This window comes from Phacochoerus africanus, chromosome 2, assembly GCF_016906955.1.
Source record: "Phacochoerus africanus isolate WHEZ1 chromosome 2, ROS_Pafr_v1, whole genome shotgun sequence".
Taxonomy (NCBI): Eukaryota; Metazoa; Chordata; class Mammalia; order Artiodactyla; family Suidae; genus Phacochoerus; species Phacochoerus africanus.
In genome coordinates, this window is record NC_062545.1 from 74,244,713 (window position 1) to 74,316,801 (window position 72,089).

At 39.5% G+C, this 72,089-nt stretch overlaps 2 protein-coding genes across 2 annotated transcripts in view; one reads left to right on the forward strand and one right to left on the reverse strand.

Moving 5' to 3' along the window:
* NR2E1 (nuclear receptor subfamily 2 group E member 1) overlaps positions 1-942 on the forward strand; it is a 22,288-nt gene extending 21,346 nt beyond the window's left edge. Inside the window, exon 9 of the mRNA XM_047762178.1 lies at positions 1-942. This exon is cut by the window's left edge and continues 542 nt beyond it. The gene's annotated coding sequence lies outside the window, so the exon portion shown is untranslated.
* Positions 943-14,661: 13,719 nt separating this feature from the next.
* Positions 14,662-57,710, reverse strand: SNX3 (sorting nexin 3). The gene is made up of 4 exons (XM_047762191.1): positions 57,227-57,710; positions 23,362-23,457; positions 17,236-17,360; positions 14,662-15,411 (listed from the first exon to the last, which is right to left on the reverse strand). Exons 1-4 carry the CDS (start codon positions 57,386-57,388, stop codon positions 15,306-15,308), a joined length of 489 nt encoding a protein of 162 aa, XP_047618147.1. The 5' UTR covers positions 57,389-57,710; the 3' UTR covers positions 14,662-15,305.
* Between the last annotated feature and the right edge of the window lie 14,379 nt (positions 57,711-72,089).

Below are 72,089 nucleotides of genomic sequence, written 5' to 3' on the forward strand. Positions count from 1 at the left end.
GTAACCAAATATAGCTCTGTGTATAACATCATACAACAACCTTCAGAACTATCTTATGTTGGGGAATTTATTTTTAAAATAATGGTTAGGTTTTAAATCAAAAATTTTATCAAAAGTTTCCCATCTGTTGTACTACATCATAAAGTGGCCTTCAAACTGAGTTAATAAGTGAAAGGTAGCTTATGCTATGAGAGTTGCTTTTTCTCTTTTTCCTTTCTCTTTCTTTCCTCCCTCCTCCTCCTTTTTAATACCATAGGCCAGGCAACCTTGTCAAAGGAATTGGCGGACGAAATGAGATTTTCACCAGGACCTCAGGTTGGATAACATCTCAAAAATAGAAGAGCTTTACTAAAAGAACAGAAGTCAAGGGAGGACGAATAAAAACAGCAAAACCAAATAAAGTGGAGATGAGTGGTTGAGTGAGGCAGACTGCTGTCCCATTAACATAGTGCTGAAACCAAAGGCGTTGAGGGTCTAAACTCAAGTTTCAGCAAATCACACCAGACATGAGGCCAGAGGGGACTTAAAGGAGATGAACGCTAAAGGCTTCTTGATCCATTGCTAACAGCCTGAGGCTCTTCAATGCCTTTCAGAAAACCGGTTTCTAGTAAAGCTTTGAATGCCTACACATGCACGTGCGTAAATGCATGTGTACACACACGCACACACTCATATACACACACTTCGTCCTACACTATAAGCTGCTCCTTTGGTATGAATCTCTACTTATGGAAATGTAGAAACAAACATTTTAAAATAGCTGCTGTACTTTTCACATTTTGATCTATTAGGTACTAGCACTGAGAAAAATGTTCAGCACTTGGACTGTCATAGGATGAGTAAAATTTTCCTTGTACAAAGTGAATTAACTGATTTGTGAAGTTAAAAGGATGTACTCATTGTATTTACAAAGAATAAAAAAAAATATTGAATTTAAATGAACTCTGCCTGATTTCTTAGCCTCCCTCCCTGGCTGGGTTCTCCTTCACCAGATACAAGGTGGAGGCAGCAGCTGGTGTAAAAACCGAAGCTCAGAGCACTGCAGCCTGAAGAACTGAACCACAAAGGCAATTTCCTTTTTACAGTGAATCCCATTTGTTAAATGATGAATAAAGAAATAAAACATAAGATTCCATTCTCTGCTGCTCTCAAATGTAATTGCATCTGTTAGAAAAATTGCTGTGTGAGGAAGAAAAAGGCCGATTAACAGTCTTCATTCACTCACTCTCTGTTTCTAACTCTCCTGCCAACATTTCAGGCCTGACCAGGAACTTGAAATTATTTAATGATCAAAAAGATAAAGTGTGAAGAACTGTATTGGTGAGTAAGATGAAGGAGCAGTAGAAAGTGCATTGAGGAGTTCCCGTCGTGGCGCAGTGGTTAACGAATCCGACTAGGAACCATGAGGTTGCGGGTTCGGTCCCTGCCCTTGCTCAGTGGGTTAACGATCCGGCGTTGCCGTGAGCTGTGGTGTAGGTTGCAGACGCGGCTCGGATCCCTCGTTGCTGTGTCTCTGGCATAGGCCGGTGACTACAGCTCCAATTCGACCCCTAGCCCGGGAACCTCCATATGCCGTGGGAGCGGCCCAAAGAAATAGCAAAAAGACAAAAAAAAAAAAAGAAAAGAAAAGAAAAGAAAGAAAGAAAGTGCATTGAGATATTCCCAGCAAATCTCAGGCCCCTGGTCCCACAGCCAGAGGCCAGTGGTGGAAATTAGAGCCCAAGACCATGGGTACTGTGGGCTCTCCTGTGCAAGCAGCTCCAGTAAGCATCTGGAGCAGAGGCACTAGCAACTCTTGACTAAATTGACCTTGTAGATAGCATGTGTGAAAGTTCAGTCAACTGCTCCAGATCTACTGATTCCACTGAGAAGTTGGTCTTAAAGGAAAGCAAGGCACTCAAAAATGTGTAAAAGAATATTCCTTGCAACACTGTTCATATTTAACAACTAAAATGTCCACCAGCAAAGAATAAATACATTGAGATAAATACAGACAGCATTACAGTAGTTAAAGAGAATGGACTAGAAATGATGTGTGAACATGAATAAATCTGGAATGCAGTGTTGGGGGTGGTGGGAAGTGAATCCCAGAAGATATATATAGCTTGATATTTATATGAAGTTTTGCAGCCTGCAGGATACCTGATCATGTTTATAGATATACAAATGTATAGCATATATTTAAAACAGGTGTGAGTATTGTAAACACTAACTGTGTGGTGTCATTACCTGGGAATGGATGGAATTGATGAAGGATACCAAGAGGATCCTCCTTCAGATGTTTCCGAAATGGTTTATTTTGTAAAATAAAAGAGAATTGGAAGCAAATATAAGATCAATGACAAGATTTGGTAAAGATGGGAAATGGATACTAGCCTGTTCACCCATTTATTAGTCAAGTTTTACTTCAATAATGCTGAGGTATAACCCCCAAGACTTCCAACAACAAATTCGAATTTCTTGCTCACAGGACTGCTCATCCTCAGAAGCTCATCTGGGCTGGTCTCCTGGCTGCAGTTTGGGTTCAAGTGGGCTCCCACGTTTCCTCATTCTGGACTAGCACCTTCCCTAAAGCAACTTCTTTCAGTGGCAGGGTGCAGGAGTGCAAGGGGCTGAGCCGAACCATGCAAACATATTTAAAGTTGCTGCTCTGTTGCCGCATGTGTTGCTTTCCATGAGCCAAAGCCAGACATATGGCCAAACCCAACCTCACGGAGGCAGAGATTATACCCCTCTCATGGAGGAGGAGGAGGGAGGATCACTGACCTATAATAAAATCTATAGCTATCACAGTCATAATTTACTTTAACCTATTTTAAATACTTTTGATAAAGTTGAAGTAAATTTCCTGTGACATGCCACAGAATACTGATTCCCACTGGAGTGCTTTTGTTTGGGGCATCTCTGCCATTACAAAGAAGAATCAAACCTGGCTTTTGTAAATCAACTATAGTTAAAAAAAACAAACAAAACAAACAAAAAATTCCCTTGACTTTCAGCATTTGAAAAAGCCCAGAATTAAAAACCAAATAGCAGTCTCTTCTGGGATTTGGGGATTTCTGCTGTAGGCAGTCTGGATACTTTGTTTCACCGCCTGCTTGGATTTTAAGGCAGGCCATCCTCTATAGCTGGTGTTGTGGGAAAGTGCCATGGTAGCCTTTGAATATACAAATTCCAGATATGCAACTTCAGTATATGCAATTTGAATATACAAACAAACAAGAGAAGATGAACCCAGTCAAAAACCAGTCTTCAGTGCTTCTCCTTTGACAATTTTTTTTTTTTTTAATCTGGGAGATACTTTCCAAAAGTAGTATTTATGTACTATGACAATTAGGTACGGAGTCTCACATTTGTGTTCAAATTGCTTTTAGTTGTTCATTGATGCTAGAGAAGAGAAAGAACAGAGGATAAATTTAGAAACTGAATGAGATTCCCAAATTATTTCACTTACAGTTCAAGGTTTTCGGTCCAATTTAGGAGCCCAAGAGCTGAACGCATTGGCCAGAGATTTGCACTGTGGTTGCTGTCCTTAATTATTTAGGTAAAAAATGGAAAACACTCTGTGGTGATCATGTTGTAATGCATAGAAATATCAAATCACTATGTTGTGCACCCAGAACTAACACAGTGTTATAGATCAATTATACCTCAATTTAAAGAAAAAAGAGAAAGGGGAGTTCCCATTGTGGCTCAGTGGGCTAAGAACCCAGCTAGTATCCATGAGGATAGGGGTTCGATCCTGGCCTCACTCAGTGGGTTAAGGATCTGGCATTGCCGTGAGCTGTTGTGTAGATCTTAGAGGTGGCTTGGATCTGGCATTCTTGTGGCTGGCTGTGGTGTAGGCTGGCAGCTGTAGCTCTGATTTAACCCCTAGTCTACGAACTTCCATATGCTGCAGATGTGGCCATAAAAAGACATAATAAAAAAAGAAAAGACATATAATCACATAATAGGTTCTGCAGTGAACAATATTTATATTGCTGTAGTAATGCAAACATTAACTATTGGTACACCCGAAAGTATGGTGAATTTCTGAGGAGAGGATAAGGAAGAAGAGGTGGAGGTACTAAATCTTTATCTCATAATATTTATAAATTTAAAATTGCTTTTTTCTTTTTATTGTATCTGTATGAGATGATAGATATTAACTAAACCCACTGTGGTAGTTATTTCACAATGTATGTAGATCAAACCATCACGCTGTGCAGCTTAAACTTATACAGTGACATATGTTAATTATTTCTCAATAAAACTGGGGGAAAATCAAACACGGTAGACAAAGAAAAAAAAAGGAAACCCTCTACTTTCCTGCAAGTTTTGTGTGTGTGTGTGTGTGTGTGTGTGTGTGTGTGTGTGTCTCCTGGTGGTGCATATGGCTCTACCTCATTCATTTTACCATCTGCCTAGTATTCCAATATATGGATAGACTACAGTTTACCCAATGATTTCTTTATTGGTGGACTTGGGTTGCTTGCAGTTTTTCACCATAATAAATTAAACTACAAAGAACTGTCCAATGTACACTTCTGTGGACCTGGGGGTTATTTCTGTAGGATAAATTATTATTATAAGCGGCATTTCTGGGTCAAAGATTGTGTGCATTTTAGATTTTGATACATATAACCACATGGTTCTCCAAAAGGGTTGTATCAATTTGCACTCCTGCCAAGAGGATGTGAGAGGGCCCATTTCATTGCTCAGAATTTAAAAGTGCTTAATCAGACACAGGCTTGATGAACACTTCAGAAGCTGTTAGAAAAATACAGAGAATACATATATTTCAATTATGAATATGCCTCTGTACAATGCTTACTGGCCTGGTGAAGTAGGTCTCACTTTACATCTGTGGCTAGAGCTCCCTAAATTTTTCAGTCTAGACCACATCTGTGAACTTTTGAGAGTACCTGTGTCACAATGAAGGTTGAGAGACAGCAGATAAATGAAGGTATAGGAGCTTGGCAGACACTTTCTGGTGCTAATAAGCTGCTCAAAGAATTTCAAGCCACTCATTTTACAGTAACATTTTTTATAATTGCTTATGGAAACTGGAGAATCATAACTCTCTTTAACTGAATTGCTTCAATACTTTTACCACAAATGATCTTTGGCTTATTTTTTGTTAATCTTGTCTGTATTTTAAATCATGTTTTTAGATTTTTGGAGCTCATTTTGGAACATGAAGTGGTTTTTTTTTTTTTTTTTTTTTCTGAATATTGCTGCCCTGCTTATAGGCCATTAAGGCGGGTTGTCTTTCAACCACCACTGAGCTGGGCCTTTCAGGAGTGTGCTGAGGTCAGTCTCTCTGATGAAGAAACCAGGATATTGCCACATAGCTGGGGCATCTTTATGACATACCAAAATTTTGCAATGTTCTGCTGAGAAACTGAGGAGGCTATGAAAAGGTCATAGGTTTGATCTTCAGGAAGCCAGGTGGCCTTATTCTCTCAGTGGCCCTAGTATCTCTAATGTCCAAAAATGGTTATGTCCCAGGACACTGAGCAAGTGACAGTGGAGCCTGGGCTCTTCTAGCGTGAAAGCTGGAGAAGAGCTCCCAGTTTCTGTCCCACCAAGTGTGGCATCCAGGCCATCTTCTTTGCACTCACCCAGCCATGAGCCTAGAGGAAGGAGTGCTGGCCCAGTGAAGTGGTTGGGGTTCTAGTTATGACTAAGGTGATCTCAAGCAAGTCAGTTAACCTCTCTGCACCTGTTTTCATCTGTGCAAAGGAGAACTAGGCTCTCAGTGTTGCCTAATTTCCCTTCTCCTGTTGCCATTACTCTCATCATTATCTTTAGTTGGGGGCCAGGAGACCACCAGGAGAAATTCTCCGGGGTGGCAAGAACCAATCAAATCAATCAGATTTCCAGATGTGCTCAACACTGACTCTGTGCCCCCTTTCCCGCCCAAATCCTTTTATTTAGCACAAGTCCTCAATCTTGGCTGCCTGTATAATTACTTGGGGAGCTTTTGAAATGCTCAGTGCCCACACTGCATCCACACCAGAGCAATTACCCCAGAATCTCTGAGGCAGGGCCCAGGCATCAGTATTTGAAAGCTCCTCAATGATTCCAGTGTGTGGCTAAGACTGAGAGGCACTGACATGGTCAGGAGCCCTGGGACGGGAGTTCCTATTCAGGCTTCAGGGTCATCTGTGTCCTTTGTCCCTCACGACTGGTTCCTGCCCCCTGCTCACTGGTGACCTTTAAAAAAGTTAATTCTTTTCCCCCTTTCCCTGTTCTGGCCTGTCATTGAACTCACCCAGCTGATTGTAGCGCTTATGATTGAGAACCTCTTCTGACCGCTTCCCTTTCCCCAGAAATTAACGTGATCATTAAGGCTTATAATTTCACTCACCAGTGCTATCAATCAAGGGGCTGCGAAACAGAGTTAAGAGTGCTTTTGTAATTGGCAGCAGCCTGTGATTCAGAGCAGAGCATCCAGGGACTGTGAGGAGGTTGGAGGAGGGGAGAGCAGGCATGCAGGGAGGGGCTGTGTCCCCTTGATCTGACTCCCTCAGCTCTTTGTGACTGGCTCGCACAGGGACCAGCAAGCTCCCAGGTCATCTACCTGAAATATCAAAGGGAGGAAGCCAGTTCTTGCCAGCAGTACTTCTCACTCATCTTCCAGTGCTCTTTCCCAGGGCTGCCCCCCTCAGCACTACTGGGGCCCCAGCACTCAATGCACTTGAGTATTCCCAGGAAGGGAAGTCTGAAAGTGGTGTCACATTTCTGCACAAGAAGTAGAAGTCAAGAATGGGGTATATGGCTTCGAAGCTTCGTCTGATTTCTTTACAGGACCAGGAATGCTGATTTGGTCACAGCTCCACCACGGAGACACTATGAGAAATTGCTTTCATCTTGAGTTCTTCTAGTTATAACTAAGATCAGGTACAAGACTGGATTTAAGGTCTCCTCAGAGTGTCTCCTGGAGCTTCTTCCCAGACACTGGCTGTCCCCGTGGCATCTAGGAGGTCAGCAAGCCTGAAACACAAAGTCTGGCCACTTTAAATTATTTTCTAGGATCATCCTAGCTCTTTCCTCTCCACCTAAAATCCAGATAGGAAGAATTCCACATACTTACTCTGCTCCAGCATTTTGTCAGTGAGAGGTTCATTTGAATTAATAAATTTCTCTTTTAAAATGCAAATACCCACTGGTAGAGTTAAGCTCTGTCTGCTAGAGCCTGAGTTTTGTGGATATTATCAATAGATTCCTTGAAATTTTTTGTTTTTGTTTTTTGTCTTGTTGAGGGCCGCATCTGGGGCATATGGAGGTTCCCAGGCTAGGGGTCTAATCGGAGCTGTAGCTACCAGCCTACACCAGAGCCACAGCAATGTGGGATCTGAGCTGTGTCTGCAACCTACACCACAGCTCACAGCAACACTGGATCCTTAACCCACTGAGCAAGGCCAGGAATCAAACCTGCAACCTCATGGTTCTGAGTCGGATTTGTTTCCTCTGTGCCATGACAGGAACTCTTTTTTTTTTTTTTTTGAGATTCCTTGGAGTTTTTGATTGGGTTTGATGAATGAGGAAAGCCAGGAGATTGGAGGGAAGGAGAGGGTGACTTTGGCTCTAATGTTGTTGCATGTTGGCTGTATTTCTTGAATTAGAGGCTACAGCTCCTGTCAAGTGGTCCACACTACATGGCAGAGTATGTGTGATTGGGTGTGCTGAGGTGATAATAGGACCTATTATCTATTAATCTATTTGACAAAGATCATGACAAAAGTAATGAGGGGCTTAGAAGCTTCCTTTAGAACACTCAATAAAATTCTATGTTCACCTAGAATCCCTTTAGAAATTACAGACTCCTGTGTTTTCCATCCAGCTCTTCAGCATAACCCAATATCTGACATATGTTCATGGATCCCATTTATACTGCACTGTCCCAAAGCACTTTATTAAAAAAAAAATCAGGGAGTTCTCGTTGTGGTTTAGCAGGTTAAGAACCTAACTAGTATCCATGAGGATATAGGTTTGATCACTGGTCTTGCTCAGTGGGTTAAGGATCTGGCATTGCTGCAAGATGTGGCTTGGATCCCATGTTGCTATGGCTGTGGTATAGGCCGGCAGCTATAGCTGCGATTTGACCCCTAGCCTGGGGACTTCCATATGCCATGGGTGTAGCCCTTAAAAAAAATTTCATTTCGCCTGCAAGGAAACTCAGATACTCCTAAAGAAAGAAAATGGTAACAGTTTGTTATAGAACACTGCCTTCATGATAGCTTAGAAATTAGGGTTAGATGGAAGCTAGAGAGGGCATCTCTGAGAGGAATGAGCATGAAGCAAAACAACAGTGAGAAATAGGAGAGAACTTAAAGATGGATTGCCCCCTATCATCCCTTTACATTGGATGCCCAGGCAGATGAGTGACATCTCCAAGGTCACAGAGATGCTCTGAACCCAGAACTCAGGCTCTCCAACCCAGCTTCTACAATTGAATTTTGCAGTCCACATAAAAGACAAATCCCCTGCTTCTCAATACAGAATGTGTCTAGTGAGTTAGTGCCTATATCAGGAGCTTTTCTTCTCACTCATTTCCCAAGTGCTCCTTCCCAGCGCTGCCCCCTCAGCAGTGATGGGGCCTCAGAACTCAATGCCCTTGAGTGTTGCCAGAAAGAGAAAAGAGTCTCGCCAGTGGTGTCACATTTCTGCCTAAGAACTGAAGATCAAAGAGAGAAAACACATTTTCTTTTCTCAACAAATTCTTAGAAATCACGACTGCTCCCTTAAAAAACTTTTTTCTTGGTCTTTTAAGCAAATTACTGACACATGCATGACATGGTTGAATCGTAAAACATTATAGGAGTTCCTGTCATGATGCAGAGGAAACAAATCCAACTAGGAACGATGAGGTTGCTGATTCCATCCCTGGCCTCACTCAATGGGTTAAGGATCCAGCGTTGCCGAGAGCTGTGGTGTAGGTTGCAGATGCAGCTCGGATCTGGCGTTGCTGTGGCTGTGGTGTAGGCTGGTGGCTCCAGCTCTGATTCGACCTCTAGCCTGGAAACCTCCATATGCTGCAAGTGCAGCCCTAAAAAACAAAACAAAAAAAAAACATTATAATGAACAAAAGAATCCAGACCAAAAAAAGAGCACCTGCTGGCCCAAGGACACACAGCTGGGATTTGAACCCAAGTCTGTATGACTCTGAGGCTTATCCTCTTTTTACTAGTTCCCAGCCACACCTCTTGGTTTATAGTCTGGGTTCCAGGCCTGCTGTTTGGCAGGCCCTTGGACAAGGCCCTTCCTGTGTCTGAAAATTGAGAGGCTTGGATTGAATTGCTTCTAAGATTCCTTATAGTTCTAGTGTCCTGTGAGTCTATGTCTAGTTCATTTTTAAAAATTTACTTATTTTGGAGTAGTTAACAGTCACATGATATAAAATTCAAAAATTTCCGAAGGGTATGTATACATGTCACGGAACAGAGGCCACTAAGGAAACATGAGGACTGAAAGCAATGAAGTGTTGGATAGGATCCTGGACAGAAAGAGATACTAGTAGAAAAGCTGGTGAAAGTCAATTTGGATTTTAGTTAAAAGTAGTGTACCAAGGTTCATTTATCAGTTTTGATAAAAACACTATGGTCGTATAACATGAAGGAAGGAGTTCCCGTCGTGGAGCAGCAGAAACGAATCCGACTAGGAACCATGAGGTTGTGGGTTCGATCCCTGGCCTTGCTGAGTGGGTTAAGGATCTGGCATTGCCATGAGCTGTGGCGTAGGTCGCAGATGTGGCTCGGATCTGTGGTGTAGGCCGGCAGCTGTAGCTCTGATTAGACCCCTAGCCTGGGAACCTCCATATGCCGTGGGTGCGGCCCTAAAAAGACAAAAGACAAAAATAAAAAAAGATGAAGAGAAACTGGATAAGGGGGTATAGAGGAACTCTTTGCATCATCTTTATAACTTTTCTGTAAATCTAAAGTTTGTGGGTTTTTTTTTCAAGAGTACACATACCATAAAATGTTTGCCTCTCACCTCTACCTTTGGGGCACCCAGTTCCTCCAACTGGGCAACCGATGTTACTTGTTTCTTATATAATCTTTCAGAGATACTCAATTAATAATCAGAAAAAATATCTATATTGCATAAGTATCATTTCTCAAAGCAGAAAGTATGTCTGTGAGATAAATTCCTGGAAGTGGAATTCCTGGGTGTATAGTTGATAGTTATTGCCAAATTGCCTTCCATGGAGGGTGTGCCAATTTATCCTCCTGCCAGACACTGTGTGTGAGAACCTGTCATTTCACCAACACAGACTGTTGTATGAGAGACCAGTTCACTTCAGTTTAAGTCAGACTGTCAACTCCTAAAATAGTCATGAACAGACCTCTCTAGAATGCTGCCAATAGAACACTGGGTCCATTCTGAAACACCCTGCCAAGGCAAGTGGGGTGGCTGCAGTGGCCAGGAGCAGCAAGGCTGTAAAGAAGTGATAGCAAATGATTAGCATTCCTAACTTTACTCAGTACTGTCCTCAGGAGAAGACATTCACAGAAGGCCATTGTCTCTGTTCCACAGCACACAAAGGGTCAAGCCTTACACATTTGTTCATAGTGGGGAAAAAAAACCCCGCAGGTCAAAGTGTTCAGATTACAGGTCCAGGAAAATCCCTTTGCCGAAGAAGGCAGCAAATCCTCAGTGCAGTTGAAAGGACAAAACTTTCTTCACCTCAGAGACTCTTCAATGAATAAACCGGTTAAACATGGTTTGGATTTAGTGAACATGAAAACAACTGGATTAACGTATAATCTAGCTAGAAAGGGGAGGAAATGTACCGAGAAGGCTAAGTAATGACAAAGCTGCAGTGTTTACATGTGCCAAGCAGAGATGGCCATTCCAGTTTTATAATCAAACTTTCTTAAATGTTTAGCTTTCTTTTAGATCAAGATAATGAGTGTCTGCTTGCATTGGACTCTTTGATAACAACACTGGCAGCAAGGCAACCGTGAGAGCACAAGGGGCAATGATGCCGAGGAGGCTGGGGGTCCCTGCTGTCAGGGTGGATTTTCGGGTCTGGGCCCTGGCTTGACCGCCAGCAGTCTGTGGAATCCATGTGGGAGACAGCAGCTCACAGACATGGGCTTTAGAATCAGAGAGACCTGGGTTTGTATCCCACTTTCACTTTTTACTGGCTCTGTGACCTTGGACAAATTGCTTACAGTCTGTCTCAGCTGGTCAAATGGGGATGATACCCATCTAACAGAGCTGTTTTGAGAATTAAATGAGGTAATAGATGTGAAAAAGCCCAGGCTGAAACCTAAGCCCTCAATCGATGGTGGGTTGGTAATGTCCCAGCCTCCTGTCATGCATGCACACTAAAACACCAACAATGAGCGAACCTGCCCCACACCGTGCAGACTCAGGCACTTCCAAATCACATTCTGGAATGGGAAGGTTCCAAGCTTTTTACACTGGGGTTTCTTGTCCCTTTTTGTGCCAAAGATCCCTACTCAGATGTTTATAAAAGCATAAAACATATAGGAATAAAAAAGAAACCAATTTGTTGAAATATATTTATTCAACTTTTTTTTTTTAACTTGTAAAATATTTGTGCCTTTAACGCATTAAACAAGATCTTGGGGGCAGGTCTAATGAATATAGTAATTTTCAAGCAGTGAAGTATTTGAAGATCTGCAACAATAGGAGTTCCTGTCATGGCGCAGTGGTTAACAAATCTGACTAGGAACCATGAGGTTGTGGGTTCGATCCCTGGCCTTGCTCAGTGGGTTAACGATCCGGCGTTGCCGTGAGCTGTGGTGTAGGTTGCAGATGCAGCTCAGATCCCGCGTTGTTGTGGCTCTGGCGTAGGCCGGTGGCTATGGCTCCAATTGGACCCCTAGCCTGGGAATCTCCATATGCCATGGGGGCAGCCCTAGAAAAGGCAAAAAGACAAAAAGACAAAAAAAAAAAGATCTGCAACAATAAACATGATACACACTATTTGCATTTTTAAGTTGGTGACAATTTTAAGTTCTGCTCGCACTACTACTATGGTTTGCTCCCACGTTCCAAATGGAAAAAATGCAAAATTTCACACACACACAAATTCAGACACCAAGAACTCAGGTATTATAAAATACCATCTTTGGCCTCAAGGTGACTGATAAAAGGCATTTAAAAACTGTCAAACCAGCACTCCTTTATTTTACTCTTTCTCTCTGGCTTCTTTCAAGATTTTCTGTTGGTCTTTAATTTTCTGCAGTTAGACTATGATATGCCTGTTGTTTTGTTTTGTTTTGAATTATCCCGATGTTCTCTCAAACTCCTTCAATCTGTGGTTGTTTTTAATTTTGGCAAGTTCTCAGTCATTAGAACTTCCAACTATTTCTTTTGCTCTGTTCTCTTTTCTTTCTGATATTCCAATTACACATATATTACACCTTTTGCAATGATCGCAGTTTTTGGAAGTTATTTTTTTGTTGTTTCCTCTTTGCGTTTCAATGTGGAAAGTTTCTACTGACCTACCTTCAGATGCACTGATTCTTTCCTAAACTGTGTCACATCTACTGATGAGCCCATGGAAGGCCTTCTTCACTTCTATAACAGTGATTGTGATTTCCAGCATTTCCTTTTGATTCTGAGTTTCCTTTTCTCTAGTTACCTTGCCTTTCTGTTCTTGAATGGTTCCCCCCTCTCCCCCCATTAAAACTTTTAACATTTGGTAGCCAAGACATGGAAGCAGCCCAAATGTCTATTGACAGAGTAGTGGATAAAGAAGATGTGGTACATATACACAATGGAATATTACTCGGCCATTAAAAGGAAATAAATAACGGCATTTGCGGCAACATGGATGGACCTAGAAATTATCATGCTAAGTGGTCAGTCAGACAATGAGATACCAACATCAAATGCTATCACTTACATGTGGAATCTTAAAAAAAGGACACAATGAAATTCTTTGCATAACAGATACTGACTCACAGACTTTGAAAAACTTATGGTTTCCAAATGAGACAGGTTGGGGGGCAGTGGGGGGATGCACCAAGGGTTTGGGCTGGAAATGCTGTAAAATTTGGTTGTGATAATAGTTGTACACCTATAAATGTAATAAAATTCATTAATTAAAAAAAAAAAACTTTTAACATTTGGAGTTCCCACTGTGGTGCAAGGGAAATGAATCAGTCTAGTATCCATGAGGATGCAGCTTCGATCTCTGTCCTTGCTCAGAGGGTTAAGGATCCGGCGTTGCCATGAGCTGTGGTGTAGCTCAAAAATGCGGCTCAGATCTGGCATTGCTGTGGCTGGGGTGTAGGCCAGCAATTGTAGCTCGGATTTGACCCCTAGCCTTGGAACTTCAGTATGCTGTGGGTACAGCATAAAAAAACAAAACAAAACAAAACAAAAAAACTTTCAACATTTATGTTATTTTAAATTCCCTGTTTGATAATTCCAATGTCTGTGTCACATCTGACTCTGGTTCTGATGATTGCTTTCTTTCTTCAGATTGCTTTTTCTCATCTTTTGGAACGCCTTGTAATTTTTTGTTGAAAGCCAGACAGACATGTTGCACTAGGTAACATAAACAGATAAATAAGCTTTATCTGTTTCGGATTTATGGTAATCTGGCTAGGGAATGTACTTGCTTAATGTTCGCTATGATTTTAGGCACCAGAGACTTCAAATTCCCCTAGTGTCTGTGCTTTGGTCTCTTTCTCAACTCTGGGTTTCCCTAACTACTCTGCAGAGTGTGTCTTGTAACTTTCAGCTATAACCCACTGTTACATTGGAAGCCTGGGTGTGATGGTAAAGTGGGGGATAGAGGGGCATTCTAGTTTCCAGATTAAGTCGCAGTGTTTAGTGAGCCTTTGACCTTCACATGTGATTCCTAATGGTATAGCTTTTTCACTGGGCCCCTTCCTCCCTTCTCTGACTGATGCATTCTCAATATTTCCTTGAAGTCTTCACCCCTGTTTACTACACTTTCTTTTTCCTTTAGGTGAGAACTAGGCTAGAGGAGCTGTGGGATGAATATCCTTCCTCCAACAGGGAGGAATTGAACTCTAGGTCACAATGGGGCCCCAAACCACAAGATATTGTACAGATTCAAACTGGAGGCCACATTCTGGCTATAAATTTCTGGCCACAAGTTAGGCAGTAAGGAGTCATGCATTTGCTGGTTTCTTATCAATTATACAAGTCAGGCTAGAACATTGTGCCCTTCTCCCTTGGTTAAAGAGAAGAAAGCGTGCCACCATCCTAAACCAAGTTAGAGGGAAAATGTGAATCTGCTGACTAAGGAAAGGGTTATTACCCCCTTGCTAAGTTTGTTTAAACAAGTCACTCAGATGGGCTACAAAAAAAAAAAAAAAAAATCTTCTGAAAAATAGGAGGCATGCTATTGGCTTATCTTAAAAGGCCTTTTGAAAAGAATGACTTGAAATTATAAAGCGTTTTCCAAATACACAAAGTGCTTCATAACGACTCAGTAAGCTTTAAGGAATGCTTTTTTAAGTACATCACTTTTTTTTGTTGTGGAAAAGAAAACACCCCCATTCAAAGGGTAGTAGCATATTTGATATCACCACTGTTTAAAGGGGAATGGAGTTACAGGAATGAGAAGTATATAATTAGTAAATAATCCCTCTCAACAAGTGAGTTAAGTAGGAAAGCCTTCTAAAGGGAGAAAAGAAAAGCCGGAGACAACACAATCAGTGCATATCAGAAATGCATTTTTATTTTTATTTGAAAACAACTTAAATTTTTAGACAAATGATTTTAGTATATAAATTTGATTTTGTTTTTATACAGAATATAAAGATTTCCCTCATTGATCTTCCATGTGAAGGGTATTACAAGCCTGAAGGGAGATACTTTCTGCACTCAAATGTGTCTCTTACACGTAGGGTACAGGAAACCAATGCGTAGTGCTTCCACACATAAATTAGGTCAAGTGATACCACATATTAAAAAGGGGATAAGAGAGATATTCTAGTTAATCAGATTCAAAAAGCAAACATGACACAAAAACTGTAGGTAAGACCAAGTCAGTAACTTTAGTTAGGACACTGCAGATTATACTGGAGTAATAGGCTTGTGAAGCTACAGCGTGAACCACATTAAAACAGCAAGGAAGAGCTATTTATATAGAAAGGCTGGAATGAGGGATTTTTCACTAAAGCAAATTAACTTCTCGTCAACTGCCAAAACAAAACAAAACAAACTGAGCATATGAGTGTTAGTATACTGAAGGCATGTTATACCAGTTTTTGTGCAGCATGCTAAAGTTAGAACTTCTTCACTGGTGCATATGAATCATTAATAGTCATGGAAAGTTTTTTTTGCCCCTTCTTCCAATTTCAGGCATGTCTTATTTTAGATGGAGTATAGCTTTTATCTATTATTTCATCCTGTAAAAACATGTGAAGACAACGTTCATTCTGTGCCAGAGGATGACCAGCGACCCTAGGAATAAAAAATACAAATTCAGTCCCGTATTTTATAAAAGTAGGGGAGGGGTAACAAACACACACATTTTATGGTTAGGAAGCATGAACAATTTAGTAATAACAAGTGTTATTCTGGGCTGCCCATAAAGCTATGGTCTATCAACTAAGAGTATATTTTCTTTCCTTTGATTCACAAGGGTAATTTAGAAAAAAGCATTAAATCACTAGCTTTGCATTGCCTCTGGTATATGTACTCAGTTGACTTCTTTACATATTAGTTGGTATATTCATAAGAAACCTAAATGAATTTTAATGTTAAAAGTGAAACGATGTCATTGATTCTAAGAATCCATTTTGAAGGAAAAGAAATAGCATCAGAATTAGAAATACAATGAAGTTCAATAAAAACCCCAAATACTGGAGTTCCCATCGTGGCGCAGTGGTTAACGAATCCGACTAGGAACCATGAGGTTGCGGGTTCCGTCCCTGCCCTTGCTCAGTGGGTTAAGGATCTGGCGTTGCCGTGAGCGGTGGTGTAGGTTACAGACCCGGCTCGGATCCAGCATTGCTGTGGCTCTGGCGTAGGCCGGTGGCTGCAGCTCCGATTCAACCCCTAGCCTGGGAACCTCCATATGCCGAGGGAGCAGCCCAAGAAACAGCAAAAAAGACAAAAAAAAAAGATATTAAAAAAAACCCCAAATACTAAGAAACAGGCACAAATATCCATTGTTCCCCAACCCCCCCACCCCGGGTTGGTTTGGGTTTTTTTTTTTTGCTTGTTTTGCTTTTAAAAGGTCTCCATTAGACTAAACACAAGATCAGACTGGGCAACAAGACTTCTATTTTAGAATTAAAAAAAAAAAAAAAGAAACCATCCAAGCTAGCACTACCTTCTCCAAAAAAAAAAGGTATGTTCATTAGAAGACAACAAAGGTTGTGTGCTACATGCTACAGTAGAAGACTAAAAGTTAAAGGCTTTGTATAACTTTCCCCTTTGTTGACCACTCACAGATCTTCAAATTACTAGATAAAAATTAAAGTGTCGTTAATAAATAAGCTCACACAACCATATCATCTAGGATTTGACTTTATCCGGTCAAACTTACAGCCAATGCACAATTATAGTGAGCCCTTTCCAGGCATAACTCTTCCGATCACTTTGGCTTTTAAAATGTGGCTATATTTCAAATAGGAATAAAATCAAAAGCTAGGGTCTGAGCTTATTAAAAGTTTCTATAGTAGGAGTTCCCTCATGGCTCATTGGGTTAAGGATTAGCATTGTCACTGCTGTGGTGCAGGTTCAATCCCTGGCCCAGGAACTTCTACATGCTGCCACCAAGTTTCTAAAGTAAAAGATGAACAATACCAATCTTCTTATGTTTTCAAAAGATTTGGCCATGAAAAGTTTAAATGTGCACGCTTACACAAAGACATGCTGATAACACCTCCTACATCTGCAATCAGACAAAATTATTTCAAGTGTATTGTAAGTTTTATTGTTCCATGCTAGAACATACCTTAAATCAGAAAGAATCATAAGTAAAACTGTGTTTCTTAAATGCTGTAATTTTAAATGTAATCTGCATAAATTAACCATGAAAAACAAATACAAAACTTAGGTCAATACAAAGATACTCATATCAATCACTCAAGAGTATTAATATTTATCACATGATATTCAACTTGTTATATATTTTTACTTTGTTTAAATGATATAAAAAGTTAGGAATTGACCAAAAGGAATTACTACAGTTCAGTCTGAAATCTAAATTACCAGCAGTCACCTAGTCATCTCAGAACACTATTCACTCTTACATCTTAAGGAACAGAAAGCACTTACTTGTTTATAAACTGCTCCAGCCCTTGCTTCCTTTCTTCAATAAAATTGTCATCAAATATTCCATCATCTCCTCTAAAAGGAAGTTGACGCAAAAATGCTTTCCCAGGGAGTGGGGGAACTACAACCTAAAACAGGTAAGGAAAGTTCTTGAACATGCTTGCTGAGTTGGGAAAGTTTACAGAGCATAACACAAAGATAAAGTGTATGAGAGCTATGAGAGCCATCTTACTGTTAAACTAGTTTAAAAAAATACACTTAAAAAAGATTCAATGTTTTGGAGGCAAGATAACCAAAATGCCAGAATAGTCCATTAGACCAAAGCTCTTCAATGGTAGGGCCTGTAGCTTATTTCATTTTTTCCTGGACTTACCAAAGCACAAGAATACAAAATAAAGGTTACCATGCCCCTCAGACAGTTCTGATGTCACTTGGGAAAGACAATGCTTTTTCACAATGGTAACCGAAGAGATCAAACACAAACTCTCAATTAAATGAAGCAATAAAACATCAACAATATTCTCTCTAGCATGGTCAGACAAGAATTTTGTAGTCAATTTCTTCCATCTCAATTTGGATATAATCTTTCATACTTGTGTTTGAGGTTATGACAAAATAATCGACTCTACTTGTTGCCACTCTTCCATTTCCTAGGCTAAGAAACATGTCAACTTTCTTCCAATCCCACTATCCTATCCTTCCCGAAGTACCCATCATTTCTTCCTTCCCACACTAAAGGAACATCCCAAATTTTCCCTGTTACAGCCTAACTATCCTCTAGTGACAACTTATGACTGATCTCCCTTTTCAGGTAATTACCTGAGCTCAAATATTTGTTTCAATTAAATAGCACTTAGCTATTTATTTCACAGGACAGTTGGGTTCTCTACCCCAAGGTTTCTCAACCATGGCACTATTAACATTTTGAACTAGATAATTCTTTGAATTGGGAAGGGGAGTGGGTTTCTTGTACACTGCAGAAAAGTATGTATGTATTCAACAGCATCCTTGGCCTCCACTCACTAGATGTCACCAGTAGGCACCCCACAGCTGTTAGAATAGCAATGATCTCTAGACACTGTCAAAATGTCTCCTTGGGGACAAGCTGCCCCTGGTAGAGAACCACCAATCTATGCTATTAATGCCTTCAAATCAAGGACCTTACAGTTAAGCCCAAATATCTGTTAGATGACTAACCATTTAGCTGAATCCTTATCTTACATTAAAACAGAAAAAAGGTGTGGGCAAACAATTCAAATAAGGAGAAATATAAACATAGTAATAAAATTATATTTATTCCAAGAAGTAAAACCTAAAACCCTTGATGCAGTTTCTATCCTAAAACAATAGCTCAACAAGGTAAAAACAGGAAAGATCAACACAACTTCATATAGATAAGCAAAAACAAAGAGCAAAAAATAAATAAAAAATCAAATGCCCAAAATAAACTTTATAATTCCTTCCTGGATCTACTCTCCTCAGATGACCCAAATGATTAAGACACCTAAAGATTTATCTAAGTCTGGTTTAGTATTTTTTCAATCTCTTCCCTATATTAGTATTTATCAAGTTGCAGGGAACTGAAAACTGAAAAACAGCATCACTCATGATCACTGAGCTCCAGCAGAATAGCTGTAAGATGAGCAGGGATATCTGTATCTATAAAGTTATTATAAAAAAGGGAATCTAGGAGTTCCCATTGTGGCTCAGTGGGTTAAGAACACAACATAGTGTCTGTGAGAATGTAGGTTCAACACCTGGCCTGGCTCAGTGGGCAAAGTATCTAGTGTTGCTGCAAGCTGCAGTGTAGGTCACAGATGCAGCTCAGATCTGGTGTTTTCCGTGGCTTGGGCGTATGCCTCAGTTGCAGCTCAGATTCAACCTCTAGGCCGGGAATTTCCATATGCTGGTGTGGCTGTAAATAAATAAATGAATAAACACATAAAAAGTAAAAAATGGAATATAGAATCAGCGCACTGAATAAATGACCACCATTAGTTCTGGGTAAAATTTAGCATGAAATTTAAGATTAATACAGAGATACATTCTTACTAATATTCAAAATAGTCATCAATGGATAGTGATGCTGTAAGCAACAGGATTAAATAATCACCTGGTTTGTCCAGCTAAGATCTCAAAGATCTTTTTTTTTTTTTTTGTCTTTTTGCCTTTTCTAGGGCCGCTCCCACGGCATATGGAAGTTCCCAGGCTAGGGGTCTAATTGGAGCTGTAGCCACTGGCCTACGCCAGAGCCACAGCAAACGAGGGATCTGAATGGTGTCTGCAACCTACCCCACAGCTCACAGCAACACTGGATCCTTAACCCATTGAGCAAGGCCAGGGATTGAACCCGCAACCTCATGGTTCCTAGTCAATTCGTTAGCCACTGTGCCACAACGGGAACTCCAAAGATCTCGAGGATCTTAAACATCAAATTGTTTTTGCTTAAATAGTCTGAAAAGATCAATTTAAAAGTCATGAATCTGATGACGTGTATGTGGGGCATGAAGGAGACAGGAGGATATTTAGCCAGAATAATAAAATGAAACATACTGATTTAAAAGCTCATTTAACCATAATGACCAGTAAACACAATAAATCACCCACTTTCTAATCCAGTATAACAGATCTTAATTAAAAGTACTAATATATAAAACAACTTGATTAATTGTTCTTAGCAATTCTAATATAAGTACAACTTTCACAAAGGTTAAATGCCCCAAATAATTAAACGGTCTCATGTTAAAAATGAAGTATTGTGCTTCAAAGGATTCCATCAAGTGAAAACAATGCACATTATGGGAGAAGATTTGCAAATTTTAAGTCCAATAAGGGACGTAAGAGTTGTTTTTAAAAAATACATATTCTAGATACAATTCAGTAATAAAAGAAGATTAAATGGACAAAGGATCTAAAAAAATGTATTTCTACACAAGATATATAAAAGGCTGCTAAGTATATGACAAGATGATCATCATCATTTGCCATGAGGATAATGAAAGCCACAATGATATACCACTTCACACACTATATGATAGCTATAATAAAGAAATCAATAATAGTATGTGTTGGTGAGGATGTGGAGAAAGTGGAACTCTCAGACATTGTTGGTGGGAATGTAAAAATGGTATAGCTGCTTTTGAAAATAGTCTGGGAGTTCCCCAACAGGCTAAACACAGCACATGACCCAGTAAATCCACTCTTGGGTATATACTCCAAAGATACAAAAACTATGTCTAGGCAAAAATCTGTACACGAATGTTCACTGCAGCATTATTCACAATAGTCAAAAAGAAGGAACAACCCAGATGTCTGCCAATGATAAATGGATAAAGAAAATGTGATCTATCCATACAAGAGAATATTTTGGGACAATAAAAAGAAATGAAATAGTGATTAATGATACAAGAGGATGAACCTTGAAAACAAGCTCAATGAAAGAAGTCAAACACAAAAGACTACGTATTTTATGCTTCTATTTATATGAAATGTCCAGAACCAGCAAATCTATAGAGAAAGTAGATTAGTGGTTGTTTATGGTTGGGTGAGGAAGAGTTGGAGGTGAAATTGGTATTGATTCCTAAATGGGTATGGGGTTTCTCTTACAGAGTAATTAAAATGTCCTAAAATTCATGAAATGCTTATTTAACACTCCAGTGTGCCAGGAAGCAAAGCCAAAATCATATCAAACTTTTTCTCATAAATCAGAGAGAAAAAGACAAATACTGTATAATCTCACTTATTTGTGGAATCTAAAAAAAGTCATAATCATAGAAAAAAATAGTAGAACAACCACTGGTTTTCAGGGTAAGAGGTGGGGGAAATGGGGAGATAGTGGTCAAAGGATACAAACTTACAGTTAAAAGATGAGTAAGTTCTGAAAATCTACGGTTCAACAGCATGGTGACTACAATTAACAAGATTATACTGTACTAGGAGTTCCCATCTTGGCGCAGTGGAAACGAATCCGACTCGGAAACATGAGGTTGCAGGTTCGATCCCTGGCTTTGCTCAGTGGGTTAAGGATCTGGCGTTGCCGAGAGCTGTGGTATAGGTCCCAGACACGGCCTGGATCTGGCATTGCTGTGGCTATGGTGTAGGCTGGCAGCTGCAGCTCCGATGTTACCCCTAGCCTGGGAGCTTCCATATGCCGTGGGTGCAGCCTAAAAAAGAAAAGAAAAAAAAAAGAATCAAACAAAAACTCCCTATCTAAAGTGACAGAAGTATTAACAAACCTTATTATGGTAATCATTTCACAATATATACATATATCAAATCACTGTTACATAACAAACTTACACAATGTTATGTCAAAAACATCAATAAAGCTAGAAAAAAAGACACTTTTCCTATGGTCATAAAAATTTTTTTGTTACCCCAAACTTTCCTAACTTGTTTTATACATTTAAATCTTCACGCCATCTATAATTTATATACAGTGAGTTTATTCCTAAATGGCCAAATGTTTCAACCCCATTTAACTAAGTATTAATTCCTTTCCTCACTAACTGACAATGTTCCAATAAACACACGGTCAGCTTCTAAATTCTTTGACATCCTGCTCGTCATCGATTTACACGTCCCTAAAGCAACACCACACTGTTAATTACCAGTCTTAACATATGGTCTGATGTCTGCAGGTGCTCAATTATTGTTGGAAACAATTTTTTGGCTATTCTGATTCTAAAGTTCTATATAAATCTGCAAAATTTTAAAGAGTGACATTAAGTTTTCTATTAAAATTTTACAAATCTATAAATAAGTTAGGAGGTACTGCCTTATTTCCATCAGGTCTACTGCTAAAAAGCCACCTCAAGTGAGGCCTTCCCTTGACTATCTATATGAGGATAAAGCTCTCCTTGCACTCCCTATTTCCCTTAATTTTGTTTTGTAGAGCACATTACCATCTAACATACTATAAATCTTACTTTTCTTTTTTTTTTTGGTCTCCTTTCACCACTACCCCAACTTACCCAATAAAGTACCATAAAAGTGGGAACCTTAATTTGTTCACAGCTCCATGTAACTCAAAGATCACAAAGAATGAGCTCTCAAATGTTTATAAAGTAAATGAATTTTCAAAAGTAAATATTCCAAACTAGGAATATCATATTCCTGTTTATTAGGGTCTTCTTTTTGTCTTTCAATTAAATTTTAAAGATTTCTTTACATGAGTTTTATATTTACGGTTTTACTTCTAAGTATTTTATACCTGGATATTCTTTTGAGTAAAATGTTCTTCCCTGTTTGATGGAATGCTATGATCTGTGTATGCTTCTATTGTATCCAGTCACCTTTAACTGCTTAAGGAAGTTTTCCTTCCATTTCTAGCTTACTACACTTTGGAAGAGAGCACAAGCCAACCTTACCCTACCTTAGGGTTCCTAGCATACCCACTTTTTAACCTACTACACCGTAGTCGCAAGGTACCTTTTTGTCATTCTGAGTGTACCATGCCCTTTCATGACTCTATGTCACAGATGTCATTCTGACATAGGGCTGAAATAGAGGACATTAGAATAAGAACTTGTTCTATGTTGCAGCCAAAGCCACCAAGTTTTAAGAGAAGACAATTCTTACCAAGATATACAACACTGTTCTAAAACTTCAGGTAGCAACACATTAGTAGATCATGGCCATCATTTAAAAATCTAATCTGAGGAATATCAGTACTTATGGTACAGAGTAAGGTAAGTACTGGTTTATGAAACTTATGTTATATATAATGTGTGATGATTTTTAAAAATGTATTGAGTCAATAAAAAAATTAGAAATATACTGACACAGGAGATGTATTGAGGAAGAGAAATTTAGCAAGGTCAGGGGTGGAGGGAAGGCAGACAAGGAAGATGAGGAAATGGAAGGAAGTAACAGCAAGAAAGTTCTAAGTAAGTGTTATCTAAGTGTGAGTCAGCAAAGGCCTCAACTGGGGCACTAAAGTAGACATGAAAAGGAAGAGTTCTAAAGAAAAATTACACACTTGCCCCATCTCCTATAAAGTAAAATGAATTAAATTATTAAAAAAAAATTTGCTTTTACCTACTTAATTAAAGATAATTTTCCTGAGAGCCCTTAAACATTAAAATTTGGAATGTTTTGCTTTAAAGTTACATTACAAATAATTCTTACCTTGCTCTCTCTTTCTAATTCACTTCGCAGCCATTCAAAGTCACTGTATCTTCTTCTAACGGTAGATTCCTTCAGCTTGAAAATAGGCAGATTTGTCTGAAACAAACAAATAGTCATTCTTAAGTTGAAGCATGTTACAGGGACTTCAAAAAAGTGTGTGTGTGATCTGTCTGATAATATGCCTAGTTATCTTAAGAAAATCGTAATATTATTAAGATGACATTTTACCTCCAATAAAACTTGGCCATTAAAAAAAAGTATGGCATTTATACTAGTATACAACTTTCAAAATGCATGCCTGAGACTTCCCACTGTGATGCAACGGGATCGACAGCGTCTTGGGAGTGCTTGAGAGGTTCGATCCCCAGCCCAGCACAGTGGGTTAAGAATCTGGCATTGCCACAGCTATGGCTTAGGTGGAGACTCTGGCTCCAATCTAACCCGTGGCCAGGGAACTCCATGTGTCACAGCTGGCCAAAAAGGGAAAACATAAATAAAATATAATGCATATGCTTTTTTTGGGATGTCATTCTGCCTGAGGTTACATAAATCTAAGTCTTTTTTTTTTTTTTTCTATTTCAGTGACCTGCAAAAATGTTAACTGAATAGGAGATGAAGCTAGCTCTGACTGCTATCCAGTTTAGATACAGTTTAGTATACAGTGCTCATGGGGAAAGAGATGTTAACTACTTTGAGATGAAATACAAAATATTTTGTTATTATGAAATTACATGTTTTATAATGAAAAAAATGAATTATTCTTAATAGTCTTCTTAAAAAGAAAACAGGAAAAAAAAAATCTTGTTGCATTCTCATTGTGGCTCAGTGGGTTAAGAACCCAAGCAGTATCCATGAGGATGTGGGTTTGCTCTCTGGCCTCACTCAATGGGTTAAGGATCATCATTACCACGGCTGTGGCATGGGCTGACAGATGCCGCTCGGACTGGACCCCTAGTCTGGGAACTTCCATATGTTGCAGGTGTGACCCTAAAAAGACAAAAATAAATTAAAAAAAAACAAACACTTTTTTTTTTGTCTTTCTTTTTTTAGGGTTGCACCTGTGGCATATGGAGGTTCCCAGGCTAGGGTCAGCAAAACAAAGGATCCGTTAACCACTTAGCCATGATGGGAACTCCCAATAAATAAAATTTAACAAAGAAAAAAGAAAAGTAATAGCAGGGAAAGAGTGAAATGCTACCAGCAGGAAACTAGGAGTCATACACATTGGGTAAGGGCCATCGATCCAGAGCTTACAGGCTGAGAACAAGCTTAGGAACTAAAAACATAAACCTAGGACCTTGAGGTTACATCAGAATGGAAGACTGTTCTTTACAAAATGGAAAGACCACCTCTGTCAAATTCTCTCTTTTTTTTTTTTTGGCGGTGCTCATGGCATTTGGAAGTTCCCAGGCTAGGGATTAAACCTGCGCCACAGCAGTGACAATGTCAGATCCTTAACTGCCAGGCCACGAGGAAACTCCCAGTCAAATTCTAAACTTAAAGAAGATTCCTATTATCTTTTGCTGATCCCTATTAAAAAGAAAAAATATACTACCAAATATAATTTAAAATGGTTTATGATTAAAGACTATTAGCAGAAGCTGTATACCACAAGTTTATAATCAAAAATGTATTTTAAAATGCACATAATAGCACAAAGTGTTAGGGGACAGAAATAACCTAACACAATTAATGCCATACCATACTGAAAATGCTATTTAATACTATATACCCTCACATTCTATTTTGTCTTTAATTTGGTCTTTGCACTTGTAGAATGTCAAACTGTTTTAAAGCTGAAAAGATAAAGTGCCACCAGAAGGAAAGACTGGTTTCCTGCAGGGACATCATCATCATCATGTAAAATTTACCCCTAAGAAAATTCCAATCATTTGTTAAACTAAATGCCATTACTAAGTGTCATTTGGCAAAAGAAAAGCTTTTTATTCAGGACCTTAAACCCGTTTTGTAGTGGTTTAGATTTTTTTCCGTGTATTAACTTCTCTATGTTGTATACCTTACAGCTTGGAATCTTCTACAGACGCTATTGGGCATAACACTGTATAGGTTTCAAGCATGAAACCAAATCTCAAAGGAGGTTTAAAAGCACTTGAATTTTCTTTCCCAGGTAACCACAACATTTGTTCATTGTATTAATGACTAAGAGCAAAATTGCACTTAACAAGACTCTTATTATACTAAAAGTCAAGCTTATATTTAGAGATGCTGGCTTGCTGTATGAGAGGGGTATTCTCATTCCCCACAGGGAATAAAATCAGGTCCCCCGGAGAGCAGGATAGTAATTCCCAGAAAGAAAGCACTGGATTATTTCTCTCTAATTTCACTCACTGGCTTTTTAACCAAGTTCACCCTTCCGCATTAAAATATTAAGTCTTTGTAAGTGTCTAAAGATAGAAAGGCCTTTACAGAATAGTGTTTTCTGCAGGTGAGATTTTACATTCTGAATTCCCTCCTCTCAAATTACTTTACAAAAGGGATTAGCTGCTCTCTTTATTCAGTATGTTAAGATCAAGCTTGTGAAAAGAGTTCCCTAAGAATTTTCATACTTCTGGGTACGGAAGTCTATAAAGTTAATCTCTGAAACAACATATCAAGCTTACAGGTACAATGTTGAGAGAAAAGCGCCAATTCAGCTCATTTTACCTCCATTTTCCCTTTTGAACTTTTGACACAATCATGATTATATCTGATTCACTTTAATAGAAGAGTAGTGGGAGGGAGAAAAAGACCATTCCTTTCTATGATTAGCTAATAGTTTGATAGATTATATTATATATTTAAAAAGGATCCTAGCTTAGGAAAATCTCATAGTTTTCTCAGCTGGCTATATATATATATTTCTTTATATGAGGACTGCTTTAGAGTTTTGATAAAGTCATGTCAAGTAATTCTTAGCATTATCTGCCCATTACATTCAGAGTGGGAAGTGTGCCTGCTAACTTATCCCTATCACCACAAGGACTTTCAATTCAACTTGATCGAAATACAAATGAAAGATGCTGAGATTTTTTGTTTAAGCCACTAAACTACCACTGTTGATTGCTCACTTTCAGTTTACCTAACCTTTATAAAATACTCTATTTTGGTTTTCTAAAGACAAAAGAGTAAGGATAATTTCTTTTTCCCTACAGTTTTGGGAGGATTCAACTACTACTACGGTTTGGGTAGTTGGGTGGATTCAACTATTACTACGGTTTGAGGCATTTTTAAAAAGGCATACTGCTAGCTAAAACAGTGACTATAATGATGAACAAGATGCAGTCCTGGCCCTTCTAAAACTTATATTATTAGGTTATAAGATAAGCATACAAAAAGTTAATTAAAAATACCATACATAGTAAACAAAGTTGAAAGACCACAAACAAACTGTAGACAAATATCTGCAATACAAAACAAATTGATTAATTGTATTAAAATGTAAAGAACTTAAAAACGTATCATCAAGGAGTTCCTGTTGTGGCTCAGTGATAAGGAAACCAACTAGTAACCATGAGGATGCAGGTTCGATCCATGCCCTTGCTCAGTGGGTTAAGGATGTGGCGGCATTGCTGTCAGCTGTGGTATAGGTCGCAGACACAGCTCAGGTCTGGTGTTGCTGTGGCTATGGTGTAGGCCAGCAGCCACAGCTGTGATTCGACCCCTGGCCTGGGAACTTCCATATGCTTTGGGTGAGGCTCTAAAAAGACAAAAAACAAACAAAACAAAAAACAAAAAAAAACAAAAAAAACCCTTATCATCAAGATAAAAATGAATAACCTGACAAGCAGAACAGGGAGAACACAGAAAAACTATATCAATAATATTCAACTTCACTCACACAAGAAATGCCAGCCAAAACAGTAAGATTCCATTTTCATTTATCAGACAGGCAGGTATTAAATGTTAATGCCCAGCGATGGTGAAGATAGAGATAGGCATCTAAAATGCTGAAGACAGTGAAAACTGGCATAACCTTTAAGGATGGTGTTTTGGTGACATCTATAACTCTTTTAAATGCATATATCTTTTGGCCCAATAATTTCACCAAGAATTAATCCTACAAATATTTCCATATATACAAAAAAGTATCAGTACTTAAAAATTTACTTTAGCATTGTTTTATATAATAGCAAAAAAAAAGGACAGAAAGCTAAAAATCTTATAAAAGTGTTACAAATATAAAATGAAAGATTATACAGCTTTTACAAAATATCACTCAACCACAGACTGATCAGGAAACCCACCTGAGATGTGGTAAGCGTAAGTTTCATGAGTTCCCGCTGTGGCACATGGGTTAAGAATTTGACTGCAAGGTTTGGGTCACTGCAGAGGCACAGTTTCAATCCCTGGCCCAGTGCAGTGGGTTAACAGACCCAGCATTGCCACAATTGTGGTGTAGGTTGCAACTATGCTCAGATTCAGTCCCTGACCTGGGATTTCATATGCCACAGGTGCAGCTGTTACCAAAAAAAAAAAAGTTTCAGAACAGTATCCACAATGAGATACCATTTGTGTAATTTAAAAAGCATAAGGGGAGCATGGTGGAAACGAATCCAACTAGGAACCATGAGGTCGCAGGTTCGATCCCTGGCCTCACTCATGGGTTAGGGATCCAGCGTTGCTGTGAGCTGGATTTGACCCCTAGCCTGGGAACCTTCATATGCACAGGGTGCAGCCCTAAAAAGGACAAAAGACAATAAATAGAATAAAATAAGATAAAAGCTTCTTTAAAAAAATAAAAATGAAAGGAAGCATAAAGGAAAGGAAATGACACTTGATTTGGTCAGTATTCTTTAAACATGCAGTCAGCCATACTGAAGGAAGACATTTAAGAATGGTAAAATTACTGTGTGAGCTACACGCAGAGAAGAAAGAAGTATATTTAGGAAATAATTCTAACCTGTGACTATGAGGAAAAGGAGTGGGTAGGAGGAGTTAATAAACATCCCTGAATAGGAAAATATCTTTGGAAAGAAAAAAAAAAACAGCCAGAGAGGTTTACCATGAATTTAACAGGTTAGCTACATGTAATAGTAAAGGGCAGCATGAAAACAGTTCTATTCTCATCACCCAAGCACAGATTTTCTATGTATGATGCTGGATATCAACCAACCTATTGTGATCATTTCACAATTTATACAAATATAAAATCATTATGCTGCACACCAGAGACTAATACAATGTTATATATCATTATAACTTTTTTAAAACGTTGGTTTAGCTAATTTTGTTTTATTTTTTAAACTCTTTTGCTTTTTAGGGCTGCATCTGTGGCATATGGAGATTCCCAGGCTAGGGGCTGAATTGGAGCTGCAGCTGCCGGTCCTACACCACAGCCACAGCAACACAGAATCCGAGCCACATCTGCTACCTATACCACAGCTCAAAGCAACAGATCTTTAACCCATTGAGTGACTGAACCTGCATCCTCAGGGATACTAATTGGGTTCCTTACCACTGAGCCAAGACGGGAACTCCATTAAACTTGGTTCTAGCTAATTTTAAGTTTTATCTGCTTGAAGAATGAAAGACTACTAAGGCAGATTATGGTAAAAATTTAAAGGTTTTACTTTGGATATCTTTTTAAATGTTTCTGGGAGTTCCCGTTGTGGCTCAGTGGTTAACCCACCCATCTAGTATCCATGAGGTTGTGGGTTTGATCCCTGGCCTTGTTCAGTGGGTTAAGGATCCAGCACTGCCATGCACTGTGGTGTAGGTCGCAGATGCGGCTCGGATCCTGCGTTGCTGTGGCTGTGGCACAGGCCAGCAGCTACAGCTCAGATTCGACTCCTAGCCTGGGAACCCCACATGCCGTGGGTGTGGCCCTAAAAAGACAAAAGACAAAAATAAATAAAATGTTTCTGACTTATCCAGAGGGAAATAAAGTGCCAAATTCTGAAATTAAATGTAAATCAAATTACTACCATTAATAATGCTGATATGTTAAATTTATTTTTGTTGTTGTTGTTGTTGCTATTCTTGGGCCGCTCCCGCGGCATATGGAGGTTCCCAGGCTAGGGGTTGAATCGGAGCTGCAGCCACCGGCCTACGCCAGAGCCACAGCAACACGGGATCCGAGCCGGGTCTCCAACCTACACCACAGCTCACGGCAACGCCGGATCGTTAACCCACTGAGCAAGGGCAGGGACGAACCCACAACCTCATGGTTCCTAGTCGGATTCGTTAACCACTGCGCCACGACGGAAACTCCTGATATGTTAAATTTAAATATAAGTTAACTATGGCTATCTTACTTTAAGGTGACTAAAACTTTTGAAACTTAAAAGGCAAGATTATTTTCTCATCCTTACATTCATATTTTTTCATCCTTAAATTCATATTTTCAGAAACTCCTAATTTTAGGAATAGTTACTCTGGTTAAAGTTGAGCATAAATTAGAAACCACTATTTTCCTCTTGCTGTGGTTCATTTCATCTAACAGGTAAAAGTGTTGAACTCAGTCATTAGTATGAAATAACAATATCTGAGGAACAGTGACCACAGACAGGCAAAACTAAAGTCCATCATTAGGCAAGAACTATTACAAACTAAGCCACAGCCTTCAGCTATTTGTATAGTTATTAGTAAATGCTAAAGTGAGCTTGAGTAACTTTGGTCTATTTCAGACTTTTCAATTTCATTCACGGAGTTAGGAAAGTTCTTCAAAGCAAAGACATAGGCGCCTAAAAAAACTTAACATCAACTCTCATACATATATGAGAAACCCCAAATTAACAAAAATTTAAAGCTTTGTCAGGGCTATGGCCCAAACTAACATTTAAAAAGCAGAGGAGTTCCCTGATGGCTCAGCAGGTTAAGGATCCAACACTGTCACTGCTGTGGTGCAAGTTTGATCCCTGGCCCAGGAACTTCTACATGTCGTGGGTGCAGCCAAAAATAAATAAATAAAAATAAAAAGCAGAGAATAATAATTATCTGCCCCTCAGAAAGTTAAGTTGGTTGCCTAGAATCCATAAAACCTATAAAAACATTATTTTATTCCACATTCAAAATATGCCTTTATTAATCATTATAAGCCAAGAAAAAATTGTAGTCCATCTAATCCTCAGGGCAGAGCCTCCTCGCCTGCCCACTTGCATCTCTCACAAGCATCCCATCTTAATAAATCTATTTCTTACCTATCAAAAAAAAAATCTATATAAGCTAAATACAGAGTTCCCTGGGGGTGCAGTGGGTTAAGGATTGGTGTTGTCACTGCAGTGGCTCAGGTACTTCTATGTCCCATGGGAGGGGCCAAAAAATAAAGTTATTATAAAACACTGGCTGTATTCCCTGTACTGTAGCTTATTTTATACATGCCTCGTTATCTCTCTAGTCTCCTTCAATCAGAGCAGTTCTCCTGTCCTTCTGCCATTCAAGACATTGACAATTTTAGAGAGTACAGGCCAGATATTTGAAAAGTACTATACACTTGAGTTTGTCCTTTTCCTCATGACCAGTTTCATGTCATTCATTTTTGGCAGGAACATTGAAGCCTTCTCAATGCCCCACATAAGAAGGCACGTGATGTCAGCTTGTCCCATTATTGGACCACTTGGTTAAGGTGAGGTTAGTCAGATTTCTCCAATGTAAAGTTACCTTTTTCCTCTTTAAAAGTTTTTTTTTTTTATTTTCACACTTACCCTTCATAATAAAATTTAGAGTCATCTGGAATTTACCCAGCTAAATTTGGAACTTACAGAACTGTCAAAGCAAAAAATGAATTCTTCTTGGAGAAGTCACATTTTTAGGTGAAGTTGTTTGGCTGACTTTAACCATTAGGAGAGAGACTGGCTTACTAGAGGAAAGCCCCACTCTCTGCTAAATATATTGTGAAAACGAAGATGTGCAAGTACATTATGTTCATAATTTGTTGATTTACAGAATTAACACTTACAGTCTACTTGGACGAAACCATGGATATTTGTACTTGCCCTATACAAAATTCAGAGCAATTCTCAAGCTTCTGCATAGCTTATGAAAAAGTATCGGGCTAAATCACTATATAAGATGCCTCGACATTCAGAAAACTAGAAAAGAACAAGACTAACCATCTGTTCAATATTATTTTGTTACTCCTTATTTTTCCTAATAATGTACCAGAAACAAAACTCCAAAGGGATGAAATGCTATAAGAAATGCCTATATGACTGATATTCTTAAACTGCTATTTATATAAAAGAAAAACCAGCCATTTCCCATTACTAATAATATAGGGCGAAATAATCAGGAATGAAAATGAACATTATATACAAAAGAACAGATTCTGAAATCATGGCAGAGAACTCTAAAACAAGAGCTCCCTTCACATCCAAGCAGAGGAAATGGCCATATTACTGGTCTCCAAAAAAGCTAGGTCTTACATACTTACACAGGCTGACCTATTAAAGTCAGCAGCTCACAGATACCCTATATGAAACCTGATTTTCACTGATAGCTAAGCAGAAAACCAAGCCTCAAAATGTGGTCTCCTGAATATAGCTTAACAAGAGATACTAGAAAAATGTTTACTAAGTGTTTCTAGTATTTCTTCAGATAGTGTCACGTGTACATTTGAAAAAAGAGACTGGCAACGACATCAAAAGTATACTCAATAGACCATACTCTATTTGAACAATCCTAAGAGATGTAAATGGATGCCTCACTACAGTTCTCATTAAATGGTTGCATTTCTCCAAATATCTACATCTAGAGATAAAGGATAAGCTGAGCAGTGCTTAAGCTATTACCTCGCCCTTCAGTACTTTTGATACTTGTTTTACCCAATCTGGAACAGCATGAATAACTGGAGATATGGTTTATAACCTAGATGAACTCTAAGTATGGCTGGGGAGAAGTCATTTAAGTGAAGAATAAGCTTTTAGTCTGTAAAACCTTTGAAATGTAGATTGTCATTAAGCCAAGGTATTTAGTTTAAGTTTCTTTCTTTTTTAAAAAAATAAGGACATGGCCTTCCAGTGATACAATTTCCCGTTATTTTAAAAGGAGTATCCTTTATGGTATAATTTCCGAAATAGTAGAGAAGAAATTATCTCAACTGGTTTACTGCAGAAACCAAGTAATTCCATATACTTTTCCTACTCTGTCCATAGTCTTCATTCGTGAATGGCAACAAGATTCACTTGAGAGCTCACGCAAGGTTTTTAGTAAGCAAGCTTTGATGGATTTTTGTGTTAATAATCCTACCGTAAAGGAAAAATTGTTCTTAAAGAGTTCATTGAACACTTACATAATTCTGCAGATTTCTGCTGAAAGAAAACTGCCCATTAAGACCTTTCTTGAACAATTTTTAAAGTGTAAACTTATTTTCCATCTCTTTCCAACTTGCCTAATTGTAAGAATCACCTCAAGAGTTTTAAACACACTCCCATCCCCGTACACTCCAAATGCCCTCATCTAGAGAATCTCATTCAATTAGTCTGGGTTGGAATCCAAACATCAGTATTTTTAGGTGATTCTAGGGTGCAGCCAGGGTCAAAAACTACTGTGCTAGACTATTAAGTGTGAAACAGAGTAAGGGGAGACCGAAGAATCTGTATGGTCACCAGTGATTCTAGTTTAGGCAGGACAAATATAGGCAATAATATTTTACCTCCTCAAGGATAATGCTTTGGAACTAAAACTATGAGGACAATGAACTGGAAATGGGATACAAAGTCACTGTAAGTGAAACTATGATGTAGAAACCAGTGAAAGAATATTAAGAAACTAATTCAGTAAGTGTACTCTAAACTACTATATATGCATTATCAGGCACATATGGACTACAGGGATCTAAAAAAGACAACCTCCTTAAGAGATATTTACAGCATAAAACTGGGGAGGGGGTGGAAGGAGGAGAGCAAAGAAGATTTATTACCTTTAGCAGTCATAATCATAATTCCTCATAGGAATTTATGCTTAGATAAAAGGGTAGAAATCAGCACTAGAGTAATCAGGGTGGAAATGAAATAGGCATAAAACATATATACATGAATCTATTAGGTTAAGTTTGCATGGTAGGCTCATAAAAATTATTCTTACAAAAAAATTAGAACAATGGTACATGCTCATTTGCAGATATGTGAATTTGATATACTCCCGACCCTTGAACAACACTGGGGGTTAGGGGTACTGATCCTCCCAAGAGTCAAAAATCTGAGTATAATTTATAGTTGGCCCTTTGAATACATGGTTCCTCCATATTTGCGGTTCCACATCCACAGATTCAACCAACCATGGATCCTGTAGTACTGTACTATTTACTATTGAAAAAAATCTACAAATAAGTGGACTCATGCAGTTCAAATCTATGTTGTTCAAGGGCCAGCTATACATCCTTGCAGACTTTTATATACACAAATTTTATTTTTATTAAATATATTAGCTTCTCATTTGAGATCATTAACATGATGTATATAGACATCATCTACATGAGAGATCATACACTGGTTAAAGCACACAACTTTGGAACTCTGGCATTAACTAGCTATCTGACCCTAGGCAAAATGCTATGGATGAGAGCTAGATGAAGGCTCAATACAGATCCAGGGAATTTATATACTTTTCTTAGGACAAAGCCCTAAAGATAAAATTACTAGACCAAAAGCTATGAATATTAAGGCTTCAAACTGTCCTCCAGAGAGGCTACTTTACTGTATCCTCTCCCGTATCAGTGTGGCCATGTGAGTACCTTTGATCAATGGTATATTAGCAAATACATGTGAATTACAATAGCACTTGTCCTCTTGGAATGACTGTTCATAAAGACATTCTCTCTTGGAACCCAGCCACCATTGTTCTAAATCTATCTATCCACATAGAGGAAGAGTCAGGACCTGATCAACAATCTCAGCTTATCTTCCAGATGGTAGCTAGCACCAACTTATCAGCTAGCCATATAACTGAGTCATCTTACAAATAAATCTTCCGGCCCCAATCAAGCTACTCCAGCGGCTACCATGGAGAAGAGTTAAGCTGTCCCTTCTAAGACCTGTCCAAGAAGACCAAGTAAAGCTATGATAAAGTGAATGCTAATTGTTGTTTTAAGCCATCGACTTTTGGGGGATTTTATCACATAACCAATATTTTATTACACAGAAATAGAGAACTTAATCTGACTTTGGTAGAATCATGTTAAACAAGAAGAGACTGAGAGGATAGTATTTCACATATAAAAATGTGGTACCTAAAAAAGTGCATAGACTTTCAAAAGTTTTAAACTCTTTGTTGTTCACTTTTTTTTCCCCCTTTTTCAGCCACACCTGCAGCATATAGAAGTTCCTGGGCCACGATCAAATCTTAATGATTGTAGACTTAGCAAAATAGAAGCTTATCATAAATTTCTTACCCAATTTCTAATACTTGGAAGCAGCAAAAAAAAAGAGAGATAAATTAATCAAGTAGACCTGGGCTCAAGCTCTCCTCTAGAACTCAACCATGTCAAGTTATTTTCCTTTTCTAAATCTGAGTTGCAGCATCTTTAAAATGAAGATATTGCAGGAGTTCCTGTCATGGCTCAGCAGTTAACAAACCCAACTAGTATCCGTGAGAACATGGGTTTGATCCCTGGCCTCGCTCAGTGGGTTAAGGATCCGGCATTGCCATGAGCTATGGTATAGGTCGCAGATGCAGCTCAGATCTCATACTGCTGTGGCTGTGGCACAGGCTGGCAGCTACAGTTCCGAATGGACCCCTAGCCTGGGAACCTCCATATGCTGAGGGTGTGGGCCTAAAAAGACAAAAAAATGAAGATACTGCCATTAAGCTCAATTAAAAAGGAACTATTATTACTTCACACATATGATCACTTCTTGGATATTTAGTGTAGTGCAAACACTATGCCACATCTCACCTTTAATCCTCTCAAGTATCATTCATGGCTAAAGAAACTCAAAAGAGGAGTTATGAAATTTGTTCAAGGACACATGTCTACTAACAGGCAGAAAGAGAAAGGATTCTTACCCATGTTCAAAATTCATGCTCTTAAGGAACACTATGGTCAGAGCATCTGACCCAAAACAGATGTTAAGTAAAAAAGGCTAAAAATGCTACTAAATATTTAATAAATATCTCAACAATTACTATGGGCAATGAGCTAAGTGCTCCTGAGCACCCATACATTAACATTAAAAGCATAATAATACGAGAAAGATCTTTTTTATGCAAATTATGAAACCTAAAAGAAAAGTTTAATATATGGATTAAAATGTCCCCTGCCATATCAGTAAACAAAGGATGTTGTGGGCATCAAACCATCAGCCACCATAGCTGCTGGCCACTGTGCCCTCTGAGGGGATTCAGGATGGAGAAAAACAAGATACTGGCCCAAGATAGTTATGGTGCATATCAAAGGAATGATTTCAATGGGCCCAAACGCTTGCATCTCCCCATACACAGAAAGCACTAAATTTATTAACCTGATGTCTGTTTTTCTTTAATTAACAGTAATCTTTTGATGTTCTAACTACTTAGTTTTTGTTGCAAAACTCCTATACATTTTGGGTCCTCCCTTATCTCTTTGGAACAGTCCCTCAGGGCTATCTGAGAGGATGCCTCCTGGCTTAAGTCCTCAGCAAGTCTGCCAAATAAAACATAATTCTCAACTTTCTAGGTTGTGCATTTTTTTTTCCCAGTCAACAAATATAAAAAGATTGAAATGCTGGAATGGTGGCGTAAGGACCTTGGTAAAGCCTGTCACTCCAAAAAAATCAAAGATCAAAACATGGAGTTCCCAGAGTGGCTCAGTGGGTTAAGAACCCAATTGGTATCCATGAGATACAGGTTCAGTGGCTAGCCTCACTCAGTGGGTTAAGAATCTGACATTGCCATAAGGTTCAGCGTGGGTCACAGATGCGGCTCGGATCTTGCATTGGTGCGACTGTAGCTGGCAGCCGTAGCTCTGATTCAGCCCCTAGGTTGAGAACTTCCATATGCCACAGGTGTGACCATAAAAAGAAAAAAACAAAAACAAAAAAAGCCAGGGAGTTTCCACTGTGGCAAATGGGATTGGCAGTATCTCTGGAGCACTGGGACACAGGTTTGATTCCCGGCCCAGCACACCAGGTTAAGGATCTGGTATTGCCACAGTTGCAGTGTTGCAGCTGTGGCTCAGATTCAGTCTCTGGCTCAAGAATTTCCTTATGACATGGGGAGGCTCAAAACAAAAAACCATGTTAAAACAACCCTATTGCAGAGTTCCCTTAGTGGCTCAGCAAAAATGAATATGACTAGTAGCATCCATGAGAACGCAGGTTCAATCCCTGGTCTTGCTCAGTGGGTTAAGGATCTGACATTGCTGTGAGCTGTGGTGTAGGTCACAGACACAGCTTGGATCTGGCGTGGCTGTGGCTATGGCATAGGCTGGCAGCTACAGCTGGGATTCGACCCCTAGCCTGGGAACTCCATATGCTGCGGGTGCGGCCCTAAAAGGACAAAAAAAAAAAAGGCAAAGCAAACAAACAAAAAACCTATCAGGACTCTGGAAATTGGGTGAAGACATAAATCAAAAAGCATTTATTCAGGGAGTTCCCGTTGTGGCGCATTGGTTAACGAATCTGACTAGGAACCATGAGGTTGTGGGTTCAATCAATCCTCGCCCTTGCTCAGTGGGTTAAGGATCCGGCGTTGCCGTGAGCTGTGGTGTAGGTCGCAGACGCGGCTCGGATCCCGCGTTGCTGTGGCTCTGGCGTAGGCCGGCGGCTACAGCTCCGACTGGACCCCTAGCCTGGGAACATCCCATATGCCGCGGGAGCGGCCCAAGAAATGGCAAAAAGACAAAAAAAAATAATAATAATTTATTCAGGAAAAACTATTAATGTCACGTAAGAACAGTGGAAATCTGTGGTGTTTTACCCCACCAGCTCAATAATGATAGTTCTACCAATGTGAGGCAAACTGAAAACCAGCACCATGCTGTTAGAGGGAGATAACTAACTGGGAGTCAAATGTAGAAAAGTTCATACACATGGGTGTTGTTGAAAAAAATGGTGATCTTGATGGTGAACAACTGGGGAATGCCAAAATGGCAGTAGCCCAAGTCAGTTACAAAACTGACTGAGGCAAGAAACAAACCAGCAGACCTGCCAGAAATTTTGCAGGGGCACAGCAATGACAGGCCTTGATAAGATCCCATGGATCCCTGGTGGTCTGAAAGGCTGTGTGCTCATACAAAGCTGTATGCAAGCTCAGAAAAGACTAGCGAGGACCCTGATTATCTACACATTTGTGACTGAATATAAGGTCTTTCACAGATACAGAACAGAGATGGACATGAGAAGACCTGGCACAAAGTAAAAGCTGAAACAAACTTATAACCTGCCTATACTTTGAATTCATTCCCCAACCTATATACAAATCCACTAGCAAAAGGATTCAAGGTGTTTAGGCACAACCTCTGACCAGTCAGTTACTGGCTGACCACTAAGCTGTTCTGATCCCAGAGTGACCTCCTAGGAAGCCAGGCTAAAAACAAACAACAGGAGTTCCCGTTGTGATGCAGCAGAAACGAATCCGCCTAGAAACCATGAGGTTGTGTGTTCAATCCCTGGTCTCGCTCAGGGGGTTAAGGATCCAGCGTTGCCATGAGCTGTGGTGTAGGTCACAGACACTGTGGCTGTGGTGTAGGCCAGCAGCTGTAGCTCTGATTCAACCCTGAGCCTGGGAAAACCTCCATATGTCATGGCGGCCCTGAAAAAGCAAAAACAAAACAAATCAAACAAACAGCAACAAAACAAGAAAAACGTACTGCAGGCAAGTCCTTAGTAAAATAAAAATACAGTAACAGAGCTCCTCTGGGGGAAGGGGTAAGAGGTGATCTCATTCAACAGTCTCTATAATATATTATCTAAAATGCCTGGTTTAACAAAAATTTATAAAACATGCAAAAAACCAAGAAAGTGTAACCCACATGGGGGTAAAAAAAAGTCAACAGAAACTGTCTTTGAGGAGTTCAGTTGCTGGACTAAGCCTACAAGGATTTCAAAGCAGCTATCGTAAGTATGTTCAAAGAACCAAAGGAAACCATACTTTCAGAATTCCAAGTATGGTGACAATTACTCAATGAATAGAGAATCTCAACAAAAAGAGATTATAAAGAAGAACCAAACTGAAATTGAAATGTACAATAGCTGAAGTGAAAAATTCAGAAGAGGGGCTCTATGGCATATTTGAGCTGGCAGACAAAAGAATCAACAAATGTGAAGATAGATCAACAAAATTTTCCACTCTGAAGAACATTAAAAAAAAAAAAAAAAACCATCTCAGAGACCTGTGAGACTCCACCATGCATACCAACACAAGTGAAATGGGAGTCTCACAATGAGACAAAGAAAGAGTAAATAATGGCTGAACACTTGACTAAAATCTCTAGTTGGCACATCCAAGAAGCTCAATGAATTCCAAGAAAGAGAAACATAAAGAGGCCTTATACATCATATCAAAATGTTGGGCAAGCAGAAAAATTTGAAAGTAGCAGGAGAAAAATGACTTTTCATACATGCCCCCAGATAAGATTAACAACTGACTCCCTCCCTCCCCCATACAACGGAGACCAGGAAACAGTGGAATATTCAGAATGCTGAAAGAAAACCAACAAATTCTGAACCTAGTGTGGTAGACAGAATTCTGACATGTACCCGCCTCTCATCCCTATGCCCTGATGTACACACCTCCCCCTGCGTGTGCAGAGGTCATTTCCATGATTAGGTGACATAATATGGCAAAGGTGAAGAAATTCTGCAGATAGAATCAATGTCTCTAATCATTTTGACTTTGAGTTCATCAAAAGGGACATTTTTGGGAGGGGGTTTGACTTAAACCAGGTGAGTCCCTAAAAAGAGAGCTTTAGTTCCTCTAAGATCAAAGAGACATTGTAAATAGTCTTGAAGATGAAGGCTACTATAAATTCTAAAACCTGCCAAGAAAATGAATTCTCCCAACAATTATGTGAGCCTGAAAAGAATCCCAAGCCTCAGATGAGAACAAAACCTCAGCAAACCCATGGATTGTGAGACCTGAGTAAAGAGCCCAGCAAAGCCATGCCCAGACCTCTGACTTAAAGAAACTGGTAATTTTAAGATAATTTTTACTTTATTTCTGGCTGTGCCCACAGAATGCCTAGGTTCCTGGACCAGGGATCAAACCAGAGTCACAGCAGTGAAAATGCCAGATCCTTAACCTGCTGAGTCACCAAGGAACTACTACTTCATTATTTTTTATTTTTAAATTGAAGTATAATTGATTCACAATGTTGTGTTAGTTTCTGGTCAACAACAAAGTGATTCAGTTATACATATATATGTTGTTTTCCATTATGGTTTATTATAGTATATTAAATATAGTTCCCTGTGCTACACAACAGGACTTTGCTGTCCATTCTATACACAATAGTTTGCATCTGCTAATCCCAAACTCCTAATCTATCCCTTCCCCACTCCTCCTTGGCAACCTTAAGTCTGTTCTCTATGTCTCTAAATCTATTTCTGTTTCATAAATTAGTTCATTTATGTCATATTTTAGATCCCACGAGTGATATGACATTTGTCTTTCTCTTACTTCGCTTAGTATGATACTCTCTAGGTCAGTCCATTCATGCTGTTGCAAATAACATTACTGCATTCTTTTTAGGGCTGAGTATTCCATGGTGTATATATACCACACCTTCTTTATCAGTTCATCTGTTGATGGACATTTAGGTTGCCTTCATGCCTTGGTTATTGTAAACAGTGCTGCTATGAACATAGGGGTGCATATATCCTTTTGCATTATATATGCCCAGAAGTGCAACTGTTGGGTCACAGGGTAACTCTATTTTTAGTTTCTTGAGGAACTTCCATGCTGTTCTCCACAGCGGCTGCACCGATTTACATTTCCACCAACAGTGTATAAGGGTTCCCTTTTCTCCACACCCTCTCCAGCATTTATTTGTAGACTTTCTGGTGGTGGCCATTCTGACAGTTGTGGCTGTGATGTGCATCTCTCTGATAAATAGTGATGTTGAGTATCTTTTCATGTGCCTATTGGCCATCTGCATTTCTTCATTGGAGAAATATCTATTGTTGCCCATTTTCTGACTGGGTTGTTTTTTTGTTATTGAGTTGTAAGAGCTTCGAGTGTATTTTGGAAATAAAGCCCTTGTCAGTCACAATGTTTGTAAATATTTCCTCCCATTCTGTAGGTTATCTTTGTTTATGGTATCCTTTATTGTGCCAAAGCTTTTAAGTCTGATTAGGTCCCATTTGTTCATTTTCTTTTTTTTTTTTTTTGGCCTTTTTAGGGCCCCACTTGTGGCATATGGAAGTTCCCAGGCTAGGGGACGAATCAGAGCTATAGCTGCTGGCCTACACCACTGCTACAGCAATGCAGGATCCTTAATCCACTAAGCGAGGCCAGGGATCGAACCTGTGTCCTTATGGATGCTAGTCAGATTCGTTAACTGCTGAGCCATGACGGGAGCTCCAGTTTTTCCTTTTACTTCTATTGCTTTGGGAGACTGACCTAAGAAAACATTTGTATGGTATATGTCAGAGAACGTCTTGCCTATGCTCTTTTCTAGGAGTTTTATGGTGTCATGTCTTATGTTTAGTTTGTCTTTAAGCCATTTTGAGCTTATTTTTGTGTATAGTGTGTTCTAACTTCATTTACATGTAGCTGTCCATCTTCCCCAGTATTGCTTGCTGAAGAGACTCTCTTTTTTCCATTGTGTACTCCTTTTTTTTTTTTTTAATTTTTAGGGCAGCACTCTCGGCATATGGAGATTCCCAGGCTAAGGGTTGAATCAGAAATAAGGCTGCTGCCCTACACCAGAGCCACAGCAATGCAGGATCCGAGCCACATCTACAGCCCACTGAGCAACATTCTTAACCCACTGAGCAAGGCCAGGTATTGAACCTGCAACCTCATGGTTCCTAGTCGGATTTGTTTGTGCTGCACCACGACAGAACTCCTCCATTGTGTATTCTTGCCTCCTTTGTGTTTATTTCTGAGCTATTTGTTTCATTTATCTATATGTCTGTTTTTGTGTCAATACCACTCTGTTCTGATTACTGTAGCTTTGTAGTACTGAAGTCTGGAAAGGCTATGCCTCCAGCTTTGTTCTTTTTCCTCAGGATCACTGTGGCAATTCTAGGTCTTTTATGGTTTCATACAAATTTTTGCATTATTCTAATTCTGTGAAAAATGTCATGGGTAATTTGACAGGGATAACATTAAATCTGCAGTTTGCTTTGAGTAGTATGGCCATTATAAAAATATTAACGCTTTCAGGAAGTTCCTATTGTGGCTCAAGGGTAATGAGCCCAACTAGTATCCATCAGGACTTGGGTTCAATCCCTGGCCTTGCTCAGTGGATTAAGGATCTGGCAGTGCCGTGAACTGTGATGTAAGTTGCAGACACAGCTCAGATTCATTGTTGCTGTTGTTGTTGCTGTGGCTGTGGCATAGGCTGGCAGCTACAGCTATGATTTGACCCCTAGTCAGGGAACTTCCATATGCCATGGATGCAGTCCTAAAAAGCAAAAAAACAAAAACTTCCAATCGAAGAGCATGGGCTGTCTTTCCATTTCTTTGAATCATCTTCAATTTCCTGTTAATGTTTTATAGTTCTAGCATGTAAGTCTTTCACCTCCTTGGTCAGGTTTATTCCTAAGTTGTTTTTTGGTTTTTTTTTTTTTTTGATGTGATCTTCAAAGGAACTATTCTGTTATTTACCCTTTTTGATATTTGTCAGTGTAAAGAAATGCAACCAACTTCTGTATGTTAATCTTGTATCCTGCTACCTTGCTGAATTCATTTAGCAGTTCTAGTACTTTTTATATGGAGTCTTTATGGTTTTCTATACAGTATCATGTCATCTGCGTATAATGACAATTTTACATCTTCCCTTCCCATGTGGATAACTTTGATTTCTTTTTCTTCTCTGATTGCTTTGGCTAAAATTTCCACAACTGTGTTGAACAAAAGTGGTGAGAGTGGGCATGCTTGTCTTTTCCTGGTCTTAGAGGAAACACTTTCAGCTTTTCACCATTAATTATGTTAGCCTCATGATATATGGCCTTTACTACATTAAGGTATGCTTCCTCTGTGTCCACTTTCTGCAGAGTTTTTATCAAAAATGGATGCTGAGTTTTATCAATAGCTTTTTCTGCATCTATTAAGGTGATTATAAAGTTTTCATTTTTCAATGTGTTAATGTGGTTTATCACACTGATTTGCAGATATTGAAAACTCCTTGCATCCCTGGGATAAATCCCACTTGATCATGGTGTATTATCCTTTTAATGTATTGTTGGATTTTGTTTGCTAATATTTTGTTGAGAATTTTTGTCTCTATGTTCATCCTTGATATTGGCTTGTATTTTCTTTTTTGTGGTATTTTTGTCTGCTTTTGGTATCAGGGTGATGGTGGCCTCGTGGAATGGATTGAGTTCTGAAAAAACTGCCATGTTTAAAATAATACATTCTAGGAGTTCCTGCTGTGGGTGAGTGGGTTAAAGACCTGACTTGTCTCCATGAGGATGCAGGTTCGATCCCTGGCCTTGCTCAGTGGGTTAAGGGTCCAGCACTGCTGCAAGCTTCGGCATAGGTCACAGAGGCAACTCATATCCGGTGTTGCCATGGCTGTGACATGAGCCACAGTTACAGCTTGGATTCAACCCTTGGCCTAGGAACTTCCATATGCCATAGGTGTGGCCATAAAAAGAAAAAATATATACATTCTATAAGAATATAAGTAATGCATTCTTAAGAGTTCTGATCTTTCCTTAAGCATACACCAATGATGAAAACCTTGGAGGTTGGAGGTAGAGCTCAGTGGCAGAGCATTTGGCTGCAAAGAGCTTGTGTGGAAAATGCAGACCTGGTTATTCATGTTAGAAAACTAATCATTTACTGAAATCAGCACTTCTCTTTTTTGACAGTGAAATAGAAATCTGGAGTTGATTCTCAGATAAAAATAGTAGCAGCTAATGTTAAATAAACAGGATAGTATTTAAGCTCCATGACACACATTATTTAATTCTCGTGTAACTCTCAGAAAGATCTTAGGATGGACAAAAGGTTCGGGGAGGTTAACTGCTCAAGGGCACTCAATTAGCAGATAGAGCAAAACTGGAATATGAATTCACATCTACAATTTCCAGTGTTCTTAGACTACATTCTTACACTTAATGTTTAAGACCAAAAAACTAGTGGAGGCTTTGTGGAGTGTTAGTCCATGGTACATAAGTACTCAAGGACAGTTTTGCTCCTCTCCCACAACCTTCTCTGCCCCCCAATAAGTATAATACTCAAAGTCTGCCTCCAGTTCGTCTCTATCATCACTGGGTAGGGAAAGACTGTCCCAGATGTTTAGATCAACTGAGAGAGAAGTCAAGTTTCCTTGAGAGGAAAACTTAAAGCACGATGACAAACCTATCAGTCAAAACCCAAAAAGAAAATGGGTCAGGTCTTCTGTTGACAGGGTAAGAGTAGGGAGCCCTGTACGTGGACTTATGGAGAGCAAAAGAAACAAAATGTAATGTCAGGGCAAGTGTATGAAGTAACAGTAGTAATAACAGCAACTATGAATTAGAAGAACACAATGTCCCTACAGATTTCTGGCACAGAATACAGAATTTCTAGCAATACTGACATCAAAAACTGCCAAAATGTCTCAAACCACATGATACTCAATTTCCTAATAAAATGATCCTACCAAGAAAATAAGTCTCTAACCTTTGGTTGAATTAAGAAATTTTCTCTATCTTAATTAGTAAAGAATGGTGTGTGTAGAGTCAGTGCATACCTGCAATTTGACACAGGGTTAACGCTGACCAGACTGAGTAACCACTAGGCAGAAACACAGTGAGATAGGGCAAAAAGGTAACACAAAACCAAACCAAACTCAGAAGAAAAACCTCCACGTGCTTCCATCCCTTCGTATATGAGCTGTCCTGAATATCTAAGTCAACTGAAGTCAAGTCTAACAGGTCAATCTCTATTCTAGGGGAACTGGTAGTTTGAGACCAAAACTTTAAATAGCTCGATACAGCTAATGGCTACAATAATGTATTAGAGCAGTTTTAGACAAAGAATATCAAAAGTTCTAGAGAAAAGCAAATTAAAGAACATATTCTTTTTTTTTTTTTTTTTTTGGTCTTTTTAGGGCCACACCCACAGCACATCAAGGTTCCCAGGCTAGGGGTCTAATCGGAGCTGTAGCTGGCGGCCTATGCCATAATCACAGCAACGCGGGATCTGAGCCGCATCTGTGACCTATGCCACGGCTCACAGCAACACCAGATCCTTAACCCACTGAGCATGGCCAGGGATCAAACCCGAAACCTCATGGTTCCTAGTCAGATTCCTTAACCACTGAGCTACAACGGGAACTCCAGAACATATTCTTTTTAAATAACCCACTGAACTATATCATAACTGATGGCCTACTTCAACCTATAAGGTTTTTATTAATTTTATGAAAGTCTGATCAGATTCTATATAACTGTAATCCTTTTTTTCCGTGCTCCCTTAGCTTTGACATTCTTGAACTTTCTTCATTAAGAAGCTCTGGATACCATACATCATTTTTATATGCCTCATACTATTTTTTTTTTCCTTTTTACAGCCATACCTGTGGCATATAGAAGTTCCCAGGCTGGGGTCAAATTGGAACTGCAGCTGTAGCCCATGCCACAGCCACAGCAACACCAGATCTGAGCTGCATCTGTGACCTATGCCACAGTCTGCAGCATGCTAGATCCTTAACCCACTGAAGGAGGCCAGGGATGGAATCCGCATCCTCACAGAGAACGCTGGGTTTTTAACCTGCTGAGAGCCACAATGGAAACTCCCATATCCTTTCTTAAGTTAGATTTTTAAAATATATTGTCACAAATGGATGTGGGTGTTTTTAAAAGAAGACTGCTTTTGCGCATTTTAAATGGCTTTGCCAAGTTAAGGTGCAGGTTTCTTCTCAAAATAGAAATAAAAGAATCATGTGACATCAGAAGAAATTGTGTAGTTATACATTCACTGCTTAAATTTATTTTAGTCTTTGAAATACTTACATTTATTTTAAACTTTGAGACTGAGAATCACAAGTTGCAAAAGTCAAAGTGCTCTTCTAAGGTGTGCAGTGAATGGAAGATAACCATTGCTTTAAGACTTTATTTGGAATTATGCAGGGTCAAAAGCCTTACAATAAATTATGAAATCTTTTCTAAGTTAAATTTTAATCAAGACTGTGATCATCTATATGGGAAAAAATTTGAAAAAGAACAGATGTGTGTATAACTGAATTACTTTGTTGTACAATGTTTACAACATTGTAAATCAACTATACTTCAATAAAACCTTAAAAATGAAAAAAATTCAATCAAGAGGCAATAACTTAAAGTATTCATTACCTAGAACTCATAATCTTATACCCGTCTGTCTCAAAAGTTAGCCCTCTCTCATCAAAGGCACTAGATCACAACAGCAAGGGTGAACAAGTGTATCCAGACACTATGTGGGTCTCTGACTTATACTCAATCATTTAGCATTGCTAATCTTGACATATACTTGGGTAGCCAAAGTGACAGTCTTTTAGTAATTCTCTCTGTGGTTTGGAAAAATAATCCTCTATAGGCTATTAACTAAGAAACACAGTCAACTTTTTCCATGAGAAAAAGTATTTTTCTAAGCCTTTGGTGAAACAGCTTGGCAGACTATAAGACAAGAGATAATGAGCACCAATGGTGCTAGATTCTGATGGTGAAAAAAAGATAAAGCTGAGGTTCAGAGTCATGCTGAGCCCTAGTCCCCATAGATTCTCGTTTTCTTAGAGTGAATCTAAGGTGTCTCTTCCTGTTGGAAATGACCTTATGACAGGGGCATGTCATTCTTACCAGTTTTGCTATTGCTACTGTAACAAAGTATCACAAACTTAGTAGCTTAAAACAACACAAATTTATTATCTTGTGGCTTTGGAGGTCCTAAGTCCAAAATAAGTCACAATGAACTAAATCGAGCTGTCACTAGGGCTGCAATCCTTCTGGAGATCTAGAGGAGAATTAGTTTCCTTGTCTTATCTGGCTTCTAGAAGCTGCCTGCATTCTTCAGCTCAAGGTTCTTTCTTTCGTCTTCAAAGTCAGCAAGTAGATCACTCCAATCTTTTTTTCCATTGTCTTATCTTCTTTTGCAAATGACTCTCCTGCCTGTTTTGCTTATAAGCACCCTTGTGATTATACTAAACCTACCCAGATAATTCAGGACAATCTCATCTCAAGACCTTAATTTAATCATATCTCCAAAGTTAAAATATGTAAGCTGTCATATTCAGAGATTCTAGTTATTAGGAGAAATCTTTGGAGAGTTCTCATCCTGCCTACCACAGTCACCGAAGCCACAGGTGCCACCACCAACTATGGCATTTGGAGATTCCTAACAAGTAAGCTGTGGTAGATAAATGTTACCACAAATTCTTCAAAACTCCTTCCATCTGTGAGGATGAGTCTATTTCCCCACATCCTGAATCTAGACTAGTCTTATGACTTGCTTTGACCTACAGAATGTGATACAAGTGACAAGTTTCAAAGCCTAAAACTCAAGAAGTTTTAACAACTTCTATCTTCATTCTCTTAGAATGCTATTCTAAGATTGCTATCTAAGGAAGCCAGGCTAGCCTATTGGAGAATAAGAGGTCATGTGGATGAGTATGAGGGACCCCAGAGGATGGCCAGACATGCTATCAAATGTCAGAGATGCTAACTCTCCAGCTCAAAACAGCTACATAGATGAGCAAAGGCAAAAACCAGCAGAGGAAACTGCCTAGCCAACCCACAAAGTGGTGGGAAATAAATCACTCTTTCATGTCATTAAGTTTTGGGGTGGTTTATGTATGGCTGATACAATATTAACTGATGGGAAAACCAGTCTATACTGTCTGTCTGTCTGTCTGTCTGTCTGTCTGCCTGGATGAGCTTTTGACAAAGGAATAAAGGAAGGTCAGTAGGGTTAAATTAGGGTTAAGTTTAGGAGGAGAACAGCAAGTATGGCTTTATCACAAAGCATGATCAGGCTGAAATAGGAAACGACTACTGTTTTTTTTTTTGGGGGGGGGGGGGTGTCTTTTTAGGGCTGCACCAGAAACATACGGAGGATTCCATGCTAGGGGTCGAGGATCCCACTGGCCCACGCCACAGCCACAACAACTCAGGATCCCAGCCAAATCTTCGACCTACACCATAGCTCATGGCAACCCTGGATCCTTAACCCACTGAGAGAGGCCAGGGATCAAACCTGTGTCCTCATGTATGCTAGCCGAGTTTGTTAACCAGTGAGCCACGATGGGAACTCCAGGAAATGACTACTGTTAGGTAAGAATGATCCTTGTTTATTTCTATGATCTGTTCTAACTGGAAATAAGAGCCATTATAGTTTTTAAGAAGAGGCAGTCAGAGGAGTTCCCATCGTGGCTCAGTGGTTAAGGAATCCGACTAGAAACCATGAGGTTACGGTTCGATCCCTGGCCTCGCTCAATGGGTTAGGGATCCGGCATTGCCGTGAGTGGCTCGGATCCCATGTTGCTGTGGCCCTGGTGTAGGCCAGCAGCTGTAGCTCCGATCAGACCCCTAGCCTGGGAACCTCCATATGCCGTGGGTGCGGCCCTGGAAAAGACAAAAAAAAAAAAAAAAAGAAGAGTCAGATATCTAAAACTTTATCAAAGAAAATAGAAAAAGTGCCTATCATACCACCTGAGACATAGCAACTGTCTAAAAGATACTTAAACTATATAAAGAGGTAGAGAAAGATGTTTGAGCCAGACAGTAACATGAGGTCTCAAGGTATAAAGTGGTCAGATTCCAGTGTTAATATCGTGTGACTCTGGCAGGTTACTGACATCAGATGTTAGCAGTGAAGGACAGAAAAGACAGCTGCTCTCACTGCCCAGAACACTACTGGCCCATTCTGCCCTTATGCAGGCGTGGCTTCCTACTGCATATTTAGGACTATTTTCACTAAGTAGTAGCATTAAATTAACCTGAACTGAATTAGACTGAACTGAATTGAATCGACCTATCTCCCTACCTCCAGTTTTTAAGCATCTTGCATTTAAGGGCACAGCATGTTATTCTCAGCTGTTAGCCAAGCATTAGCACGGTGGCACATAGTAGGAGGTTCATAAATGTTCATTTATTGGACAGTTTTAGGGAGAACTGATCAAAGAAAATATCTAGTCCTGTTTCAGGTTAGTGTGAGCTTGCTAAATGTAGCAACCATGTGTTATTAAATTTAGCATTCCAAGCACTCAGTAAAACAACTGGCCCACAGGAGCTACTCAAGTGTTAAGTAAAATCTAAAAAGAAATTTTGTTAGAAGAAAAAACTGAGGAGTTCCGGTTGTGGCTCAGTGGCTAATGAATCCAACTAGGAACCATGAGGTTGCAGGTTCAACCCCTGGCCTTGCTCAGTGGGTTAAGGATCTGGCGTTGCCGTGAGCCATGATGTACAGACGTGGCTCGGATCCTGCGTTGCTATGGCTGTGGCGTAGGCCTGGAGCTGTAGCTCCAATTTAACCCCTGGCCTGGGAACCTCCACAGGGTGCAGCCCTAAAAAAAAGCAAAAAATTGATTAGAAATCTAGATAGAACAAAACTGGGCAAATATATACATTATAGATAAGAATCATATCCTAATACCTAAACAAAAAGCTCTATGATTTGTTTCAACTTACCTTTTAAACTAAGATAAAAACTATCAATTTACTATACTGTTCCATTTTAAGAGCTAGTATCACAGTTTCCCAACTTTTGACTTAACTCCTTTCTACAACTCAGACATCAAACTTAGCCACATCAATAGTACAACCCAAAAACATCAATTTAATTATTTGATAATGGCATATTGCCGTAATACAGAGGGTTACCATGTAAGAACACAAAACATTAGATGATAATATGGCATAAAAAATTAATTATGGAAGTTCCTGTCGTGGCTGGGTAGAAATGAATCCGACTACTATCCATGAGGATGCGGGTTCGATCCCTGGCCTCACTGAGCAGGTAGGGGATCTGGCATTGCCATGAGACATGGCTCGGATCCTGTGTTCCTATTGCTGTGGCTATGGAGTAGGCCTGCAGCTGTAGCTCCAATTCAGCCCCTAGCCTGGGAACTTCCATAACCTGAAGGCAGCCCTAAATAGCAAAGAAAAAAAAAAAAGATAAGAAAAAATTAATCTGAACTGGAAATATGTAAACCCCAATCCTGGCTAGATTACAGTTTTGTCAGGCATCTTCAGTTTTGCTACTGGTTTACTGACTTAATCTAAACCATCCTGGACCAGCTGCCTAAGAGTTTTATCAGCATCAACTTTCTTAAAAACTTATTCAAAGGAGTTTATAAAAGGCTTCAAAAGAGAAAATTAGTTTTATAAGCTTAAAATACTTGTAGTTGGCCTTAAATATGAACAGTAGATATAATCAAATAATTTACAAAGTTAGATTGTGTCTTTGTAAAAACTAGACCTTTAAAAGGAAGGAATGGCATTTAATATTTCATTCAGCACCCAAGAATAGGGTTATGTTTTAAGATCCTATTGATATTTAACAAATGTCTAAGAAAAAGACCTAACTAGCAGTGTTTTACTTAACTACCATTTCCTCCATCATTTACTATTGGCATCCTACTTGAATGTGTTTTTCATACATAGCCCCATATTTTGAAAGTAGGATTCTCCAAGTGCTTTTGATTTCCATTACTTCAATGCTACATACAATTTAGACCAGCGATTGGCAAATGTTTTCTCAAATGGCAAGAGAGTAAACATTTTAGACTGCTAAATCTACTCAACTCTGCCCTTTCAGTACAAAAGTGATCATAAATAATATGTAAACAAAACATAAAAAGGTGTGCTGTGTTCCAATTAAGACATTACAAAAAACAAGGAAGCCCACAGCTCACTGATCCCTGCTCTAGAGCCATCCGTGTCTTAAAAATGTTCTCAGTTATATAACATGGGGGAAATCTTTGGACATAAATTTAAACAAAGATCTGGTGAAATATAAAAGAATGCCTAGACAACAAGATTTTTATCTGCTTCTGCTTCCACTTGAAGATGATCAACAATGTCATGGCAAGAGGGGAGGTAACAGAGAACTAGACACAAGGAAGGGAGCTTTGAGGTTCCTTTGCTCTTCTGCATGGATTAGAATTCCCAAACTCACTGCAGAACAAAGAAGCTCATCCCACAAGGACAGTAATGGGGGAAAAAACAGAAAGCAAACAAGCCATAGGGTGCAGGTGTGGAAACAATTTTAGGAAAGCCAAGCAAACAGAGATGCTATATCCCTGATAAAATCAAAGTCTAGAGAGCTAAGAATTAGAAAATGACCATTCCAATATTGTTAGACACAAAAAGTAGTTTTATAAAAATTATTTCAAGTCTTCCTATGATTCTCTGGTAAAAGACACTGATTTCACTTATTTGAGTGTCTCAAACACTGTAGTCCATCATTCAATGTCATCAGCTAAAATGCTGGCCCCAAGTTAAAACTGCCTAGATAGTTTTAAATAGCCAGAGAAGGCAAAACAAAAACAAAAAATGTTATTAATCATCTATTTTCTGTACCTCTAACCCAACCTCAACCTCAGGATACCTCCATCAAACATGCCATGTCTTCACGCTCACCTCCTTTCTCTACTCACCAAAATCAATTCTCAGGAAGGAAGCAAAACTAATTCACATTTAAGAATGTCAAAACTAACAAGCGGCTCAACTTGCTTATAAATCAAATGAATTTTCTATCAACTTTGAAATTTCAGGCATCAGTAATCAAAGGAAAGAATTAAGAGACAAGATCAGAATGTTGCTAGAGCCACACCCTAGAAGGGCGGATCTCAATCACTTTTTTGCCACTGGCAAAGCAGAGAACACAGTGTTTATTCCTCCTGTCCTCATAAACTCATTTTTGAAGTCTGTGTGAGAACAGTCCAAAGTGTACCTTAATTGATACAAGCTTTCTGGCAAATTACAGAATATTCACATTTTACTACCCTATCCAATATCCTGGGTTCTAAGTTAAATCTTTAGAACTTTGGCTGAAAGCTTTAAGTCAATTAACTAAGGTCCAAAAAAAAAAAAAAAAAAAGCTGACTCTGCTTATGTGAAAGCAGCATAATATGGTACAAACATAAAAGTATTTAAAAATAACCGTTCAACATTTTTTTTTTGTAAGCATGATTGTGAAGGTGAGGAGATTAAAAAATCTCTGATGGAATTACCAAAATAGCTAAAAATTAAGCACTTATAGACTTTCCACTTTAAAAGCAGAGAGTGGCACTATTAATAAAATATAAAGATTTCTTTCATAAGTGGATACATATTTTTTCTTTATTTCTAGCTTACTTTCATGGTTATTATACAGGGATTACAGAGATGAGGAAAGAGAGGCAAAAAGATCTGGCTTGGCTGAATACAGTCAATGCCTTCCCTTCTTCCCCCAAAGCTAAGCTGTTGGCATGCCCTCAGCTAGTATCTAAATTGTCTCCCCTCTAAAAATAGTATTCATCTTTGGCAAATATCACTGGTTTTCCTCTGCTGTAAGGATCTGATTCTCTCCCCCCTCCTGAATTTGCCTCTAAATATTCCATCAATTACAGCAGAAATTGGCACAACATTGTAAATCAACTACACTTTAATTAAAAAAAATTTTTTTAATCCCATCAAGGCTACCAACCACTGTCTCTTCAGGTATTTTTTTCACACTTCTCTGTAGCCTATCTTTTCTCAGAGACAGAGAGTATGGTGCCACCAAGGATAATTCTTGTTACACATCAGTAAAGTGCTCTTGCTAGGGTGCTTTTTAAATGACCATTTCCTAAATCCCACCTCAACTCATTTAAAAGAGAATCTCAGAGCTCCCCATTGTGGCTCAGTGGCTAATGAATCCAACTAGGAACCATGAGGTTTGGGGTTCGATCCCTGACCTTGCTCAGTGGGTTAAGGATCTGGCACTGCCATGAGCTGTGGTGTAGGTTGCAGACGCAGCTTGGATCCTGTGTTGCTGTGGCTCTGGCATAGGCCAGTGGCTACCGCTCTGTTTGGACCCCTAGCCTGGGAACCTCCATATGCCGTGAGTGTGGCCCTAGAAAAGCCATAAAAACAAACAAAGAGAATCTCAAGGGTTTTTTTTTCTTTGCCTTTTTTTTTTTTTTTTTTTTTTGCTCTGAATATAGTGATAAATTCCTTCACTTTTCAGCCTTAACATAACAGGAAAAAAAGCTTGCCTTTTATAAGCATTTCTAGCTGATCAACAACACACAGTTTTCTTCTTCGGGTCATCTCATCATAGCACAGAATTTAACAATAAGCTCCTTTCAGCTGTTTGTTTTTCCTGGGTGCATCTTATCTACTGTGGATTACTAAAGAGTCAAATCTTAGGTCTCAAGGCTGCCAACACTGGGATTTCCTTCTAAAGGTTCAGGCACTTAAGGGTGCCCCCCACACTAGGCTGTAGATAACAAAGGTTTTAACGCATTGTTTTAAATTAAATGAACTGCAGGAGTTCCCGTTGTGGTGCAGTGGTTAGCGAATCCAACTAGGAACCATGAGGTTGTGGGTTCAATCCCTGCCCTTGCTCAGTGGGTTAAGGATCCGGGGTTGCCATGAGCTGTGGTGTAGGTTGCAGACACAGCTCAGATCCCGTGTTGCTGTGGCTCTGGTGTAGGCCGGCGTCTACAGCTCCTATAAGACCCCTAGCCTGGGAACCTCCATACGCTGCGGGAAGCAGCCCTAGAAAAGGCAAAAAGACAAAAAAAATTAAAAAAAAAATTTTTTTTGATCAATTAAATGAACTGCAGCTGTGAATCAACTCTGACCCAGGACCAGAATACTTCAAATCCAACCCTGGCTCTGACACTAGTTAGATAATTTAAGTGAGAGACAACTTTCTGTGCCTTGGTTCCCTCATCTGTCAAAATGAATACTACAAAACAGAGTCCCTTAACACAATGTAACACGGCTACTTTTTAATTGCCATTGCCTTCCTCCCCTCAGCTTAAGGGATGGGTTAGGTAAGAACAGACTCTTCAAATCTAGCAATACGCTTTTCCTTGATAGAGATCCTGGAGGTCAGCCATAGCTGGCAGCCAAAATGTTTATCATCTTATGGTCAGTTGATAAAACTACATAGATTCTGCAGATGTCCTTTGGCTCCAAATGCCTTGATTCTCTAAAATACTATTTTGGGCCTTTAATAACTCATCCTTATAAATTCTGAAAAACAAGTTAAAAATTGTTTTTTTCTTATCAAGGCTGCACCTGCAATATATGGAAGGTTCCAGCCTAGGGGCCAATACGAGCTACAGCTGCCCACCTACACCACAGCCATTGAAACATCAGATCCAAGCCTCATCTGCAACCTACATCGAAGCTTGCGCAAAGCCAGTTCCTTTGATCAAGGCAAGGTATCGAACCTGCAACCTCAGGGACACTATGTGGGGTTCTTAACCCACTGAGCCACAATGGGAACTCCAAAAAATTTATTTATTTCTCAGTTTCTGATCAGAATGTTAACAACTATGGAGTTCCTGTCATGGCTCAGCTGAAACAAATCTGACTAGGATCCATGTGTTCACAGGTTCGATCCCTGGACTCCCTCAGTGGGTTAAGAATCCGGCGTTGTTGTCAGCTGTGGTGCAGGTCACAGACTCAGCTTTGTTTTGGCGTGGCTGTGGCCTTGGCGTATGCCGGCAGCTGTAGCTCCAATTCCACCTAGCCTGGGAACTTCCATATGCCACGGGTGCAGCCCTTAAAAAAAAAAAAAGAAAGAAAAGAAAAAAAAGAGGTAACTTTAGAGTGCTTATTAAGTACCAATCACTGCGCTAAAGAGATTTATGTGCATTATGTCATTTAGTCCTATGAGGTAGGTACAGTCATCCCTCGGTATCTGCAGGGGGATTTGGTTCCAGGACACACACCCCCATATTAAAATCTGCAGATGCTCAAGTCCCTTATATAAAATGGTTTAGCATTTGCATATAACCTACGCACATCCTTCCTTATATTTTAAATCATCTCTAGGTTACTTATAATACACAATATACAATGTAAATGTTACATATAAATAGTTGCTGGTGTGCAGCGAATTCAAGTTTTGCTTTTTGGAACTTTCTGGAATTTTATTTTGACCATTTTAGACCTGTGGTCGGTTGAATCCTCTTATGAGGAACCAGCAGACACAGAGGACTAACTGTACTATTTTACATACCTATTTTACAGAGGGGAAGTGGAACTTAGATTTTGTACCTTACTCTGCTAAAAAATGAAAAACCTATTCTTAGAGCTCAAGAAAGATCCTTAACTTCATTCCTGTTCATAGCAATTGTCTCTAGGTACAACAGAACTCAAAATTTCCAGAAAATTGAAGTTACATTACAGCATAAACTTCATAAACAATGAATTTCCCCTTTGGCCTTCTTTTTAATATGCCAAAATAATTGTAGACCCTGAGCTTTCCAAAACCTTTAATCACTTATGGTGCTCTCTGCTATACCTACCCATTAGAACAATTTTAAAAAACATTAACACTGTACCAATTATTTTCAAAAGCCCAGAGATACTAATCAAGTGATCCTAATAGTCTTAAATACTACCCTTAAACCAAAAGATAAATGGAGATTGGGAAACTTCCATTCTAAAGTGCTACCATTCAGATAAAATTACTCTGTGAATTAGAGTAATTTCAATCAGATCCTACAAAGTGGAACACTTTTCTCAAGACTAGAATTAGAAAGTAACCGTAGATAGTTTAAGGGCCCAAACTTTGGAACATAAAAGGGTTTGCCTGTCAAATTCAACAGCAAAAGGCTGGCAGTAGGGGCTAGGGAGAGCAGGAACAGTTTAGAAAATGACTTACCTATTCATCTCACTTGCAATTCTACCTTAATTACTCTCAAAAATCACATACCGATAAAATAAGTCCTATTTGGTGTCCTGTGTTTTAAGACAACAAATTACATCCTTAGGAGAAACCCAATGGCATTTCGTAAACCTTAGGAACTCAATTACATTTTCTCAGAGAGCACATGCACTTAGGACTTAATAGTCATTAACATACAACAAATTGGTGTATATATAATTTAACAAACCAGTGTAGGTGTATACTTTATTAATTCCATAGCTCAATCATCACTCTTGAAAAGGATTATTTTCTTCAAAATACAAAAGATCACACTATGAACACAATTTATTTTTAAGTGTCACATCAGCTATTTGGTAATAAAATATCAGACGAATTTTTTAAAAGAATTAAGTTATCACACTAGAGTCCATTTAACATAATGCATCCAGCAAGATAAACACAAAGTTATAGATGGAGGAAGTATAGACAGGAGATTCCACTTCAGCTGGTGACAGGAAGTACTAGCTTTGGAAGTTTAGAAACAGGAATACCAAGTTCTATTTTAGCACAAGAAATAAAGGAAAAGATGCTGTGAATAAGGGTAAAAGAGGAAGTTCTTTTTAAAAGTGAACAATATGCCATAATATCTAAGACAATCCAAAACCATTCCAAGTTTTTTTAAAAAGTGCCTCACTTTTTCATTAGGTTTACATGATAATGTACTTCCCTATATGCAGTTTTGCTATAACAGACTGTGGCTTACAGTTTACACATTTAGTAGGGAGACAAGGATGGTTTCGAACATTAACTTGCTAGTTTGATATCTTAAAGTTTGATGATTATTACATTTTTAAAACAATACTACATGGTAAGTAAATCATTTTTAAAGTGTGTAGGTTTCACGGCAGTGAATAAACTGAACGCTACTAAACTGTACAGTTAAAAATGGTTAAGATGGTAAATTTTGTGTATATTTTACCCCACAAAAAAATTTCAAGTTAGAGGAACCACTCCACTTAAATGTTAATAGTAACTTGTTATGTATATTGTGATTGCTCTAAAGCCAAATTCTTATGCTTAATTTTTAATAATTTGTTGTTCATTAACAGCTGGATTCGTTTTATGTAACCAATTTTTAAAGATACTTCCATACATGAGTAACTTCTTTAATCCTGAACTGTAGAGTGAAAGTGAAGCAATATTCTCAATTACCATCTTTCAAATCATCTGAATTACTTACTGCCAACAAATTTTAATTATGAAATTATGAATGTGTTTCTACTTCAACTGATTCCTTCATTCAGTGAAGTGCAAATCTCTAAATTAAGAGAGCAAGATCCCTAAACGAACAAGCTTTTCTTAAAGCAGTTGTAGTTTTGTGAGGAAGGCAACATTCCTCACTTCTCAGCCTTTAACAGACAGTGACCCAGAAAGCTAGGGCCGATCATTTCCAATTGCAGTTCTCGCCCGGCTCAGCCCTACCACATTTGTCAGAGGCTTTTGTAAACTCCCCTGAGGTTCTGTTCAGGGAAGCGTACAAACGAGGTGAGTTTGGTAGCTCGGGAAGGGCCTCAAGCAATCAGCTAGGCTTGGCCACCTCGGAGAAAAGTGTCCAGGAAAAGAAAACTGGAAAGGCTTCAACTTTGAGCAAATCCCCTTTCTCAGTCACATTTAGCTCCCTTCCCAAAGAAGAGCTGTGTTCTCGAAAGATCTAGCCCTTTCCAACTCAAATGTCATTCCGAGATCAGCTGCCTGAGGGGCAAGCGGCGTTCAACCCACGCCCTCTTCGCGTACCGTCCTCAAGTGCCAGCAAAGGGCTCAGGTCACTCAGCAACTCCCAAGCCAGCCCAACACGAAGAGGGGCCCTCGCCCCCGACCCCGCCCGTGGACAGAACTGCCCTACCATGTCAGCCAGCGGCCCCGGACTCTACAGCCAAGGCCGCTAGGGAGACGCGCTCCAGGGAAGACTAGGAGCACCAGGGAACTATGGGAGGGGTCTCTCTGTAGGGGGGAAAGATGGCCTCACCTTGACCCTGATTTCGTAGGTGGTAAAGCGGCCCCGGCCGACCCCCACTGTCTGCGGATTGCTCACATCGATCTCGAGGAAGTTGCTGGGAGGCCCGTAAGCGTCATTCAGGTTCTGCGGCTTGGTGATCAGCCGCCGGGTGTCCGCCACGGTCTCCGCCATTTCGCTGCTGCAGCCGCCGCCGCCGCGGACTCCCTCCGCCCCCTCCGCGATCCACCGACGCCGCCTCTGCTGCCCGCCGCGGGGACACCGGACTCGCGCGCAGCGGTCGCAAGGCGAACGAGCACGTAGAGCGGGCGTTCACCCTTGCGCGCGAAGCTCCTCCCCGCGCCGCTCTGGCTGCTGCCTCTTGAGCCCAAGCAGGAAACAACCCACCCGACGGAACGCTGCGCCCCGAGCCCGGGAGGCCCAGCGGAAGCCACGGAGGGGAACGGCGAGCTCGGCGGCGGAGAAGGAGAGTCACGGGTCTTGTAGGCGCGAACAGATTCCGGCCAGACTACAGCGCCCACAATGCACCGGGCGAGCGCGCCGCTACTGGGCTGCGTCCGAGGTGCTGTGGGACCCAGGACCGGAGTGCGGGGGCGGGCGCTTCCTGTCTTTATGTGTCCGCCTAGACCTGGAACGGTGAGAAGAACACCGGAAACGATCTTGGAGGCCTTGGTAGCTGCCAGAAAAGTTAAACAACGAGATGGAAGAGATTTGCCTGCAAGTGGAACAGAACTGCCTATGCTAACTCAATTCCGACATATCCACTGTCTCACCATAAACCACTGAAAATGCTTTTCTAGATAACCTTGAACATATGCCTCAAATGATGATTTTGATATCAACTTGGAGTCTCACTGGACACGTGTCTGGTTTGGTAAATTGAAGGTGGGAACAACTTAACGACGTCATATCCAACGGTCAAACCGTTTTGGGAGACCGATGGGCTAAAATTAACAGGTAGTATATGGGCCGAAGCCTGCCTTGAATTTCTGATGTTTGAGTGATCTGCAGCTTTACCCCTTCAGTTACAAAATTTAAGTAACTTTTTGTTTTGTTGCGTTTTTGCTTTTTTTAGGGCCGCACCTGCAGCACATGGAGAGGTGGAATTGGAGCTGTAGCTGCTGGCCTACACCACAGCTCATGGCACGGCTTGAGATCCTTAATCCACTCAGCCAGGCTAGGGATGGAACCTGCATCCTCATGGATGCTAGTCAGATTTGTTAACCCCTGAGCCACTATGGGAACTCCAGTAGCTTTTTTTTTTAAAGGTGATAAAACATCGGTACAGCATTTGAAGTGGAACTCAGATAAACCTTTATCAGAAATGAAAAAAAGACAATTAAGTAGATCATAGTTGATTGCCAATAAATGCAGACTTTGAGCATTGAGGTAGAAGGATAGATGTCTATTCCTGCCCTGCCTGGGGAGTTATGGCCCTTGATGTTATTGTATCACAGCTCTTTGTGTGTGTGTGTGTTTTATGTTAGATTCAGAAAACCCATTCTCTTTAAATAATCTGATCTGTCCCTTAAGCTGAAAAGTTGTCTGAATCATTAGCAGCCCTTCTTAATAACACTAAGTACAGTTGGTATTAAAAAAAAAATGAGGAGTTCCCGTTGTGGCTCAGTGGTTAACGAATCCGACTAGGAACCATGAGGTTGTAGGTTCGGTCCCTGGCCTTGCTAAGTGGGTTAAAGGATCCGGCGTTGCCGTGAGCTGTGGTGTAGGTCGCAGACACGGCTCGGATCCCGCGTTGCTATGGCTGTGGTGTAGGCCGGCTACAGCTCCGATTCGACCCCTAGCCTGGGAACCTCCATATGCGGAGGGTGCAGCCCTAAAAAGCCAAAAAAAAAAAAAAAAGAACACGTAGATTATTTTCAAGAAAACTCTACATTCATTCATTCAATAAATATTTATTGAAGGCCAACTCGGTGTTTTCCACTTTTTTTTTTGGCCTTTTTAGGGCCACACCTGCGGCATATGAAGGGTCCCAGGTTAGGGGTTGGCCTGCGCCGAAGGCACAGCAGCGCTGGATCCAAGCTCTGTCTGTGATCTAAAACACAGCTCACGGCAATGCCAGATCCTTAACCCACTGAGCGAGGCCAGGGATCAAACCTGCAACCTCATGGTTCCTAGTTGGATTCGTTTCCACTGCACCACAATGGGAACTCTGTGTTTTCCACTTTGATACTGGAGGTAAAAAGATGGAGAAGGTATTGAAATTCCCTGAGCTCATGAGGTTAATTGTCAAACGTATGGTTTCTCTTGGGGAAACAGATAATAAATAAACCAACAAATAATATAACTGCCAATATGATTGCTGCAGTAAAGAAAGGTGGATAATGTGATAGATAAAGAGTGACCCAGGGGTTCCCTTCATGGCGCAGTGGTTAACAAATGCCACTAGGAAGCATGAGGTTGCTGGTTCGATCGCTGGCCTGAGACCAAATAGACACTTGACTGTTCTGACTACAGCAGTGAGCTCAAGAAATGTGTATAAATGACTCTTTGAATTGGAGTATTTAAAATCTAAGAGACCAGGAACCACCCTATTGTGTTGTCATCTGTGACACTAGAACAAAGCAATCATTTGGCTTTTCTTCTATCTCATTCCCTGGAGGCCACTCAGAGCAGCCTTGGGCAGCAGTAACACTCGCCTGCAGTGGGGAAGCAGCCATAGAAGGTAGCAACACAGTCAAACAGCTAGAGAAGAGCTCCTCAGGACTTACCCACTGGCTCAGCTGGTTTAGGATCCTGGCCTTTGTCTCTGTGGTGGCTCAGGTTCAGTCTGTGGCATGGGAACGTCTTCATGCTTTGGGTGTGGTCAAAAAAAAGAGAGAGGGAGAGAGAGAGGAGAGCTTCCCAGGATAAACATCAGGAAAACAATTATTTTTCAGGAGATCTGATTATATTCCCAGAAATATCCATAAAGAATAAGCTACTAGAATTAACGAGAGAATTTAGTGGCTGAATGAAAGTAAAGAACTTAATTTATAATTTTCCTCTGTCTAGGTATTGTCTAGTTAGACTGGAAATGGAAAAAATATCCTATTCACAATGACCAAAAGTCAAAATAAAAACGAAACAATCATAGGAAGGAAAGCACAGGATTTATAGGAACAAAACTATGAAATTTTATTAAAGGATGTAAACCAAAATCTATATTAAAAAGATTCCATGTTCCATGATAGGAAGACTTAATATTAGAAAAATATCATTTCATCTAAAATTGATAATGCAAATACAATCAGAATCCCACTGTGGTTGGTTTTACCCTCCTCTCTGCCTTGGGTACATGGACAAGATTTTTAAGTTCACATGTTGGAGATTAACCAAGAAGATTATGAAAGTGAAAAAAGTTAAGGTGGGATTTGCTTTACCAAATGTTAAAACTCACTATAGGAGTTCCCGTTGTGGCGCAGCGGTTAACGAATCCAACTAGGAACCATGAGGTTGCGGGTTCGGTCCCTGCCCTTGCTCAGTGGGTTAACGATCCGGCGTTGCCGTGAGCTGTGGTGTAGGTTGCAGACGCGGCTCGGATCCCGCGTTGCTGTGGCTCTGGTGTAGGCCTGTGGCTACAGCTCCGATTGGACCCCTAGCCTGGGAACCTCCATATGCCGCGGGAGCGGCCCAAGAAATAGAAATAGCAAAAAGACAAAAAAAAAAAAAACTCACTATAAAGCTACTGTAAACAAGAGTGTGGTTTGGCACTGTATAAAATAGAGTGCAAAAACAGATCCCAGTAAAGAGTATAATATGTAACAAGCAGAGCATTTCAATTCATTTGAAAAATAGTGCTGACAGAGTTGAATGTCTAAGGACTAGGGAGATCCCATAGCTAGTCCCCTGCATTATACCATATATGAAAAAAATTCCAGGTAGAATTTAAATATTAAAAAACCCAAATATATTTAGAGAAAATTAGATTTTTTAAAAATTGAGTTATAGTTTATTTACAATGTTGTGTTCCATATATATTTATGTATATATATGTAACTGGAAAATAATGTATTCATTATTTTTCAGATTCTTTTCAGGTTATTACAAGATATTGCATATAGTTTCCTGTGCTACCCAGTAAATCTTTGTTGTTTATCTACTTTATATGTAGTAGTGTGTGTCTGTTAATCCCAAACTCCTATTTATCCCTCCCCATTGCCCTTTCCACTTTGGTAACCATACATTTGTTTTCTGTGTCTGTGAGGCTACTTCTGTTTTGTTTTGGGTTTTTGTTTGTTTTTTTTTTTTTGCTTTTTAGGGCTGCACCCACAACATATGGAGGTTCCCAGGCTAGGGGTCGAATCAGAGCTACAGCTGCCGGCCTGTGCCACAGCCACAGCAACGCAGGATCCGAGCCGTGTCTGTGACCTACACTACAGCTCATGGCAATGCCGGATCATTAACCCACTGAGCTAGGCCAGGGATCAAACCCACAACCTCATGGTTCCTAGTCAGATTCGTTTCCACTGGACAAAGTCGTCAGGAACTCCCCAAGGCTGTTTCGGTTTTGTAAATAAGTTTATTTGTATCATTTTTTTAGATTCCACATGTAAGTGAAATCATGTGATGTTTGTCTTTCTGACTTCAGTTAGTACAATAATCTCCAGGTCCATCTATGTTGTTGCAAATGGCATTATTTCATTCTTTTTATGGCTGAGTAGTATTCCATTGTGTATGTATGTATAACCACATCATCTTCATCCATTCACCTGTTGATGGACATTTAGGTTGCTTCCATATCTTGGCTATTGATTATAAATAGGTAAATAGTGCTGCTGTGAACAATTAGGTTGTTCTTTCACGTATCTTTTCAAATTAGCATTTTCATCTTTTCTGGATATATATCCAGAAGCAGTTGCTGGATCATATGGTAACTATATTTTTAGTTTTTTGAGGAACTTCCATACTGTTTCCATAGTAGCTGCACCAATTTACTTTCAGACTAACAGTGTATAAGGGTTCCCTTTTCTCCACACTCTCTGGAATGTTATTTGTGGACTTTTTGATGGTGGCCATTCTGACCAGTGAGAGATGATACCTCATTGTAGTTTTGATTCACATTTCTCTAATAATTAGTGATATTAGCATCTTTTCATGTCGTTTTTTTGTTTGTTTGTTTGTTTGTTTGTTTCCATCTGTATGTCTTCTTTGGGGAAATGTCTGTTTAGATCTTTTGCCCATTTTTTGATTGCATTGTTTTATTGATTGATTGATTGATTGATATTGACCTCCATGAGTTGTTTGTATATTTTGGAGATTAATCCCTTGTCAGCCACTTCATTTACAAATATTTTCTCCCATTCTGTGGGTTGTCTTTTCCTTTTGTTTATGATTTCCTTTGCTGGGCAAAAGCTTGTAAGTTTGATTAGGTCCCATTTGTTTATTTTTGCTATTTCTTTGGCCACGGAGACTGATCTAAAAAGAAAGTATTACTGTGATTTATGTCAGAGAATGTTTTGTCTATGATCTCTTCTGGGAGTTTTATGATGTCATGGCTTATGTTTAAGTCTTTAAGCCATTTTGAGTTTATTTTTGTGTATGGTATGAGGGAGCGTTCTTACTTCATTGAATTACATGCTGCTGTCCAACTTTCCCAGTACTACTTGCTGAAGAGAATACATTTTATATTCTTGCCTCCCTTGTTGAAGATTAGTTGACCATAGGTGTGTGGGCTCCCTATTCTGTTCCGTTGATTGATGCGTCTGTTTTTGTACCAAAACTGCAGTGTTTTGAGTACTGTAGCTTTGTAATATTGTGTGAAGTCTGAGAGGGTTATGCCTCCAACTCTGTTTTCATCAGGACTGCTTTGACAATTCTGGATCTTTTGTGGCTCCATATACATTTTAGGACTATTTGTTATGTAGACTTTCTTACAGGCAAAAGGAGATGCTGTCCTGTGGGAGTAGCGCATTTATGTTTTCATTTTAACTTTATAAACTGAGGTTCTGTCTTGTCTACCAGTCTCTTGTGAGCTTAATTAATTCATCAATCACCCAGGCCTGAGCACCTCTGCGGAAAATGATAAAACCAAGTAGCTGGACCTCCAGAAAGTCAGACTCTGGACTTGTGGCAAAACTAATGAAGTCCTGTAAACTTCTTAGGGGTCAGCCTGGCCACTCTTACATCGTTTTCCAGTTCAAAGTTCACACCCTAACCTCTCTCCAAACCCCTGCTCCCAGGCTGCTGAACATTCCTGAAGCAAATCTCAAACTGACTGTCACCTTTGCACATTTATAGTTTCCAACCTCAGGTAACCCTTCAGCACACTTCAGCAATTCCTTATCTCATCCTCTTCTCAACTTCACACCCCTCTTCCTTACTCTCAGTGGGTAACCTCACCTCATTCTGCACAAAGAAATGTGAAAGCCACAAATCTCAGTATCTCCTTCCTCACCACTGAAGACTCTCTACAAGTCATCCTTGGAACATTTGAGAGCATAAGGTATGACTAGACCAATTCCGGCTTTTGAGGATATGGGCATTTTCAGATTAGATATTAAGGAAATCATTTATAAACATTGTTTTGATTGTTAATTTTAAATAAAGCATTTGCGGAGTTCCCGTCGTCATGGCGCAGCAGAAATGAATCCGACTAGGAACCATGAGGTTGCAGGTTCAATCCCTGGCCTCACTCAGTGGGTTAAGGATCCGACATTGCCGTGAGCTGTGGTGTAGGTTGCAGACGAGGCTCAGATCCCAAGTTGCTGTGGCTGTGGCATAGACCCGCAGCTATAGCTCCAATTAGACCCCTAGCCTGGGAAACTCCATACGCCATGGGTGCAGCCCTAAAAAGACAAAAATAAATAAATTAAATAAATAAAGCATTTGCATGATTTCAAAGTCAAAATGCACTTAAGGATATTCGTTGAAAAATCTGCCTTCAATCTAACTGCAGCCATCTAGTTCCCCTTTTTATCGATAGTCACCGTTACCAGTTTCTTGCTGCATATCTTCACGTCCTTCCAGAAATACTCTAGCGTGGACACCTGTGTGTGTATATGTATGTATATATAACAAAAATGGCGGAGTTCCCGTCGTGGCGCAGTGGTTAACGAATCCCACTAGGAACCATGAGGTTGCGGGTTTGGTCCCTGCCCTTGCTCAGTGGATCAACCATCCGGCGTTGCCGTGAGCTGTGGTGTAGATCGCAGATGCGGCTCAGATCCCGCGTTGCTGTGGCTCTGGCGTAGGCTGGTGACTACAGCTCCGATTGGACCCCTAGCTTGGGAACCTCCATATGCCATGGGAGCGGCCCAAAGAAATAGCAAAAAGACAAAAAAAAAAAAAAATGGCATCACAGCATACACTTTTGCACCTTATTTTACTTAACAATATATCTTGAAGTGGGATCCACAGTTGTACAGCAGCAAAGTGTTTCATTACATGATGTGCCATAATTTATTTAAATTGTCCCCGAAGAGGAGCAGAATGTGTGACCCTAAAGTATGCCACTTTGACCTGTGGATTGTCTTGAACCAAGGCAATCAAGATGGAGCAGACTGGGCCTGGCCCAGAGAGAGCTATTACCAGAGATAACTTTTGTCTGAAGGACCTGTATCTATGGCCAGGCAAACATCTAATTACCAAACATCAGTTCCTCCTATTGTCCTGTAAACTACTGTCCTCCCACTTTGAAGCCCCAGGCCCCTATGCCATTCCTTGGCTCAGAATGGCATATAAGCTTCAACTACCCAAACTGCTCTTTGTTCTCATGCTCATATGGGACTCCTGTACATACAAAATTTAATTTTTTTTCTCTCCTGTTACTCTATCTTATGTCGATTTAACCATTAGACCAGCCAAAAGAACCTAAAAGGGTAGAGGGAAAAATTTTCTTCTACTCCATTCCCCTCTGACGAATATCTTTGATGATCTCCAACTTTCACTACTGCAATGCTGCAGAGAACAAGCTTGAATATGCTATCATCACACACACCGGACTATATTTGTAGGATAATTTCCTGTGCAGGCATACCTCAGAGATATTGTGCGTTTGGCTCCCAACCACCACAACAAAGCAAATACCACAATAAAGCAAGCCCGAACATTTTTTTTGTGTGTAGCAATGCATACAAAAGTTATGTTTACACTATATGGCAATCTGTTAGGTGTGATACAGGATTACGTCTGTTTCAAAAAACAAGGTATGTATCTTAATTAAAAAATAATGCTATTAGAAAAATAGCACTGATAGACTTGTTCCACAAAGAGTTGCCACAAACCTTCAATTTGCAGAGCACAATAAAGCAAAGCACAGTAAAATTTTCATCCCCACCTTGGAATGTGCCCTTGTACCCCTTCCCTCTACTTTGCCCAGTGCATCTCTTCCATTTGGCTATTCCTGAGTTGCAATCCTTGAAGATAAGGTGTTAAACATAAGTATTTTTCTGAGTTCTGTGAGTGGAATTATCAGACCTGAGAGGAATGGGGTTCATCAGAATGCTCAAATTTGTAGCCAGCCAGGCAGGAAGTGGGTAGCTTAGGCAACCCACTTAAGGCTGGTGTCTGAAATGGGAGCAGTCTTGTGGGAATGAGTCTCTAACCTGCAAGATCTGTCCTAACTTCAGGTAGTTAGTGTCAGAATTGAATTGTTGGACACCCAACAGGGGTTGGAGAATTGGAGGCGCTGGAGATGATGCTAAACCATTCTGGTAGCATATCAGATAATCTCTCTCCTTCTCTTAAGGTTTAAGTTCTCTACTTCCATAGTCAAGGACGTGTCAGCACATGCCTGCTCCCTAGACTGTCTATTAGTTTGGAGTCTTAGGGAGGCTAATACTTTAGTTCAGCACATTCTCACACTGATTTTCTTTATATATTTGTTCACAGTTTTATTTAAAGAAGTGGCTAGACCTGGCATGAGCCAGGCCCTGCTTGCACACCTCACTCAGCAAAATAATCCTGCTGATAACATGACTCACTCTCAGAAGGCAGGTTAGTGAGCATCTGCTGTGTTTTAGGAATGCCCCCTGAGCGTCATACTCTCCATTCTGAGATTCTTCAGAGTGTCCCTTCCAACACACATGCAACTCCACATTTTGTTATACTTTTTGTGATGTAGTCTCTTCTATGTTGATAAATCAGGCAGTGCCCAGCTGGTTGTATCAACATCAGAACCCTTCTCTCTCTCTCTTTTTAAGTTCACCAATTATGCCTTTTTCCCTGTATCTTCCTTCTCCTAACTCTTTGAGAATGTGCCTCTCAGATCTCCAGCCTCAGGAAACATAATTAACCTATGGCCTCAGCTGCTGTGTGCTGAAATTCATTACTGCATTTGCTCTGAGGCCACATTTCCCATGGTTGCTCCTAGACAAACACTGAGCACACCAGGAAATGGCTGAGGACTGCTCAGGCCTCAGGAATATAAGGTGCATTCTTGGGTGAGGAAGGACTCTCTTCTTATAGAGATGACATTGGATTCAATGTCTGGAAGAGTCAAAAGCAGCCATGACAATGGGCAATTTCTGTCCTCTGTCAAGTGGCTGACTTCTGAAAAAAAAAAAAAAAAGACACAGGATTCCTTTGAAATTGAAGGGCTTCTGACATCATGCATAGTGACTGCTTTCAACCATGCAAGGCCAGGCAAGGTTATTGTAAACCCGAATCAAGATGAAAATAATTACACAAGTCCTCAGCAGCAGGAACAGTGGGAACCAGGCATTTATATTCCTTCTCTCAAGAAAATGGATTACCAGCTTCCTAAGTTAAAAAGCACCAAAGCAATCTAGACCAGCATTTCTCAAACATTACTGTGCATATACATCACCTGGGGATTTTGTAAAACTGCAGATTCTCATCCAGGGGTTCTAGGATGAGGCCTGAGATTTTGCATTTCTAACAAATTCCAGAAAATGCCATTGCTGCTGGTCTCCAGACCAAATCAAATAGCAAGGATCTAGAGAATCTCAAGAATGTCATATGTATTGATTAATGGATGGGACAGGGAGAGGGTCATTCCAGAACCAGTGAGATCATGTGGTCTCAGATGAACAGCTATGTCTCCTTTTGGACTTTTAGACCCTTTTCACCATTCATGTGGCAAATATGTACTGAGCAGCTACAATAAACCAGATGCTGTGCTAGGTCCTGGAGAAGAGGGAAGGTGGTAAACAAGATATGATATTTGCTTCCTGTATCTTTCTTTCTGGTCATAGGGACATGTCAGTAGGGTGTGATGAGAGCCTCATAGCCCAGTCTTGAAGGTAGGAGAGAAAGAATTCCAGAAGGAAACAACAACAAAACTGAGACATGAAGTTGGTGTTTGACATGGGAGGTGCCTGTGATATGGGTGTGCCTGTGTGTGGGAGGTGCATTCCAGAGATAGAGATAAACACATGCAAAGGCCCAGAGGAAAGCATAGCTGGGGAACTACATGCAGTTTAGAACTATTTGAATGAAAGTGGAAAATGACAAGGACTAATGCCAAAGGGATAAGGCCATAAAACATTACAGTCAATGTTTATGGTTCTGGAGATCATCTACAGACATTCTAAAGGAAGCCATTGAATGGGATTGACTTAACTTTTGGTTGAGAAAAATCATTCTGGCAAACCTAAGATGGTGGCAGTGGGAATGTAGAGAGGAGACTGGGCTTGAGAAATAGTTTCCCCTATTTCTCTGGTTCGACCCAAAGTAGGTACTGCATTAAGCAACTGAGGACTGCCCAGACTGGAAATCTGTGAGATTTCGGGTTGGAGGAGAATGTCAGGATGCAAACAGCACCACATCTCCTATTGGGAGGTGAAGGGCTTGGCAAATCCCTGTGGACTGGTGTCAGTGTTCTAGTGAAAGGCCTAAGTCACCAGAATATACACTCTCAGGCTCCTAATTGCATTTGCAAAGGAATTAAACTCTCCTAACCACTCATGTGGGAATTGCATCCTCATAGGAAGTGTATTTGACCAGAACTGTGGGTTGGTTTTGGTAGAGAGATTGAGCAGCCCTGCTGGAACAAGACTTGATCCACTGAGCTGTTTAATGTTCCCTGATCTATACTTACCTCAACTTGGAGTATGGACATGTTACTACAGTGTTTGCCACCCCACACCCCACACTAACATAGGCTCTCATGTGCCATCTCCGTTTATTGTCCTAGTGACTAAATTAAATTCAGCATGTCTAAAGTTAGTCTTATCCCCTTTACTCGTAAGCAGTACCCCAATATTTTCATCCTTTTTGCTGTAAATGTTATTTGTTGAATTGCTTGGGCTTTTTCTCTTCTTTCTCATCTACCCTTCACTCTCTGCCATATCCTGGTTTGGTTAGTGTTAGACTGCAGAGATGTTCATACTACCTGGTTTCTCTAATCTCCTCTATTCATTCTGCACAGTAATAGCATGATTTACACATTACCATTTATATGTGCTTTATATTATAAATATCTCTTGCCTAGAGATTTATATTTTACATAAATGTGTCTGACTTGAAGACAATACTATGAGCAAATCTATTTAGTCAGGGTTCAGTAGAGGAAATGGGCACAATCCTTAGTAGCTGAGATACCCTAGAAAAGTTACTTCGCTTGACTGTGCCTCCATTTCTTCATGTATAAAATGGGAAGAAAAACAGTACCTACTTACTAGGTGGTTATGAGCATTGAGACTTAATATTACAAAGTACTTACAGTGCCAGACACATGGTAAACCTTGACTACCTAGAGTCTGTGAAGGAGTCAGTAAAGAAGTGGCCTTATCTAGAAAGAAAGACTGGTTGGGAAAATCACAGGCTGAGGGCTTGAAGCCATGGTGAGAAGTGACTGGTGGTGTGTGGCTAGGTCTACGAGCAGAGGATGTTCAATCAATGTTGTAACTAAATGAATCTGGTGCTGGAAACCTTGATGATCCTCTTAACCAGAAACCTGAGCTTAAAATTAGTGAAAGGATGTTTCAAAGCGTTGATTTATTTACTGTCACTTTAGATGCAAAACATTGGTTTTCATAGGCATTTCTGTCTAAGGCAACGTCAATTAATTATGTCCCATGTAACATCTGCCCCAGGAGGTTTACATTACCATAGTATGCATTTGAAGAAGTCAAAAATTTCAAAATATCGTTAGTTCCAAAGTATATTTTTGATAAACCAGCTTGCATACTGCATTGTGGATAACAAGGTTAAATAAAGGTTCTAATAAGACAAACAACGACAATTTAAATAAATCAGATGTTTTTGTCGAAGATTACTCTGTGATTTTCTCCAATTATTCATGACATTTCACCCATTCATATTGTGATCTGCTTTAATAGTGGAAGAAAAAAAAAAAACGTTGTCTCCTTGTTTATTCTTTGTTCTCAAGGAGATAAGCTGTTTATAAAGATACGTTATTTGTTATTTAAATCACTTTTACTGAAGTTGTTTATTTCCTTGTTTCAGTTTCTAAAAATATTGCAACAATTGTAATGCTTCTTAGAGATGTCTGTTCAATTCAGAGTGATTTGTACTGAAATTCTTTGCTAAATGGGCACAGGTGCTGATATGTATAACATGCTACAGCAAGTCAAAACTAATAAATACTAAAAAAGAGATAGTGGGGATATACGTGTGTCAACTTTTAAAATCTGTGATTAAAAACACTTTAGACCCAGTCTCGGATCTTTGTAAATGTCTAACTCTATACTTGCCATTTCATAGCTATTTAATAATAATTAATAATAATAATAATAATAAATTAGATAACACCAAAACTATAAGCAGAAAAACCACATAATTTAAATCCATAAATCTGCTTCTTAGAAAATGCCGTTTAATTGCTTTGCAAAATTTCAAGATTATAATTATTACATAAAAGTAATTACATTAAAGGATAATTTACCCTGTATTAAAGTATCAAATTAAGGATAAAAAATAGTACCTGTAAACAGAATTATATTTCTAAAAAAATTGAAACACAAGCACAGGAAATTACATCTCTTGCTTCTGTTTTTGCTATGCAAAAAATAATCTCCAGAATAAATTTTAGTTAATACATTTAGTAATTTTATACTAAATTTTAGTAATTTAATAAAGCTACGTTGCAGTATAGCATATAGATCTATGATACATGTCTTGCATATCAATCTATAAACTTAACCATAGCTTATTCTAGGTAATCAGCAGGACTGATATGTGAAATAAAGCCAAGTGGCTTTGATTTTAAAGGAGAGTTGATTATTTCCAAGGACACAAGATTCAAAATCCAGCTGAGTTGATTTGGACTAAAGAATTGAAGCCTGGTACCATGAATTATAGTATGTATTCCTGCTGAGTAAGCCCTGGATATGGCAAACTCAGATCTGTGGATGCACATCTCTCCCCTTGAAACTGATGAGAATTACTTGGCCTAAGTGAGATACATGCTGGGAAAATTGGTCCCTTATAATCGGTGTGTATAGACAGTAAAGGTCTCTTGATACTTTTCTCATTTGGTCCCTTAGTTTTCTCCAGTCTTGGTTGTGGCAGAAGACACCCTTCTTGAATCAGATATGTTCCATGACTAAAAGGTATTTTTTATCATCTAGAGAGTCTAGATTGAGAACTTCTCTGTTAGTGCAGTTGGGTAATTACTTATTCAAGTAATCTCCCCAAGAAGTCCATTGGAAACAAAACAAAACACTCACCTGATTCTTTTGAAGTCTAGGCCAAATCATGGCTAATTCTGAGTGTAGTCACCTGGTGCAAGTACTAATACTTATAGACAAATGAATTCATTTAGTTTTATGATTGCATCTTTGAGTTTTGATGAATAGCTGCATTTTAGTTTAATTGTAGTTCCTCTGAAGAAGCAATCTATAGAACTGGAGAACACTGAGTCTATTTGATTGCCTGGATATGCATTGCATCAAATCCAGCTAACAAAACTAGATTGTTTATGACCATTGCTATGTAGCAATCAAAATTCTATATGGCATGATGTACTTTTTGTCTACATATAGATCTGATTTAAGGGCCATTTGAAGAACTATGTCATTCAATAGATAAGCTTTTAGTGCCTCTTACTATTCAGTTAACTTCAAGAAGCAGTGAGTGGTGCCTGTATTATCTATCTCTCATCTCTCAGGGTCATTGAGTCTCAATATATAAAATACCTGGGTTAAAAATCAGATTTTTAAGGTCTCTTGAGTATTTAAAAATAATGTTTGTCATAAGTCTGAATATCCACCTACATGAAGGTTTTATTTTTTTTTTTGGTAATGATGAATACTAAATACATATGCAGTATTAAACCTGGAACATTCTTGGAGTTGCCCTGGAAATATTAAAATTTGATTACTACTTTTCATAATTCTTTTTTTTAATTTAGGTATAGTTGATTTACAATTTTATGTCAGTTTCAGGTGTACAGCAAAATGACCCAGTCATACATACATATACATTCTTTTTCATATTCTTTTCCATTATGGTTTATTACAGGATACTGAATATAGTTCCTTACCTGTGCTGTACGGTAGGATTTGTTGTTGTTTATCTATTTTGTGTATAGTAGTTTGTAACTGCTAATCCCAGTAATTATTTTTTTCTAATTAAAAAAAGTATCAGAACACACTTAGGAAATAAAATTGGGGGTAGGAGTGGGAAGATGAGATCAGTTTTCCACTTTTAAAAAAATAATATATGTGGAGGCTCATGAAAGCACATGAGATACTTTTAAATCATTGGGGTTTAAATCATTTGATAAGAAACGATGACAAGGTAAGCAGGAGCCAGATCTTGATTTTCTAAAGGTCCTAGTAAATCGTATTTCATTCTGTAAACAGGCATTTTTGCAGGTGTTTAGAATCTGTGATGAGATTTGCTCAAGTGGTCACATTTTGGAAACAAATCTAATAGCAGGATGGATCAGAGGAGAGACAGCCAATTAGGAGGTGATCGCAGAAGCCTTAGAAAGACAGGAGAAAGACCC

Excerpts from the sequence above, each read along its gene's own strand:
- SNX3 (XM_047762191.1), bottom strand. The coding sequence starts at position 57,388 with ATGGCGGAGACCGTGGCGGACACCCGGCGGCTGATCACCAAGCCGCAG. Across the intron at positions 23,458-57,226 it reads CCTACGAAATCAGGGTCAAG|ACAAATCTGCCTATTTTCAA; the intron begins GTGAGGCCATCT and ends TGTTTGTTTCAG. Across the intron at positions 17,361-23,361 it reads AATTAGAAAGAGAGAGCAAG|GTTGTAGTTCCCCCACTCCC; the intron begins GTAAGAATTATT and ends TACCTGTTTTAG.